Source organism: Hyalella azteca, unplaced genomic scaffold (genome assembly GCF_000764305.2).
Source record: "Hyalella azteca isolate HAZT.00-mixed unplaced genomic scaffold, Hazt_2.0.2 contig17970, whole genome shotgun sequence".
Taxonomy (NCBI): Eukaryota; Metazoa; Arthropoda; class Malacostraca; order Amphipoda; family Hyalellidae; genus Hyalella; species Hyalella azteca.
The window spans coordinates 336,670-408,758 of record NW_025947730.1 but is presented as its reverse complement, the minus strand read 5'-3'; the positions used below and the strand labels follow the sequence as shown (position 1 = coordinate 408,758).

Below are 72,089 nucleotides of genomic sequence, written 5' to 3'. Positions count from 1 at the left end.
ACATAATTCTTGTGGAAAATGCTTTGTAATTGCTAGTTGCTACAGATGATCATTTAATCATCACAAATTGATTTAGCTTCTTTTTTAAGGCTAATGCGTGTCAAGTGTGCTTTGGTTGTATGGGAATAACGTCAATTTGAGAATGATTGGGATTGTCAGAGAAGCTGCCGTACTGTGAAGTTAAATGGTCTAGTTCCAGTCTAAATACTGTATTCCATATTTTGCAGGTATCGTATTCCTAGTGGTAAAAGCTATTCCTTCGGAAATCATTGAAAAATTGAAGTCCACGTTCGTCTTTCTAGAGCCTCAAAGATCGTAAGTTAATGAATCTTTGCGAATTTACCTTGTGTCATGTTAATTACCGTGCAGTCAGCCAGCTTGGAAAGTAGACCAGCCACTTAATATTCTAGCAGTAGCCTGCCTCTGTCAGATCCTCAAAAGGACACCTTGTTATTGCTAATAATGAATATTGAAATCTATTAGAATAACTTGTGGTCGGCTAGATGTAACCCTTCGACGTTCATTATTGCCTAGTCTATGTGCCTTTAATGATGCTATAAGTTATGAAATCGGTTAGAGTCATGTGACAGACCAATGAGATTAATTAGATTAAGTAGAGTACGATTGACTTCGTGCCTTGAATGTTGCACTCGCTTGAAATTAAGCAGCTCCCTTCTGGAACTGTGTTCATAAAACTAATTATCAGTCTATATGATCATGGTGTTTTGTATGTTCGATTTAAAGCAGCTCCTTTATGTAACTGAGTTCATTGAAGTAATTATCATTCTATGATCTCGGTTTCTTGTATGTTCACACTCTTATAGACTCCTGTACGCGCAGGTTTCGACGCCGAAATATAAGGAAACAAGGATCAAGTCTCGCGCTTCATTCTTCATTCTAAATTAAGCGTCACCAAGCTCCCGAACTAAGTTGACTTACTTTAGGAGCGGAATATATCTGGTATAGTATGCTTATATGAATTGTGTATAGTGTAGGTTAGTACGCAACGCGTATAGTTCGGTGTATTTAAGATTGATATTAACTAGAAAATTCTCGTCTTGAACCAGCGATATATACGACGCCGTTCAGTTTTATGAACTTTGCCACGAACGTTTCACAGACGCAAAACTCAGTTCAACTAGCGAACATTTATTTATACAGTTCTCAAATTTCGTTTGACAATGCGATGTTTGCCATTGTTGACTTTAATCCGTTGATAAACTATTTAATTATTAAACGAAATTTCATTGAAGTCCAACATACTAAAATTATATTTTTATCGTCTTTTTATCCAGTTAAAATTTGTATGGTGTTGTCATCAGTGAGCCAAACGTAGAAGATCCGCTTCTAATTGATAAGAAGTTTCTGTATTTTTCTCCGCAAAACCGTGTTAGCGCAAAATCGTATGTCAACACGAAACCGTGTTTCGGAATCGCCTTTGAAGTTATTTATGCAAATTAGTGTGAAAACGCTTGTGCTTAATTAGTATATTAAACATAATTTGTAAGTTAACTTAATATTTTAATCCCACAGCTAGTCTTTTTCAGCCTGACCTGTCCCTTATTGTGGAATTAAAAGAATTAGTGGAAATTTCCCGGCTTGTTGATCCGAATCAGGCTTTACTTGTGTGGTGTAGACTCACCAGGAAGATAGATTTCCTGGTAATAATTAAGATGAATATTGAATAATTGGAAAAATTTTTAGCCCAGACTTAATGTAAATCATGTTTGCAAAAGATGTATATAATTTCAGCTGATCTTGTTGAAAATTAAATCTGGATTAATTCCATTCATTTAAGAAAATGTTTTCCTCATTTTATTAGTGGATTTACAAGTGAATATCTCTATAAAAGTCTCCATACTGTTGTTAGTAAAGATACTACAACCTAAGTTCGTCGATAACATCTAATATATCAAGGGAGAGAAGTTATTGGTAAAAAAAGATATAGATTATTTTGGCCGTCGTTATGGTTTTTCCAGGTTAGGAAACGGTTATGTATTATTTTAGGTTCATTGAAAGAGCATGGAGGTAGAGCGATCAACTAGCGTGCTTCTTTCATCCGTTAAATATTTTTGAAAATTTAGATGTTCCAGGTTAAGTAGTGATATGCTTTAGCCTTTAATAAGTACTAATAAGTAATAATTGACGTCTCATCGCTATCAAATGCATTGAGAATATAGTTATCGACGAGAGATACGAATTAAATTTAAATTATTTCAAGTGCCATTGTCTTAGTCTTATTTATTTTAATTATTAACTGAACGTAAAGATTGTACAAAAAGTTGAGAATGCATTTCTTTAAAAAGAAAATTTTTAAACCTCTTTCAGGCTGACCGAAGGAAAATTACCTGCAGCAATGAAAAGTAAGCCTCACATTCGGTAAAATTGTTAAATTATAGAGGAAACAATCTTCAGCTTAGAACTAATAGTTTCGCGTTTCATGAAGCATTGTTCATGAACGCCCCACTTCAGAGCACGCGGTGTCTGGCGGCTGTCTCAGTTGTAGAGCTAAGTTGTAGGAGGATTATTTGAATTTCCCTTCTCTGTCTCTCTAATCTAGGCGGCTGACGAGACAGAGACGAGAAAAACATTGCCTTCTCTGTCTCTCTCGTCTCGGCGGCTGACGAGACAGAGACGAGAAAACATTGCCTTCTCTGTCTCTCTCGTCTCGGCGGCTGACGAGACAGAGACGAGAAAACATTGCCTTCTCTGTCTCTCTCGTCTAGGCGGCTGACGAGACAGAGACGAGAAAAACATTGGTTTCTCTGTCTCTCTCGTCTAGGCGGCTGACGAGACAGAGACGAGAAAACATTGCCTTCTCTGTCTCTCTCGTCTCGGCGGATGACGAGACAGAGGCGAGAAAAACATTGCATTCAACAGTCTCTCTCGTCTCGGCGGCTGACGAGACAGAGACGATAAAAACATTGTCTTCTCTGCCCCTCTCGTCTAGGCGGCTTACGTCTCGTGTAAGCAACCTCTCCACGAGTGCCTACGTTGTTATTGTTATTCACCTGCTTCTCCTTATTACATCGGCTCCTCAAGATACGTCACACAGTTTTTTTTCGTGATCTTCGGATGGATGGCCATTTTAGATTTCCAGTACCTCGTAGGCGATAAGAGTTTCATAACAGAAATATTCGACAATCTTGAATTCCATCTTGAGGGCGACATCGATTTTAGAATTTCCGGAGCGAGATTATTTTATAGCCGAGACCTTAGGAAAGTCCCTGGCCGTTGGACTACTACTTCGACTTGAAATCAGGGAAAGGCTACTTTTAGGTCATACTGCTGTACATTTTTTTCGCTGTTAATTGTATTAAGTATGCTATATTTCGTTGGAATATTCATGAATACATTTAAATAAAGTATGCAATGCAACTATAGTGTATCCAGCATCATCATTATCTTCTCATTACATGGAATCAAGGAATTATTATTCCTAATTTAATCTCTTGTACTTGTACTTTCGCTCAGTGCACGGAAGTATTGAAATATGTTTTAGGGAACGCCGGAAGGATCTAACCAATTGGACAAGCCTTCGATGGGCGCAGGGGCTGCGATTCATTGTGTATTTGGCCGCATTATTTTTGGCATGTGTGAAATGTATTGCCAAAAATGAGCGTGGCATGAAGATTGTGATTTTTCATTGGATGATAATAATCGAGAACAGGTGATGCGATTTTGTTGTGTTGAAACGGAGCCCCAACACGTGCATTTGTTCATGTCTGTTTTTCGACAGAATATTCAACATAAATATTTTATATTGATTTACACACTCGTTTTGCTATTATTTTCTCTACGTGGACAGTTAACATAGATTTTTGCTGAGGCCTCCTCATGATAAAGTATTCACAGATCTTACGAGTTGGTATCGGTGAATAGTTTGAGTCGAGAACTCATTATTTAGAAATAGAGAACGAACTTGTTATTTCCGGATTCGTGGTTCGTCTTAAATTATGGTTTATCTACTCTGGGAAAGTGCTATTATTTGTTAATACTTTATACTCGAACTTTTTTATTTTCAAAAAGACTTGCGAATCTACGACTGAAATGACGAACCAACCGTAATTTGAACCATAAAGTTTTTACTCAGTTTCTTATGAGAAAATCGAAGAGCACCGAAGACTTAATCTGTTACAGATAACAATTAAAGATATAACTCAACTTTGTTGGGGATTAATAACATGAAAAACATTATGAAAATTAGTTGCGTTTTTCTTACCTTCAACAATACATCAAACGATTTATAAATATTATGAAAAGCCGTTAGGGCTATAACCGAATATTTCGAAGTCTGCAAAGTATGTCATGTACAGGCTGCTGATTAAGTGTGGTTCGACGTCCTGAAAAACAGAAAATCTATTTTTAAATTGAGATTTAGCATAATTTGAGCCCAGTAACGCTCATATCAATCGATTCTTACTCCGTTAAATTTAGGTATAAAATTTAATTCGCATTCATATTCAATATGAAGATTAAGCCTAATAAGTAAGATGGCTTATATGAAAACGAAATCAAGTTAAATCATTGAATGAGATTGGATGAAAATGTTCTTCCGCGTGGAACTTTGATTTAAAACACTTGGACTGAAATATATACAATAAGTTTTAGAATTTCAAGAATACTGTTTCATGTGATTAAAACAGTGGAATATCTTAGCTTAATCTTTTCAAAGAACTCATTGTCGCCAGAATTACTGGGCGTTATAATACGCTGTAGTCAGCAATTAAATCGGTGTAATCGAAACTAAAGAAACGACGATATGTCATTTTAAAACAAAGAGGGAAATAAACAAAGTGGTTGTTTATTTCCCTGTTTTCTGATATTTTTACAAATCGCTTAACAAGTGTAATGCAACTACACTAACGAAAACTTGCTCTATTGGAAATTGCCACGTACCTTGAAATATTCGAGTGCCACCTGGGTGGCATTAGAAGCATTAATGCGATCGTCTTCTCTAAAAGATGTGAAATTGAAGTTTTCTAGGACGAATCTGAAATAAATAAACGAAAATTATAGGGAGAGATTATACCGTTCAATCCGCACATGAGACACTTTAATGCCATGCCTAGGACGCGGACAGCATCGTGCAACGCCGCCAACTCGTTCATTATTTATTGAGAATCGAAATGTTAACAACTATTGGCTATCAGCTTGCCAAGATATTGACGTGGAACTAAAGGCTAAATTCCAGATAAAAGTTCGAAATTTAACTACGCCTTATTTCAGTTGTGCAAAGCTTGTAATTTTAAATAATATATATTACATATGCTCTTTATAATCAATATTACGAAACCGTTCGTCCAGAAAAATAAATAAAATTAGGATTTTGTTAATAAATGAAATAATTATTTTATTAAAAAATATTTCATTAATTAATCAAATTTGTATTTACCTAACATCATCCTGCCAAGATTCCATCTTGACAGTGAAGTCGTACTTAATATCACAAGGCGCGCAGTTTATGTAATACGGCAGCCAGTGACTGTCAATGTCGTCGATGAGCTGGCCACGAAAAGGTCCGCTTTCTGGGATTATGCGAATTAGAAACTCGACGAAGGCGCTAAAACTGCGCGGGACCGACTCTCGCGTGAAGCCGAATTCGTAGGCGTAGCAGTCACTGAAAAGTGGATTGTGTTGAAGCCAAAAATAACAGGAGACGTTGTAGAAATAGGATATTAAATTATTGAGGCCTAACAACGAGGTTCATTTCTCAGTAATACGAGTAGTACGAATCAGAACAGAAGATTTGAGTATGTTCGTTTTGCTAGAAGAACCTACGGGTGTGATGTAATCAAAAAAGGTAATCAATAAATCTTGGTAAAACCTGGAGTCGATTCACCTAAAAATCTAGGTGAAAGGTGGAGCCTTCCTATTGAAAAAATGAAATTTTACCTATCAATTCTAGTTGCGTCAGTCGTCAAGAAATTTGAAGGTAATTCAATGCATTGCTATAATAATTATTTGTTTGGTTATTTTTTATCTTCATTAAAATTTTGAGAAGAATGGCACTGCTTTAACGTTACTGTTTAAGCAAAGCCCAGGCTCTTTGTGCACAATAATAATTTCTGAAAACATGTGTAAGCTGTTTTTCAACTCTACATGCATAAATTTTTAAATGTTGCTTGATAAAATTTTTTATTAAGCTTAAAAACAACGTCAAAGTCTTAAACAAATCCAAAAAACAACCAATAATCAATATTTATATATATTATAATATAAAGCAGGCAGCCGATCACTTGAAGATGCGAGTATTTTAGACCGTAAATCTTGGAAAAATCTTATGAATGATGCCCAAGGAGTTTCTCTAATCTTTTACTCTGCTCACTCTTTGTCGACGCAGGACTCTATTTTGTCGCGGTATGCCGACACGAGTCGCACGAACGGGTGTCGGACGATTATAACGCTGCGGACGCTTTCTAGTAGTTCGGGGATCTCGAAGCTGGAAAAGTGCAGTAATTATGTACATAATCTGTATCTTAATGAATACCGTGTATAATAATAATAATCTTTTTTAAGTTGTTTGTGCTTTTTTCTGTTTGGCAGGGAGGCCTCAAAATCAAAGACAATTTGATGATGCGTTAAGAGTATCGGCACCAAATTAATTACATTTTTTCAATGCATTTAATATTAATCTTGTCCACAGTAGAAGCACCTGCTAATTGTTGGCGACAGGCCGAGGACGGTCTCGGCGATGTAGTGTGGGGAGCGGTAGGCTGTCAGCAAAGGTTCCCCGTCAAAATAATCCTGCAGCAACAAGTTCACCCACCACGTTGAACCCACCTGCAATTGGCAAGACACGTGTAGCATTAAATGAAGAGTGACACAGTGACACAGGGTTCGGGGAGCCCTCTCCCACGAAGAGTGAGCTTACAATGTGAAAACAGGAGTGATTGTTATGGTAAGGCGCAACCAAATAAATTGGGTTAACACAGATCTTACTCACTACGTGCAGCTACTATACTTGAACTGGAAGAAGATATCAGCCAGAAAAATATGTCCATAAATAACATACAAATAATTTCAAGCAATTATCTCAATAGCGATAAAGAAGGTTGAATAGAATAATAATTGACCTGCAAATAAACGCGTCTGAAGGACAAATTTCCTTATCAATACTTCAGGTTTTTCTTAACAAGTATTTTATTTTTAATCATTATATGTCGGTTAAACGTCAAGTTTGTTCTCCTGCAGGGTGCGTCAGGAAAACTTGTGCAAGGGGTTAAAATAATTCTATTTTTGGCCGTCATCAAAGCCATGTATTGACGGTTCACGCGCGACGTTCTCTCGTCCGCCCGCATGATTGTGACTGTCAGAGGCGCGAGAACAAAATTTCAAAAATCCTAACCCAGCGTCCTCCCTCTACCTCTTGCCTTTTGGTGAATTTAAAAAAAAACGAAGCTTTTGATATGTTTGATCTCATTTATCGGGACTTGGATCAATGTAATGAATCGCATAAGAAACACAGATGTGCTTATGCAGAATTAAAGCAAATATTATGATCTTAGTCGTTCCAGAAACTACTAACAAATGAATTAAAGTCATACACTACAGAAAAATACCATAAATTAATGACTTCTTGCCGGAACACTTGTTGTTTCATTTTAAAAGTGATCAAACATGATAGAAAAGGAAAAACTGAGTGGGCAAGCAAGTATGCAGCTATTGTGCTCATATATAATGAGGCTACTGGAATGATGAAATATTGAAGGTTTGGAGAGCAGGTTTTTTTTTTTGATGCTTTATTTTAGAACTTTGGCAACCGGTTTTCTCGGCGCTCCGTAATGGCAGCACAGTTTTCTGCGTGGCTATCACTCAACAGACGCTTAACAAAAAACCATCAAGATACACGTGTCATTTCTATTCCTGGTTCGACAACGTAATAAAAAAAATTCTGTTACAGTTTTCGTTTAACCTCGAGTTTAATCGTTCGAGTTCTAGTAATTATTTTACGAAGTTACTGCAATTATTTACTGCAGCGTTTTCTTAGATGAGGTAGGGAATTAATTAAATCAAAAGTGAAAATTGTATAAATTTATCCAGTGTTATTACAAAATAAAATGTATGTAAAGATGTAATTTTTTACTCGCCCTTTCACAGGAAAATATTCATAATGAATTTATTCAGACGCATGCAACATCGCAGCTAGCAATTAGTTTATACCTTCACCCAAATATACTTTAAAAAGATTAAAGTAATATGATAATTTCTCCACCAAGGTAATTTAGGTTAGCTTAGATTTCTCTAGGTAATTTGGATTGAATTAATTGAGTAATTAGGGTGCTGACGGTATGTATTTTTATATTTTTTAATTGAGCATTTGCCACCAAGATTCATCCCGTTCGTCCCAGTGAATACCAACAGAGGGAAACTCAGTACAATATCCACGTTCATATTGCAAGAAACTACATAATTAATATCGTTGCAAAATGATCCTCGTAATTTACATACACTATGAATAATGGGAACAGCTACTGTAAATACCCCCTCAAATTGATTAACTGATTCATCACATTAGTTTACAGATTGCCAACCCTATTGTTGAAACTCGTCATCATGCTAACTTTATTGTTGGCACACGTCATCATGCTAACCTTATTGTTTACACATGTCATCATGCTAACCTCATTATTGACACACGTCATCATGCTAACTTTATTATTGACACACGTCATCATGCTAACCTTATTATTGATACACGTCATCATGCGCCGACGCATCAACCACAAGAGGTGGCTGCTGTTCATCTCGTCCAGGCTCGCGTATTTAGACGAGTTACCCAGCAATTGGCAGGCTTTCTGTGTGTGTAGTCGTCGGTGCTGTTGCTCGACCTTCGTTTATACGAATTTCATAAATGTCAAAATTTTAGATACGGAAGTGTCTAAAAATGTTACAGGGGTTCAAAGAAAATAAATAATCCATGATATCAGCATGTATTGGAGGTTAAATAAATGTTTTTTGAAATGCGAGTCAGAAGTCATGTTTTGATGGGGTAAATTAGTCAATTAATTTCTATTATAAAAATTCTCATGACCTTACAAGATCGTGCATTTCAGTGTACTTTCATTATTGGCTTATAGTATTATTATAACGACTAAGATTAACCACCAGGAGAGAGTAAAAATATTACGCTGAGGAAAACATTTAGATAATAGTCTCATATAATTGCACACATAGTTTACTGTCATCAGCCCTTTATTTGACGTTTTTACTTACCTGCATTTTAGACCGCCACTTGGGACCAGTCTCTATCTCGTTGAATTGCAGCCAGGCCGGGTCACCATTCTGGGGCACGAATATTAAATATTATCCAAAATAATGAACTATATAGAAATTTAGTGAACGTATCGTTCACAAAATACTAATAAATACCTTGACCATTAGCTCTACCAACAAGTAAAATGTAGAAAATGATCTCTAAACAACAGTAAATATTTTTGATATGTGCGGAATTTTCTATACGGGCTAGGAAGTATTTATTGAAATTTCGTCAGTGGATAAAAGCAACTATTTATTGACTGCCAAAATATGTTAGTAGTTTATTTGAAAAATATAAAAATTATTTATACCAATGATGGAAAAATTCAAAAGTCAATATGACTTCATTGTCATATTGACAGTCAATATGTTTACCTGAGATCAAATTACCTTTAATATAAAGAAGACGAATACAAAAAATATCCATAAGAGTGCTACTTTAAATTTGATACGACCCATCTTCTCCTAATAAACGATTCTTACCAATTCCTATCGGTTACTAGCTATGTCAACATTGGTGCCTTAATGCAACGCATTCAATTTGAAATTAACTATTTTTCAACCTCCTGAAAAAATTGGGATGCTGGCATTCATAAGAAGTTTTATTAGAGATAACAAAATTCATAGAATGAATGTTGGTATGTTTCTTCAGACGGCATGAGAGAGATGCGGGCGTCGAGCCCATGATTGAACTAATGGTTGAACTAACTAATAACCATGGTCGAGCCTATCTGCACGATAATCTTCGCTGTAGGGATGAAGTGCAATGAACTTCGCTGCACCTGACAAGGTTCAGCGATGATTCAGACCGAATTTCGATGATTCGATGCATTCGGACCTGAATAAATTAGATAATTTAATGTAATTTAATTAGAATTTTGAGCATTTCTGTGATGTTACGATTATCATAAATTTTGATGCCAAAAGTTTGAAATTTAAGAAATATTTTAAAAGTATATATTAATTATCTATTATTAATTAATTGAAAAAAACTAGTCATTTGATTGATAATTGCTGAAATTTAATATTACATGGGGTTCAGAAATTACTCATCCCAAAGTATTTGAAGATTTGTTTCACGAATATTGATCAATGATTCGAGTGAAAATTTTTGGAAGCAAATTGACAGCTTTGGATGACATATTAACGAATAAAAGTTGCGCTCGATGTTACAGGGATACAAATAAACCGTTTTACTTCCTGGAAAACATGCTTTACAAAAGAATTACAGAAATTGAATGAAATTTAAAGCTTTTAATTCATTTTCCTCCCTCGCCGAAATTGCTTGAGATGAACTGATGCAATACCCGAAACTTGGACACGCAAGTGGACAATAAAATAAGTTTCGGCACACCTTCTTAACGTGTTAACAGTGCAATCAATTTAACTAATCGTACGAATTGATAGATTTTTAAGCAGTTCCGCACACCAAGAAGAGCATACGGATGTCACACGACCAGCCTGTGATGGCAGACTGCTGAGACTGAGCTTGGATAAGCGCCTACATCGCCTGAGGCAGGGCAGGTTGCGGGGCGCTGGAGGAGTTTATAACTGTTGCGGTGTTGCGCGTAAATCACTGCTACATATGATTTGAAACTGCGCTGAATTGGAGCAAGTTGAAGCATCTGGAGATCAGTTCCTAAACGTATTGGACTTGTCGTAAACCAAAAAACCAGTAAAATCACCAATATCTTATCACTCTAAATCTTCGTACGTGCGTTATCGTACAATGATATTATTATCCGATGATTAAAAGCGTCACATATTTTAACTATGATAATTTGTATTGTTACCGTCATAATTGTGCAAGACAAGGAAACTGAGGAGATACTTGTAAAAAATGCATTTGGGATGTTTGGGTTTTTACAAAGTAGCAGCGCTGATAAAAACAAATATATTAGGGAATCGATATTATTTTATTAATCCGCCACAACTTGCATGTAACCGCTCGGTTTCATTCTGTTAAACCGGCCCATCAGAAAAGGAAATATAGCGGTTAAATTTTGTAAAAATTTTTTTTTGCATACCTTACAGAAAAAATCAAAAGTACATGACCCTTCGATAAAAAAAAACTGATAGATCTTTGGAATGCTAATGGAACCATGAAAAAAGTACGTCTTGTGAATATCTTGAATAGCAATTGATGAAGGCATGAGAAGCAAGTGAACGGTAACGTGCATTCTAATATAAACAAAGATGATGTCCTAATTTGCATTGTACAAAATTTTCACGCGATTGTTGACCTCGTTCCCTAAATTGCATTTATTTCAAAAGCAGCCATTAAAACGGCAACTCTTTGATGGTAATTTTTTGGGGGCACGTGGTAATATAATCACTGGATATTAGTAACTATTTCTCTAAAAAAGCTCAAGATAAGAAACGTCCAGACATATTTGTGATGATAAAAGGTTCGGCCAAATATTTTTGATGCAGTACTGAAAAAATATACTAACTCAGTACTCACTGCAGTGAGTGACAGAGAGCGCATTTTCTCGTAGACGAAAACGTGAAGTCACGGACGGACAGATAGAAGGACATGGCGAGAACAATATAGTGCATTTTTCCATAAACGAGAAAATGCGCTAAAAATAACAGTTAACTTGAAAATCATCAATGAGCTATCAAGATAAGACCTTCAAAATAATTAAGATTTGATATAGATCAAAGTTTTCGTGGAAACCCTGCCAAAGTCTTATATTTATAATTGGTCTCTCACTCTCAGGAATCAACAGCTTGAACAAGTAAGCTTGAAAGTGACTCAAAAAAATAATGGTAGTGTTGGGGGATAACTTCCAACATATAACGGCAATTGCGACACTTCAATGGTGGCAATAGTTGAAAGTTAAATCAGGTGAACTTGCTCAGGTTAAACAATCGGGTCCCAACGGTGGTAAGGTTAATTCAAAAGACGAAGTTACAGCAGTACCAAACGTTAATTTCTGAAGTCAGTTGCAACAAGTTTTGCAGACAATTAACTTCGAGAATATGTCCGTGCCCATGTAAAAGCGGAAAAATACTGCTTATGTAAAAAATATGATCCATGCGTTACTAAATATCAAATTCAGTCAGCGGGCAGAATACCAAACATGTACGCTCGACACAAATAATGGTACCTGTACACGCTAGTAAATTATAGGACGTCTTTTGTACACGTCGACGATTTGTCACTTGTATAGGACGTCGTAAATTATAGGACGTCAGGGTGGCCCAATGGTTAAAGTTCAGAGTATCAAGATTGGAGCAGAGAGGCGCGGGTTCGATCCCAGCTCGGTGCGCCAGTTTCTGCATGGTCAGAATCGGCGATGAGGCCGGGCGGTTAAAGCACAGCAGAATTTGAAGCAGTGAGTTGCGACTTCAAGCCCGCAACATGCTGTGGATGTTCTGCGATGTTAAGAATCAGCGACAGGCCTACGGCCTAATAAACGCTGAAACCGCTATATATTAAATATTTTGTCTCCCCAGCCACGTGGTTCACATCAAATAGACTCACCCGTCATAATAGGTCACTGTAACATCCGCCTACAAGTTATGACAAGAAATCGTAAGCATGGGTAATGCCAAAGAACCATTTCTGGCTGATCATCAATGATAAACGCTTAGTCCCGTCTTTACCCGCGCATCCCAGGGAAATAAATGACATACGAGTTGCGCCGCCATTGCATGCTTGGACATTACAAGCGGATATGCAAGCAATTCCGGGGACACGAACGATTTCAATTGTTGACTAAGTTACAACGTTATAATTTTATTTTTTGTGATCGAGTATCATGGGCTTTGATGTACTTTACAGGCGCCTTGTACCATTAGAACCTACCATCTGCATGCCCCGAATAACAAACAATAAATAATACCAAATATATATCTTACATAATCATTCTAAGTAAAAATATGTTGTAAATATTTAGAGTTTTGCCAATAAGTGGCTTTTTGCCAATTCTTTGCATCGCAGAACTTTTTCAGCAATCTGAGGGAATCCTAATTCACTCTACTGCAATTTTGTTGTTTGTTAATATAAAAAAGAAAGAAGCCAGCCGGCCAACTGGCCCATTACGATTATAATTTTTACAGTTAGCTGTCAGTTTCGAACCCGCAACTCACTGCTCCGAACTTAGTGATCTTAACCACTCGCCAGACCCGAGGTCTGATTTTTACAAAGCACAAATTGAAGCGATAAATATTAGGACCGTTTGAAGTTAGCGATGTGTCGCTAGGACCGGTTGGATGACATGCCGAAACACAATCGAAAGTGAAAAGTTTTTCGCATTTGAGAAATAAGGAATAACTTACTTTAATTCGTGCATGATCACGAAAGAGTTCTCGCGCCACCTGAGAAGCATATGCGTACCAAACATCGGGAACCACTGATAATATGAATAGAAATTATTATATAAACTAAGATTTCGTTCCATATCATGCATAATAAATTTTTAAAGTAAGTTTAGTATTCATATTCACGGCTGGATGCATGCGGCGGAAGCACGGAAATCACAATCAATGTTCTTTGAAAAGTACACTCTCCCCCACTGTTTGAACAAGTAATGCGCGCTTCAGATGCGAACAAAATGCAGATAAGTTGACCAAATTCGTTCTATTAGAAGAGCGAGATTTAAGATAATGGAGTTCAAATATTATCAGCCACAGCCTTCACAACGACACGCTAATTTTCAGAGAAGCAGCAAAAGACAATTACGTGTTCGGGGGCATGGTTGAAAAATGGTTACATTATTCTAGTTATTCTATTTGAAAAAAAAAAAAATCCAGAGACCTTCCCTCTGAACTCATTCGCCAATCTTAACCTAAAATTGAAAAGTTTTTGCGTTTCACTTCTATTTTACAAGACTTCTCTTTAACTTCACTTCTTGTTTGTTTGTTTGTTTGTTTGTTTGTTTGTTTGTCTGTCTGTCTGTCTGTCTGTCTGCTACAAATCTTGTAATCGGAATTTAATACTTTTCTACTTATCCTATCGATCTGAAATTTTGCACACTTGTGTAAAGTTGGAGACAATGCATGAATCAAATGTCAAAATAAATAATTTTAAAAATTAAAATTTTTTTTTTTCAATATTAAAAAAATTGAAAAATAATTTTTGTCAGCTACAAATCTCATAACTGATATTTGACACACTTATACCTGTCTAATTGATCTGAAATTTTGCACACTTGTGCAAAGTCAGAGGTAATGCATGAATAAATTAATAGAATAAATAATTTTGAAAAAAATTTAAAAAATTATATATTAAAAAAATGTATATATTAAAAAAATTGAAAAAGTAATTTTTTTAATATTCAAAAATTATATGAGAAATTCATTGTACATCTGTAAGATTGGAGACACTGGATTCTTTGGAAGTGTTGTCTTTAAAAAGTAATTTTTAAATGTATATTTTTATTAGAAGTAAGCTCACATAGTTACAACAAGTCTAGCAAAATTGTCGATGTGGTATTGGAAAGCTTGTTTATTTATTTAAGAATTTCGGCGCCAAACAAGCTGTGTAGGGGCAGCGGCTTGGTATATAAAAGCGTCAGCGCCCGGCAGTAAAGCCATGGGTCCCTCCTCTCAGTGCACAGCACTAGTGTCAGTACAATTCTAGACGCGCTGCCAGTAGGGTAGGTCTTGCTGGCTTCAATAACTTCACTCGTCTCGCTGTGAGAAACCCGTTCAATTGTTTATATTCATTCGTGATTACGAGTTATTATCAGATTTAATTACAGGATAATGTAATATTGATAGTTTAGTTAATAATCGTCACTTTGAATGATAATATGCAAATTAGTTATTATTTGCAGTTAATGTGTAGCAATAGTCGCACGCGGTAGTATGATGGTTTGCCGCAAATGTATGGGACGCGCGAGTGATTTGAAAAAATTTGAACCTAATATTCAAGTATTGAAGTTTGTAGAATATAAATAAAAGTATTAACGAAAGTCAGTACCGGAACGGATTGTATTTTTTTTGCAAGAAAACATATTATTCAAACGTTTGTGAGCTTTATTTGACGATTCACTGATTTTATAAACATTCAGCAATTTTTCTTGTATAACTTCCTTCCTAATCTAATATTTTTATTCAGCACTGACTTTGGATGAAAACTGGTTCAGTGGTTCAGTGGAATGACTGAAAATAAAGTGTTAAATTTATTTTGTGTGTGTGCGTGTATTAACTGGATTTTTCTAAATTACACTGGAAATTTTGAAACACGAAGCACTTTGAAACAGCTGAATTTTGTGGTCTGTTTAGCAGCTATCATTTAACTCATTCAGCTATGTAGGCCTCAATATATTTTCATTCAGTATTTTTATTTTATTTGTAGGTCCCACATGAGATTAAATGCTAAGCAATTAATGACTGAAATGGTCTCATCAATACATTAATTTTATTGAGGAAAACTGAGTTACGAAGTGAGTTCCACGCATCATGATTCGTAAATTCTTCATATTATTTGTAGTCGGTAAGTGAGTCTAATTACGGGTCTTCTATAAGTAGAATGGAATTAAAATTGATTGCTTGAACAGGCTCTAGCTGTTTTATGATTTATAAAAATAAATAACATATAATATTATGTATTTTATTAATAAAATGGTAAACTACCCTTAAGAGGGATCGATAATATGGAGTTGCCCACCTTCATAGGTGGGCAAAAAAATAATAGAAAAATTGTAAATAATTTGTCTACAAGAATATAGTTCATAGCAATTTTTGCATGATAAGTTTTGATATATTTATAAACAAAAAATCCTCTACTAGAACCTATTCTATTATTGTCTTTTTGCTTCATTTCAGTGAAGACTACTTCTTTATCTCAGTAGAGAAGACTGACTTTCAATCTTCAAATATTGAAAGGGGTACAACGTAAATTTCGTATAATTTATAATATTTATTTTTATTTAAATCTCCGAAAATTATTTATCATGGATTATTTTTCAGCCTTCTTATGTGTGTGTCTGCATGGAGAGGTGGTAAAAATATATTCATTTTATGGAGGGGTCGACGTGTAAAAAAGTTCACCAACTTCTAGTCTTAAAAACGGTATTACGAAAGATAAATAATTTATTGCAGGGGTCGACGTGTGAAAAAGTTCACAAACTTCTAGTCTTAAACCACAATATAACGAATGATCAATAATTTATTGCAGGGGTCGACGGGTGAAAAAGTTCACCAACCCTTGGTCTAAAACCAAGATATTACAAACGATAAATAATTTATTGCAGGGGTCGACAGGTGAAAAAGTTCGCTAACTCTTGGCCTTAAATCACTGTATAAGTATCGACAATTTCAATAAATGTTATTGACACATATTTTTTTATTTGCGCTGATATGTTGTGAGTATCTCGGGTTCAATAGGAATCATAGACGACACAAATTGGTGCAGAGTTTAATGCGTTTGAGGAGAGCTCTAATATGAAAATAAAATTGAAAAATTTAGTAAAAAATTCTAAATTTTCAATGAGGGTCTCATAAGTTGTCATGAGATTAAGGAAAACGTACAGTCAACTAAACAATGTGTAAACGGGCCGGCGGCAAACACTATTATTTGAACTAATATTGAAGGAGTTAGCTATGGTGGTATAACGGGTGTGCGCTAGATCAAACAGGAAACTTTTCATTGAGAAGTTCTTGTTTGATGTCATCATTCAACTTCAACGCTGATATTATACTTATGCTTCATTTATTTTGTCTAAGTTTTATTATTAACTTTAGTCTCTGAAATTTGGTCCAGTCAAATTAATGTAATTAATAAATTTATGAACACTATCATTAACGTTGAAGTCGCCATGACTTCTGTGTCAAGTGGTTCGTTGTTTTGGCCTTTAGAACTGATTTTGTCTATCGTAGCATATGCATGAAATTTTTCCCTGTGAATTATAAAATTCTATTCATAGATTGAAATAATTATAGGTTCAAGAAGTAGCTGCTAATCAGTAGTCAATCGTCATGAATTTTATTGATTTTATTTATTTTATTTATTTATTGTTGCAGAAGCAACATTTAGCAGCGAAGAAACTGATCAAAGAGAAACATTTTATTTATATAATATTTATTGGAAAGACATTCGTCAAATGGCTGCTTGTTGAAAAATGTCTTTCAATCCGATGCTGAACGAGCTTCTCAAACATTTCCTTTCATGCAACCACAAATTTTCGTTATGGTGTACCATAACCATACGTTATGGTACCATATGGTATGGTGCACTATACCATAAAGTATTATGTAGACCACACTAGTCACTTCTCATCAAAAACCTTTAGATTTCAAGGAAAACACTTCAAAGAAACTCAAAAGTTGAAAAGCAAGAATCTTCAAGGTCTAGCTTAATAAAACCAATGCTGTGAATGGCGCCGCAGATTTAAAGTCATAAGTCGTACTAAGCGTCTCCGACATTGATCTCAAGCCTCTTGGTTGCTCCGAGTTAGAACGTGAGAAGGCAACACACCAACACAGAAGCTGACGCCCCAACCTCTTATACATAAGGCACCCCAATTCCTTAAGAACTCACTCCAAAGAGCCTCAATTCAGCTATAATTTGCTTGGCTTTCATAGTCAATTAGACGTCAGAGAATATGTGCTCGCTGCGTTATGAGTAAGTCACACTTCGTCGGATATTTTTTTGTTACGGTATTCAAGTACCCCACAATTTTTACTTTTGGGACCACAGTTAAAGGACATTTTTTCATTCCATAGGAGACTTTTTCCAGGTACTGTGCTTTGGTTGATGGTGTTTGCTATTATATGGTGCACATATTTTTATGTAGTATAATACAAGAAATATTAATGTGCACATTAAGGTGAAATTCGATTAAATTAGCCTCAACACACAGCAATCCAAGCTTGAGTGCGTTAGATTTTGGGAATCAGAGGCATCGTAATCGTATATAAATTGTAACATTCGAGCAAGAAACAATTTTCTCAGGAAATAATGTTAAAACTTAATTTTGATCGCACTGGGGAAAAAACGAAGGTGTGTTGAAAGGCATTAGCAATTGACTAGATAAGCATTCTTTATGTCAGATAAAAGTGACATCGTGATAGACACCTACTCTATTTTTAAGTATAACTTCCAGAAGACATAGCATATCCATCAGACCTTAACTTGTGAGTGATTGAACACTATCCAACGGTGCACGCAACCTCACGATTCGTGAGGACACACTTTTGTATCTTATAGCATGAGCGACGCTAAACCCATTCTTACTATATATCCTCAGGCATCCTGCCTATGCAGCACGCACGCAGTGAGCCACCTAATGTGGATAGATTGACTTCATTTAACTCAACAACCTGACTTAGGAAATAAACACGGCACACTGCTCTGAGCATTGGCTGTTTGGTATGACAGATATATTTCATAATATAATCGTGCCAAGCAGGTTTACCTGGCATTACTTGAGAGTTTTTTTTTATGATGAGCAACTAGCAATTGGAAACGAGACATCCTCTTCAGAAGAGCAGCGAAAGATCAATTGGATCTATGATACGTACTTCAAACGAACAAATATTATGAATTATCGGTTTTGAGTGTTCATTAATTTCAAGAAGGTACGAGAAATGACTTTTAAGATACTGCATACAACTCATTTCACTGAAAATTCGTGTTTAAAAGAAGAGCATGAACAAAACGCACGCCATAGCTAATCATAAATTTCTTTAGAAACGAAGCCGGATTTTTATGGTATTTTTTCAAAATTTTTAAACAGGGCACGTGCGGGAATATCACAAAAGATGTAGTCTTCCTTTGATAATAAGTTTAATCCTATAAATAAAGCTCATGAGGTCATTTTGAGCGTTTATCTCCCGCCTCCTCCATAGCTAAACAAGCCAAGCATCTCTTCCCCTTGTTCAGAGTAAATAGTAGTAAATAGCTCACGATCTAAAACGTTTAAATTCCTAGAAATTCTCCTTAAGCCGACAATTGCTTGCGACTGTAACATACGTACGGGTACAGTCGTCCCTTATCTCCGTGATGTATGCTTGTTTAACTATATTATATATGTAGACGAGGCCATCAAGGTGTCAAGAGAGACCACTGCGTTAATTATAATGAATACAAGGAATCGGCCGTTTGTGTGCAACAAGAAAATTTGAAAAAATATTATGCACCTTTTTACGCACCTGTCAATGTGAAGGACCGAGTTCATACTATGCCCACAAGCATAAATCATCATAATTTCTTAGGAGAGAGTTGGTTCAAATTCTATCAGAAAGCCATGCCATTTCTACTGTTGAATTATGTAGATTGTTAATTATTGTAGTTTTGGCACTCGATGATATTCAATTGTTCGACCTCCTTTTAATGCTCCAAATTTTTAATAGGGATATAGTGGAGGCGGTCCATCACTCTTCACTATTTATAGACCTCTTTTGAAGAACCTTCTGGCGATTTATGTAAATAAACAGCATATGCTAACCTGCTATCACGCAGCTCCGACCTGCGTTATCGTACACGTGTATATTGTTTGGCTGCTATTTTAGCTCAGATGTCCATTTCCGGACAAAGTTCACGAAATATTAACGTTGTAGTAGTATTGCAGCGTCGCTCAGCATGTAAAATATACTCATTGTAAAACACAGAAGAAATTTAACGAAGACACAAAAATTAAGGAAAACTATCATTTAAGGTAACTAAAGGATGACCTTAAAGAATTAAGGTCGCTAGCATTGTTTGTTGTTATATTAGCTTCGACATTCATCTGAAGTTGTGCCTGCATTATATATAAATATTTAATCAGGTGCCATAATGCTAAGTACAGGCGCTTTTTCTGATAAGCAAAAATTTTTAATTAAATTTATAAAATCGAGCCCTTATTGTTCGTAAATTTTAAAATAAACGCATTCTCCTAGTTAATGGCTTCATAAGAATTAAAATCTGCTAAAGGGAAATTAATATTCAGTTTAAATTGAGTATCTGAGCAGTTAAATTTCTTGCCGTATGATAGCTCTTTTACCATAACTTCTGAGGCCGATGTTGCGTGGATATGGAAGGCACCCTCGTTGAGATGTAAACAAGGTTTGCTCAGCTAGGTGCAGCAATATCTTCCGGATCAACTAGAGCGGACAATGCGATTGGTTGTCCTTATTTGTAAAATTAAGATTTATTTATTGTAGTGCTTTAAGTTAGAATCCAGATAAGTCGTTGCACCAACTTCAAAAATTATTGATGAGAAATTTTTCCACGTGTCCAAGGAAATTCTTGAAGCATTGATGCCTGCTTTCCTTTGTATAATTGCGGGAGATTTCTGTTATATTTTGCAAGTTTCCAGAATTTTGAAATTCGTTACGTCTTTAAGATAGAAACCTGCCAAGAGAACCCGTGTTTTAGGTAAAGTTTATTGTTAAATGAAGCATAACTCTTTCACCGTAATCGTTTTACTGGGCCAAAGTTTTTTTAAAGTAAGCAATACATTAATTTTTATTATTTCAATTTTGAGGCTCAAGAAGACAACGGTGATTCACAATAAAAATACACTCTACAAATATTTGAATTATATTCCGTGTTCTATGCCATTCTCTACGGCATGCAATTAAATGGAAAACTTCTATAGATTTAAATGGGCCACAATTCATCATTTTCTGTTAAATTTGAACGAAAAGAAATTATTCTCTTTGAGACTACATGAGCCCTAATTTTACAACGTAGAATAATGCAGCGCTGATAATAAAATTTGCAAATTATAATACTGAAATTTGCAAAAAATAATACGTAATATCGCTTATTGAGTGCAACAGTTTAGGATGAAACTGAAGCGACTTGCACGTCTAATCTCTTCTAATTGCCCTCTTTAAGAGTATCGCCCAAGAAGTCTAAATGTTCATGTAGATCCGAGACTCGAGCTTTAGAGAAGATCTCATTTTAGCGCTTTGTGAAGCCTGACACCTTCTTCCTACATATGAATACTTGGCACTAGTTCAGTGCGCCGTATGGTGCTTTAAGTCTATGTTGATTATAACAAAGCCATGCAAGCCTCAGCTAGAGGAGGATGTTTGTCCAAATTAAGTCTGTTTACTATCCGTTAATATATTTGAAATGAATATTATAGTGCATCCAAAGATGATATCGTGAAGTGATTCTAAATTATACATTTTAACTTGCTATTGAAAAAAAATTTTAAAGAGGTTTCGGCCAAAAATAAGTAAGGTGTTTTTTTAGAAAAATGGAATTAGAATGAGACGCCATGGATGAATGATCCTATATATTAGGAGCCTGCGATCGGATCTTGAAATAGAATAAGTCTCAAAGAAATAAGTCACGTTATTACAGTTGCGCTATCATGTTGATCAATAATGCGGAACAGAAAAGAAATGCGAGACTTTATCTAAAAAGACTGTATTATTTTTATAACTCTATTTGTAGCACTCTTTGTAGGAGATCGATGTTTGGTATTTACCATTGTAAATGCTAAACGATTCAGTAACGAACAATGCTCAGCTTTATACAAAGAAACGAAAGATGCAACACTGAAGTTTTGACTGCAATTTCACTGTGCCGGATTTTTTATTCTTGAAACTGCTCTAATGGAACTAAACATAACAATATTCTTAAAGAGGGAGTTTCTCTCCTAAAAATAGACTTTCTCACTCAGTGGTGCACCTACACTTATAGGTTCCTCGCCCATTATTTTTCCTGTGTGAGAGTTACGCGACTATTTTCTATTTTCCATTGTACCGACAGTAACATCAGATAAACAATTTTTGTTTTAAAGTTTATTCTATATTCAAACTGGAAATTACTGAACAATGAAAATGAAACTAAAAGTTTGCTTACTTTACGCATGGATGACTCAATTAAAATTTTAAATTTTACCACTTAATTATAAACGTTTTTAAATGGTCTATTGGTTTGTGGTAGGAGCTGTAGAATAATCGTTGGCTACGGTAAAAAGGCCCTTTATTATTTGATGCTGAATAAAAAAATTCAATTTTATTCGGCGTGTTTCTATGGGCTTATCATTATATTGTAGTCATGAGGACTGTAACACTGTTTATTTTGGCAACGTAGACTCGTTCTTAAAATACTTTTCAATACTTTCGTAATTAAACGAAAAAATTTGATTTCAGTCGACCAATATGCATTATCACTTTCATTTACATAACGTTAACAGTGCAACCTTGTTCATGAATAAATAAGTTTCGTGAAATTATCTATAACATTTTCTCAATGTTTGAACATGTTCCACTTGAGTTACTAAATCTCTTTTAATATCACTTAATACATTCAGGAATATTCATGCAAGAAATAATTACAATACAAATAATATAAATCAGCACCGTTTTGCAGCGATGCTGTCCAGCATGGAAGCTCTCACACAAGCTTCCCCCAAGATAGAGTCTCTTCCTCAGACGCTGCTGGTGCAGGAAGGCGACAACGTAACATTGCACTGCGCACTCGAAGACCTCGGTGAGTTATGTGAAACGCGTACACGATTCAAATTTTCAGTCGCGCTTAAATAATATGTACTTAATTTAATCACTAATTATGTAGGATATTTCATGATTTGTCCGTATGGATTATATTATTTACCGGATGACTTGGCAAAATAATACCAAATTACTGTGGAAAAAGCTTTGAGCGTATTACATTAATTTTGTCATTTCTCGTTTCTGTTACAGTAAATAAATTGTTTTCAGATATCGATCGTTACAAAAACTTTCTAATATAGTCATTAATAAGTTGATGAAATAAAGTTAACATACAAAAAAAATCACAATATTGAATAAGCATTCGTCCAATTTATCATTTATCAATAGTTGATCAATATCAACGATAGTATCATAGATGAATATCGGTAAAACGTACATCCGTTTGCTATTGTGCAGTGCTCATGTGATTGACGGAATGCGAAGGTCAACAGCCGCAGCGATTGACATGGAATTTATTTTTACAGGAGATCACGCCGTCGCCTGGCATAAAGAGGACCACTTAATATCAGGGATGATGAGGGGGGCGCTTACTAAAATCACAGATGATCCAAGGTAGTTCAGTTGTAGCTCATCCAAATAAACTATAATACTCAATCTTTCTATTCTAAGAAATGTAGCGGTAAACATTTTTCATGTGTGTGATAAATTATTCCGCTTCGATTCTCGAGCTTGTAAAGTTGCAACTCCAGCATCACAACTGAAGAAAAAGTTGAAGAATAATGTAACTTCAATTATTAACAGCCTCGATGAAAGTCAAGAATGTGGTTTCAGATGAGAAAATAACATGCCTATCATTAGTTCATTCAAACAATTTTGTAAACAATAATAAAAATTGAGATCAACACTCCTTTGTAGATTACATAACGACAGTGAACATCAAACGTTTTCGAAAAAAAGGTCACGAAAAATAACAACAGCACCCTTTTTGTCGCGCTGCTACAGAACATAGGAGACAATCGATGATGTCATGCTTTAGACGCGCAGACTTAGCCACCGGCATTTTTTTCCAGGTTGGACCATGCAACGGCTCTCTTGTCCCTTCCTTGGCTTGTTTCAATATCTTAATCCAGTGGTTTCGTATGAATTGTAATAGAATAGAAGCGTCAGCACTGAAGAAATAGGCCCATGGCCTGTTGCCGATTCTTGTACTTTTCGTGACTTGATTCACAAGGGATGCCTATAGAACCCGATCTTTCCATAACTGACGGCTCGAAAGGATGATGTCACGGCACCGAATCGCCAGATGCATTGTGAGATTGGCCGCCATATTTGTAGAATAGAATAGAATAGAATAGAAGTGTCGGCGTTGAAGAAATAGGCCCATGGCCTGTTGCCGATTCTTGAACTTTTTGTGACTTGATTCACAAGGGATCCGGCCTTTGGAACCCGATCTTTCCATAACTGATGAAAACGGCACAGTTAAAGTTAAAAGTTGAAAATCTGGGACCGCAAAACACGAGCGTCCGCTCTCGACCACGGCTGAAACTTGACTTCTAATGAAGTCAAGTCTAGCAGGGTCTAGCTTTCGCCTACGTGTTGAATCTACTGCGATCGTCTCTTTTCAAGTTTTTGCTTGAAGATGGGACGCTATCTGCACCGTTGTAGGATTTACCAGTCGTTCTCACGGCCATTTAAACAGAAAACTATACAATGGAATGCCTTTATTCAGTTTAGTAGCCGTGAATGCCGTGTATATCGTATCAGTTTATGGCTCGTACTGATATACGTATCGCATATCAGTTTACCAGCCGTGAATATTTATTACGTACGTTACTATACATTTTCCAGGGGCAAAATCTGTTACTTGCCTTTAGATAAGCTACATAAGTAAGAATAAAACGTAATAATATTTACAGATCAGATAACATTGTCATGATCCATTATCCTGCAGCGATGATAGTGTTGTTGCAGTTGATCAAAATGATTCGCTTTGTTCTATAACATCAAATGTTTCGAGTTATTTACATTGCCTTTCAATTTAAAAATAAATTGGTCTTGCAAAACGTCGAGGTTTCTGGTGAATTGGTGTGTTGTTGGTCAGTTCTGTGGTCTGAGGTGTCACATGAGCGCGTCCAATATCGGGATCGGTATTACTATGAGGCGTCCGAAACCTGGTTACCTGGTAAGCATTGATAAAACTCTATCCTTTTCCTCTTCAAAAAGGTGAAAATGAATTTCATTTTTCATTCTTAGAAGGTTCCATTCATCAGCATCATTATCTTCGTCCAGTTGTACTACCAAACTAACTCTACCAAGTACATCGCATTTCTTGATTCGTTGAAGTTTCGTTTCTCCATCGCCTGTACCCATCCACAAATTGTTTGTAAGCTTCAAGCGTCTTGTATGCCTTGAATTCTTGCAAGGTGTATTGGCTGACCACCAAACACCAAATAGTTTAGTAAATCACCGTGTTAAACGGGAGGCAGGCTTACAAAATCTGCACATCACGGCTTTGCCGGCACTTCGTTGGCATCAACTTCGTTAGTGTCGAACAATTTTCTTAAATATCGGTCTCTCATGAAGGAAGAAGTTTTTGACAACAGCCTAATCCTTTCTGCTCTGTTCTTTCTTTCTCCATTGCTACCAAAACGTCCAATTGTGTAGGAACGAGAGAGTAAGCTGAGGCGCCAGTGTGATACAAAGATGGCGGCGTAGCAACGCGGCTAACTTGGATACGCGGGAGCTTGGCGAGCCCGATAGCAGACTGAACATATGCTCCTGCATAGCTTCGTCTAGTCTGTTCTTGGTTGAAATTATTTCCCTTTTAACTACGAGTTTTCATGTTTTGGGTTAGTCGAACTGCTGGACTTTTATTACCGGTTTCTAACCCAAAAACGACCGCAGATGTTATTTAACATCTTAAATAAACTATTGCTTTACTCGTTCAATTTATTATTACTTTTATTGCGTAAAGTCAATAAATTTAAAAGTATCACAGTAGAAACTTTCATTTATACCCTCTGATGACACTGGCTGCCAGAATAATTCTGTACAAATTAACAAATATTTTAAACTACCTACTCCTAACGTTGCCTAGCTGAACCATTTCAAAAATTCAGAATATTGGTAAATACTTTTTCCTGTATTACAAGAAAAAGATTGTACAAAAAAAGTTCATTGACTGCAGGTTTAGTTAATCTGATCTCATCTGCATAAGTAATCTGATCTCATCTGCAAAAATTGCTTCAAACAAATACCCAAATGCACCTATTAAATAAGTTTGCAACTATAGATATTTTTTAGACCTTGAAGCAGGTTTCATTGAAGACCAGAGAATTCGTTTTATTGACAATTTTCTTATTAGTTTTTTTCAATGGATCGAACAACATTTTTCGTGTGCACAGTTTTTTGGTATTTTCAGACTAGTACCCAGCGTCTCGGAGTTGGTTCTTCATCGCGTCGTGGCTGCAGACTCCGGCATCTACACCTGCAGCGTCGGGCAGACGATGCCGCAAGGCTACCACGACATCAACGCCTCGAGTACCGCGCAAAATTATGGGGAAATTCTTCAGCTCTCGCACAATCTCACCGTCATTCGCACCACTAAAGAATACGGTAATTTCTGGGAATATTTTTAACCATTTTAGAGGTAAAACCCTGTTAAAAATCTTCGAAAATTGGAAATGAATGACTAAGGCTCTTCTTTTTTTGGCACACATCGAAGAATCGCAAGTTCACAATCCAAAATCATCATTTTGAAATGTGTTGGTCGGGTTCGTTACATCCTCATACCCACTCCCTTATTTCCGGTAACGATGAAAAAGCCTGCTTAGTTCCGTGCTATATTCGACATAAATGAATTGCAAGTTTCAAATCAAGTGGTATTTATCTAGCGCTTCTCTGTTCTGCAGAGGCGACTGGCAGAGGTAACGTGCACACGGACTACTCGCCATTTGAAGGCACCTCCGTTGAGCTGAGCTGCGCGGTATCGGGAATACCAAGACCACTAGTTCAATGGACGAAATACGTAAGCTTTGTAATTAGAGTGAATACGCTAGCTACGTAATTTTCAAACGTTACGTTAGCCAATTGTGATTTACTGTATCGTGGAAGATTTTAATTTTTAATTCGTTCTTCTTCAGTAATGTTGGGCTAAATTAGACTCGCTGTCGACTAACCTTTCCTTTCACACTCCTTCCTTTCGCAGACGTCGATAACTGAGGCTTGGAAGCTTCATAATCTTTAATCTTTCTTCATAGGACTTGCCCTTCCAGCCTGGAATTGTCCTTGTTGCGCGTCTTTGAACATTCTCTATTAAATTTTTGTCCTTTTCAAATCTCGGTGACCACACAATGTTTCCAAACTCTAGATTCGGGCGCACGACAGCAACAAACAACTGCTTCATCGCTTCTGCATCTAGGAACTCGTATGAGCGTCTGATTAATCCAAGAAGTTTGTTGGATGTGTTAGCTTGCGTTTCAACATGCTTAGAAAATTTTAGCTCCTTGTCAACATAGAGTCCGAGACCTTTTTCCACACTAGACTTTCAATCATTACTCTCTCGTTGCAACCATGTCTTAATTCTCATACTGTATTCTTGCTGTTCATTGTTCTTCCCGAGGTGAAGTACTTTATACTTCAATCAATGAGGCGTGAAAATATCTACAACTTGTTTTGTAGGTAGTCATTTATTATATATCATTCAATAGTGCTGTATTGGGACCTCGGGACCCCTTCCTTTCTCTCCTGAAAAACTAGTGACGCCTCTAACATGAACAAAAGTAAGTAAAAAATTATCGACATGATGTTATTCCGTCAAGTGTGCTCGGTTGATTGACGTTTGATATGCGTCGGCCCTCTTTAGGTTTTTCGAACGCACAACAAATTAACATGCAATCCCGCCATCATAAATGGAGAAATTAAATTTCAGAGAATCCTACAGGCATTTTCGACATCTGCGGAAGAAAACTGTGGATGCACCGACAGCAACTTCAAGACCTCCAGATTACCTCCACAGCCTCTAGGTGTCAGAGAGAATCTGACGTTTGCCAACGTTCGGCGCTCAGATTCAGGCATTTATTCTTGCAGTGCATACAACGGTATCGGCCAGGTCGAGACTCTAAACATCACAATGAGAGTCATGTGTGAGTGAAGGTTTTTAGATGTGTGATCGAGTTGCTGGCAAAAATGCAGATTAAAACAACTTGAGACAAGATGATAAGTTTACCATCAGGCTATGATAACGTTTATTCGCTACTCAATATCAATGTTCTCATAAGGGGACTATATTCATTATATTTAAATTGTGCAGTCGCACCTTCAGTAAAAGTTCCAGTGCGGAAAGTGTATAGCGGCAAGGACGTCTCGACCGTGCTGTGTTGCGACAGCGATGCCCATCCTCCACCCAGCGTCACTTGGTATAAAATGCAAACTCCGGAGAATCCCTACCGAAGTTATGATCCTGAAGCATCTGAGCCCATACCCAGTGACGGGCTTGATGGTTTCTGGACTAACGATCGCCACTCGTCTTTGACCTTCAGTCCAGAAAATAATCCAACTTGGAGTCCTGTGAGCCCTACGAGACTCAAGAAAGCTGGCTGCCAGAACAGACACACTGCTTTTTCCAGGTACTTCTTCGGGTTGATTCTCAATGGTTTACATTTCTACACTTTTTGAATTTAAGATGCGTAACCAGCTTTAAATGTATCTATATTTATCTCAATTTTCAAATCTTTACTCCACAAAGTTTTTTCAGACTTAAAAATTTTCAGAATTACCTCGTGATAAATTGCTATATTTTCCTGTAGTATCATTTTTATGTCTACTTACAGAAACACTCTGAGCATACCACGCTTCCGTGAAGCAGATCTTGGCACATATCGTTGCATTGCAAGCAATCCGTTGGGCAATGACAGCGCCTACATTTCCGTTACCGGCGAGCCCTGGTCACTCTTTGTTGTGTCGGAGACTCACACAAACTTAACTGACTCCTATACCCTGGCGTGGCAAGTTAACAGCTATAACGAAATACTGCGCTACGAGGTCAGCGTAGAGAAGGTAATGAATCTGCTGGGTGAATTTCGGGTAATGAATGTACTGGTCACCAATTTTGGATAACAGATAACTTACACTGTCTTTACAGTTTAGCAGAGTCTATTTTTGTTTGGTATTCCCACCTAACGGGCGAAGTTTCTATCATCTTGATGCACTCGCTATAAGGTGTCTTCAGATTTGAGATCTTTTTATCTACCATAATTCTAATAAGAATATTCTGCCACATCTTCGATTGTATTAAAAAATTTATCGAATCTTTATTTCATTCATAAATTCCAATTAACCAGTGTCCATACTTACTTCAAGTTCTCTGATTTTTTTGCAGACTCGTCAGGCTTCAGAGGAGTCCTCGCCAGCCAGAAACTACACCGTCCCAGCAATTTTGACGCAAATGCCTGTATATCATTCACAGGTAATCGTTAACGTCCATCCAAATCTACTCAATTACCAACCTGAGGGTTATAAGAAGAGTCTACAAACTAGTAGATTTTAACACTAATTTATGCTCATATTTTATCTATAATATAATAAACAAATGGAAATTTCACTCATACTGACCTGAAAGCAATACCGAAATTCAGTGTTTAAAGATAAAAATGTCTATTTCGAGGGTCTATCTGAATCTATTAATTATGAACTTCTTCGCGGATACTCACTGAATGTCTGTTGCATGTGAGTTGCAACATTACCAAGTGTCTATGTTCATGATCAGTTAGCCTTGATGATATGAGATGTATCTCGGTCGAGCAGGTGAAGCATTTAACTGGCCTGAGTCCCGGCAGTTTGTACAGAGTTAACATTCGGGCATACAACTCGTATGGCTACGTTGATCTCGACTCTCCCTTCATCTTTCATACGCTTGGAGAAGGTTTGTCAACTTTAAATGTGCCTTCAACATTTTTTTGTGAGACGTTCTCGATTTGTTTTAACCTTTACATAACAATATAAAGATTAATTATTTAACTGCCAATTCGTGTTATCTTATAGCTTCTAAATCTTTATTTTTTTCTAACACTGCGTCACTGTTAATATATTGAATATCGAGCAGCCGAAGTTCCACGAAAGCAGTGATGAAGAACTGTGTTCGCACACGCTTTTTATTTGCCTGACGTTTAAGAGTGCATCCTCTGCTTACCATAACCTTAACACTATCTAAAGTCATCCCTCACTGTGTCGGACATTGAACAACTTTGCCTATTTTGAATCTGGTATTTACGACCAGATGGGTCATACGCCAGTGATCATTTAAGTGGCAGTAGCACATCGGACGACAACTTCTTCCCGACTGATTACTCCGACACTGAAGTGAACCTGGAGTCTCGACCGCCTGAACTCCTGAAATTCACTACCGAGCGCAGTTGTAAGCATTAAACTTTCGAAGCTAATTTGCAAATAACCGCAGAAAAAGCTTATACGTTCCATTCTGGCAGGATATGAGTTTTAGAGATATTTTCACAGACAACTTAGAGTGGGGGATGGGAAACATTTACTTTCTTCTCCTTCATTCCAGCTGCCGAAATAGAGAAGAGAAACAACATGGTGCCTCATAGCCGCCCACTGCAAGGAAACGTGTCCCTCAACGGTAATATTTTGTCTTTTTAAGAATCGATCATATTTTCCATTCTGTTTAAGTTGGTCGTCATACTTAAACGGGAGCGCTGCCGTAGCCCAAAAATTTGACTCTTAAATTAGCCCATGAGCCAATGCCAACCCTCCACATGCAATAGGAATAATCAGCCTAACACCTATGCAGCTGTTCTTACTTGCCTCATCTCGACACACCAGCTTGAAATAAGCAAAACCATCACTCGTGAACTTTTGTTTTTAATCTTCAAAGTAACTTGAGCTTAAGTTTCTGTGAAAGTCGGTTGGTCCGGCACTCGGGCAGAACGAATTTGCATGAGTATTGATACTACTGTATACAAGCATAGTATAGTATAGTATAGTATCTTCGGCATTAAATAATTTTTTTTAGTTTATAGCTGTGGCCCCTGGTGTTGGTTCTTGTTTCAAATTCTAGTAATCCTTCTGGGACCTTGTACAAGCCATGAGTATACTTGTATACTTCAATGAGGTCACCACGCAGGCGACGATAACGGAGACTGGGAAGCTTCATAATCTTCAATCTTTCTTCATAAGACTTGCCCTTTAATCCTGGTATTATCCTTGTTGCACGTCTTTGAACACTCTCAACTAAATTTATGTCTGTTGCAGAACTACATGTTACTATGTTGTACTATGTATGTTGTAGAAGAACTACACCTTTCAAAAACTGAATATAATAATTGCGTCATATCATTTCCCCATCGTCCATAGCTACATCATAATAATAATGACAATATGCGTCTTTCAAAGACGAAAAATATAGCAGAGTAGCATTTAGTTAGTGAATTTTTGTCACCCAGAGACGCCTTCAACGGCGCCGCCGAGGCAAGCGTCGCCTAAGGAGCTCGGCGCTCTTCTCACAGCCATCGCACTCTCGGCTTTTTTCTCGTTATCTGCTTCCAGGTGAGCCTCCGGATCTCAATTTAGTTCTTATATTCTTGAATCGCAGTTAATGCATTACGTTTACCGTTATTCATTTGATTTTATTATTACTATCAAAACTATCATGTTACATATTAATATCAAAACATGATATTATTAATTTGTTAAATATCTTGAATTACTCACAATTGGAGTCTTTGAAGTCTTTTTGCTGTTGTTCTTACCTCAAGAGGCTAAACGCAATCGGGAACCACGCTCATCAGAACATGTTTCCGCGCAGGTGGTGTGCCGGATAATGTTAATTCCCGGTCTGGAAGTGGAAGTGATGCCAGATTAGCTCTCGTCTGCGACACACCACAACATTTTCATCTAATGAATCTCCGCGCCTAATGACCTATTGTTATATCTGCTTACCGCATTGTAATGACGGATTTGGCACTAACATTAAGTTCATATTTTTTTTAATATAACCAGTTTGGTGATTTGAATACTTTCATCATAGATTTTCTGTTAATCTTAATCTGACCAACCGGATAATATGTCGCTGTTCATGGAGAAAAGCTTAAGGAACTTTTTGGAATAAACTGTTTGTTGCGCGATTCCGGTAATAGAAGAATTTGAATTCTCCAAAAACTCTTCATTATTTTTCGTGCGACGGAATTGGAAACGAAATAAGTTGTTCGTAATTGATTAATGTTGTGCTGTCTTTTTCGTACTAAAAATGTTTGCAGTGTAAGTCGGTGGCGACAAGTAAAACAGTCTTTATTGTTCTTTATAGTCTGCAATACCGTCTATTGATACTTGTAATCCGTCAGTTTTAAACGCGTTATGGTGAAACGGCGACCGCCAAATGTGATTTAAATAAAACTCGCGCTAGATGTACTACATAATATTATCTCTTGATGATCATTTGGTGGTGGTCATTTAGATATATTAGCAGCGTGCACTTTAAATTGTTCTTCTAGCATTCATGATGGTAATGCAGTAGCGCAAGTCGATGGGTTCTACATGTAAATGCTTTCAAGAGGATACTGACATCTTCGCTGATAATATCTTTGATACTATCAATATATTGATATTATGCACGTCGAACAAAGTAATAACCATATGTTCTTTTAGGTAACTGCAGACTGACTGTTGCTGCAAGTTAGGTTCACGCAAATGGTAAAAACTCTTCGATTTATGAGAAAAATTCATTTTCTAAACATTGAAATAAAATTCAAAAACTCTTCGATAATTTTTCGACTATATCATCGATTAATACAGAACTAGAATATGGACGTACATGAAAAAATTTATGCGATGCAGTTTTATGTTCATAGTAGATAATTCTAAAGGTTCATAGTTATGATAGTAGATGCATGTAGCAATCAATACTTCAAGTAAAATAAGGCCACTGTTTCTAATCGCGAGCAATGATTTTCATCATCGGCTAGCTGATGTCGACAACTTCAGCACGCTGAGAACGTAGTAGAAATAAATCGCAAAGCGATAGAAATTTAGGTTTCAAAAGCCTAGTGAGAAAGATTATGTACATACAATGAAGCATCGAAATAAAAACAGTTTCTTCCGTTTGGGTTTATTCGAGATTTGGAAGAATTACAACTCCGGACGATGAAATTGAAAATCAGGAAGTATGAAATGTTCTTACAAATATCCGCATATAAGTGAAACAAGAATGAATAATAGCAAAATCATACATTGCGTGAACCCTGAATCAATCAAATTTTACTAGAAATCACAAAAAATAATTAATATGCTGAACATATAGAAACTTGAATCGCATCGAAGTAAGCAAAGGAAAACACGTATAATTAGTCGGGATAATAAATCAGTTATGACTTCGTATTAAACATCGGTAAGGTACATAGAAGTTTGGTCATCGTACTAGGGATACAGGCCCTGAACATCAAACAATCAACTGCATACTATAATAACAAATGGGGCCAAAACGAACATTGCCTCCAAATAAATCGAAAAAATCACACAAAAGTTGTGTGTGTTCGGATTCGAGCTAGCGATTGTAAAGTAACAAACTAAAAAACGAATAACAAAAATTTATAAAGGCAACAAAATACACTACGGGATAAAAGGAAAAAGGAATGATTGCGAAAAAAAAAACAGAGAACAAATATGAACGAGAGCTGCGAGAGGTAGATTTGGCCACAGTAATTTTCTCTACTGTGTTCATCTCAGAGTGACAAGTGATTATGATGATTTGCGAACAACCAGTGTTTTACGCAGAAAGACTTGCTATTTAATTGATCCTTCGACAGACAACGAATCAAATCCAGCCAACTACTGAAAGATTAAAGGTCTGATTCAAAGTATAAACTTCCAAGATTAAATGGCCCGATTCAAAGTATTAACTGCTGCCGGAACCTTGAGTAGGATTCTTAGAAAATAATTTGAATTAATAGAAGAAGAACTTAAGTAGTGCAAGGTCTATCGATATGAACTTGATAATATCATTATTATAACTTTTATTACTTGTAGAAAGATCAAGATATTTTTTAAAGCAGGATAACAAAAACATAATATATCAGTAAACATAAGTATGAAAATAACCTGAGAAGTTTCGCGTATTCGTAGAACAAATTCTCTCAATAAAAACAATGTAAACAACAGATACAGTAATTCAAGTTTTCCACTAGACAATACCAATAACATTGCAATTACTGTACAGCGATTCGCGTACACGAGGCGAAAAAATTAGTGTATAAAATAATACTTGGAGAATCTCTAAAATAAACAGCTTAGAATACTCCTGTGAAGAAGAATATTAAATTAAAATTATTTAAAATGTCTCAGAAATATCAGGATATTTCTGCGACATTTGTGATCCGCAGAGCTAGATTCGATCAACTACTGATGAGCCGAATTTTCCGATCTTACCAATTTCCCTGCCACTTGCATCTAAGATGAAGGCACATTTCAAAAATATCTCGTGTAAAATACATTTACAAGTAGTAAGAAAAATTCAATGCCTAGAGTTCTGTTCAGTAGGAAATCTTTCTTGGTACTTCAGTAATTTACCTACGTCTACTGATAGTAATTAATTACTAGACCTTTGGCTGACGACGAATAACGCATTCAAATAACGTTCATGACGATTAAAGCATCCGTAGACTAAGAGTTAAATACTCATTACTCATCATATACGCCTGAAGCAATGTCTTAAGGGGTTAGCACGCATACGCAAGTAATGTAGTTGCAGCAATAGCATTTAAGAAAAACTTAGATGAGGTAACAAGAACAGCAATGAAGACTATAATATAAGAGGTCGCTGACAAGTTATGATGCCAGACACAGAGTAAAAGAAGTGCATGGAATTAGGCTTACATAACAACTTCGTCATACAACAGGGGCCCGCAATAAGACACAGTAGCTGCCCAGAGGCCCGCTTAGCTAAAGCTTAAGTCGATGCTCTCCTCCAAAATGAGAAACCTAGAACAACAAAGATAAACTCACTAATATGATAAGTTAAACGATTCACTCCCATATTCTTAACATGTCTTGGATGACATCATGTCATTCGAGTATAAGAACTATATTGCAATTCTAAACCTAAATGGTAAAACCAACCGCGGTTGAAACACAATGCACAAATCGATCGATGCATGAGAAACGCTGGAGTACAAAGTATAAAGAAGCAAGGCTCTCTACTAAAAAATTTCTCCAATTCATCAGAAAATTGACTTGAGATACATAAAGAAGTGAATCAATGGTTCCGGTCATAACTCGCTGTTGACCAGTAGCTGAGTTCGCTGAAATTACAAAAAAAATGAAGCGAATATTACAGTATTACAATATATCAGTACAGTAAAAAGTATTTCTGAATAACAGAAATACTTTATACTGAATTTCGAGGACCAAGTGAATTACTTGTGAAAGTTTCCTAAACAAGTTAGTTTAGTTGCCACAAGTTAACTAGTGCTTCAGCTATTTAGCCATGTCGCATTGAAAGTCAAGATGAACATGATGGACGAGGAGGAAGGTCTCGATTATTGAAAGTTTCTTAAATCCAAAAATCGTTCATCACCCACAAGGGGCGGAAGGTCTCAGATATCCAGCCCGCTGAAGCTGGCTCGAAAGAAGCAGCGTTATCATCTCAAAGAGACGAAGTGACAAGGAGGGACAGGTGACAAGGAGGGACAAGTGACAAGGATGAACAGGTGACAAGGAGGGACAGGTGACAAGGAGGGACAGGTGACAAGGAGGGACAGGTGACAAGGAGGGACAGGTGACAAGGAGGAATAGGTGACAAGCAACAGAAACTAAGACACTCGAACAAGAGGTCGCTTACACGGGACGTCGGCCACCCGCACGAGAGAGACAGTAAAGAGAAATGCAAGGAATTCTAGGACTTCGCGACACAGACGGGCATCAGAAGTCCCCCGGAGGGGGTTTGCTAGATAAGACCTGTTATTAGTGCATGGCTGGTGGTTATAAAAAGTTATTCTGTTTCTATAAATGTAGAAATTTGCAAGCTCATAGAATCTGCTGAAAAATTATTATAACGTTTTCTTAAGGAAAACAGTTCGTAAATCAGACCTGGCAAGATACTGATTCTGGAAATATGATTATTTATTTATTTAGGTGAAAAACTTTTGTTACAGATATTTTATGAAAAAATAAACATAAGCTATAGCTTCCATATGGGCAGGTCACAAGTACTAATAATAAAGCCCAGTTACTCCGCTAAATCTTAAATTATTTAAACAAGTCCTCATCTTGACAAATTATCTTAACAAGAAATATTAGTTACACCAACGTAGCTACATAAATAGGCCATATAGAAACAGAGCTTGAACAGATAACCACAGCTCATCAAGAATAGCACTTTACTACTATGAGCTGTGTTGCACTGTACTACAATACTATTCTAATTATTTGTGCACACAGTAAAAATTTAGTATGAGAAATGGATAAAAGTTATTGGAAGTTTGCAGCAAGGAAATTCACATTCCACTGCCTTGAAACAAATTTAAATTCATTTCGCGACGATTTAGAAGGATCAACACAGAGTCCAGAATTTCAAGGCATTCCTTGATAGAGAATTTCGTTGAAACTATCCACGCAAAAAATTAAAACAAAGGACAGGAAATTCCGCTATAAACAAGACGCAAAAAATATCACATCGTAGAAACATACCATCCGTTAAAATTTCACAGGATCAAATCGAAAAATCGATTCCACTGAACGTAAAGGAAAAAAAATACATTATTGAACAATACCAATAGCGAATTGGGCACTTAAGGCCAGGTAACAGGTCAAGATTTTCTAAAGGATCCGTATTGGACTCGTCAAGAACGCGATTCCCGGTCAAAATAGCCTTATGCAAGACTTGTCTAAACATCTACCATGGCAGCAAAGCAACAAAACAAAATGCTTCAAGTCGACACGTCTCAATGACGTGTGGCATCAGGTTTCGACGTCCCGGCTGAGGATCTCAACGATTTAGCTGCCATACCTAGCACTGTTGTAGGTATAGATCTACCTCTAAGCCTTATTTTGTTTCACGCAGCATAGATTATTTTATGCACAGTTGTTGCTCGCATGAAGTTTCAGTGTCTAAACGTGTTTTTTTTCTGTTATAGCCGGCGCGATGATGAGCACAGTTTAATAGAGACATCGCAAAATAATTGATTGCAAGGCTTATCATTCCTAAAAAAGGTTCAGCTCCACAAAAAATATCAACAGCTTTCCGATGAAAATACTTATAGAAAATGAAAAGAATATAATACAAAATTCGCTGGTATTGAATATCAGAAAAACGAATGATGAAATCAGACAAATGGCAGCATTTAATGGAGCCAAACCACATGAATCAAGGCAACATAGGAGGCGAAATAACCCGTGCTAGGAATTACACTGCAGGCCGTGGGGACAGTGGAGTTGAAACCCCTGCTACACTTCCAGCCGATGGAGTAGGCAAACCCCAACCCTCCGCTATGAGCAGCTCATCAATGTACACGTCAGTTGAATCGTATGTTGACGTGTCCACGAGCTTCAACATGAGCCGAGGCATGGCAGACGTCTCGGCCATGTTGCCAGGATCATTGATGGTTAAGCCTCGATCCAACGAGATTCCCATGACGAATGAAACAAATTCCTTGCCCTGCACCAAGTCCCGGAAGCGGCACGCATCTTCTGGGATCCAATCTCGACTTTTGGGACGCACACCTGAACACCGTGATAATATTTAAGCCAAAATAGTGTTCTCTTCAAATCTAATTCACAACAACAAATTATTTACCAGAACAAACTTGTTTTCAAACAAGTTTCTGTGATATTTCACAATGGCTCCTATCAGCATAAAAAAATGTAAGTTACAACGTAAATTTTCCAATTAATCTGCACTATATGTCAATTTAAATGCAAGTATACAAAGCAAGCTTTAAAAGTAAGCTAATGGAGGACCTAATTTGGATTGGCAAAGTAGCTGATATTCAAATGAACGTATTTGCAGAAAAAAAGACTAGTGACTGACCATACAAACTGGCCCTGATGCTTTGCCATGGCATTTTGGCAAACGATGGTAAGAGTTTTCGAACGCAGTTGCTTGGTAACACAAAGCAGTCACCAAAGTCAACGAAGACGCCACACAGCAGCTCCGAGTCACGCATCACGCTGTTTACGCACACTCTGCAAATGTGTAAAGTGTTAGTCGTCGTCACGTGAAAGTCAAGTTACCCCCTTTTGAAAGAATTACCTTGAATTATGCTTTGCAAGGGAACATCAAGCAGTAGGGCCTCCTAAAATGTACATACGGTATTTTAAACGTTTTGTTGCACTGCTGTGCGTATGCGACGTCTTCTTATTGTACAGAAATGCATATGCATGTCTCATAATTATTTACAATTTTTTATCGTCGTTGGAAACAAATTCTTGTTGATGGCGAAGTTGAGGCTATTCATTTATTTCCATGTTCACAAAATTTTTTCAAAAATAAAATTATTGGGCTGATTTTCAAAAGTCGAGAATATCTTTGACCGATTCATGAGCAATGAAGCAAATATTTGCTTTTGTGTACGATAATCTCGAGCAAATAGGAATGCAAAAATTCAAAAATACAAAGAGATACGCAAGATCATAACTGGTGATATCGTGATTAGGAGACATACGTAATAGGTGTGCAACATTCGGTGATCGGGATCATCAAATGTTGCACACCTCACCTGTCTCTGCAGACACATTAAGAACTAACCTGTACCAGTAGGAATCAGTGTGTAGAGCGGCATAGTAGCCCCCGACAACGACCTCATCTACTCCAACTTTGCCCTGATCGTCGTGTGTGGTGTAATGCTGTTGCATTTCACGACGCAGTTTCTCTAGCTCATTGTACTCCTTGACCGAATGCACCTGTAGGGGTCAAACTCTCAACTTCATCTGAACAGTTCTTTGACTGACTATACCTGTAGGATACAAACTCTCATTTTTGGGTAGGCAACTGTTCGACTGAAACAAGTGGTGTGCAATATGTAATGGTACAAATGATAGAAAATTAAGAAATAAAATTTGAAATCGTATTAATAGGAAGCTGACAGCAAATCGAGTGGTACACAAACTAAGCTAACAACACATTATAGCAGGAGGTAAAAGTAATATAATTTACAGCAAAGTTTGAGGGATTGGCAGCGAAGGTGACGTGCACGTCAAAAGTTTCCCCCACGCTGGGTAGGCAAGGTGGCGCTATCTTGGGGGTGGGGGGCTGAGTCTTCCCTACAGCACCTGTAATGCAAAGTTATTTCAAAAATTAATTTAAGCTATAATTAATAAATAATGTGATATAATAATTTACTAACAAATATGAGCCTAAATTATTTTCCCAAAAATACACCACTGTAGATAGGGAAAATTTGTATTCATAATTTAAGAAGGCTAAAAACAAATAATCATAGCTCTACTAACTATGAAATGCAAAAGTCAACATAATTAATAGAACCGTCAATAATTCAAGCCGTAGTTATTACCATGAGATGAATTTAAAATCTGCTTAGCAAGTTATCTCAATTGCCTACCTCTAGCAGACATGAGTGAGCTGAGGGAGGTTGAGGACGCAGCACTCTCCAACACGCTGCTGCTGTTCATGCCTCCTTCACTGCCTTGGCTCTCGTTGTTGTTTTCTTCATAGTTGCTGCTCAGCATCAAAAACATCAATTTGATCATAGGTAAAAATTTTCCCAGTTTTTTCGCTCAACAAACAAAGTCAAATCTGTATGGAGAAAGCACTGGAAGTTATTGGCTCGACAGAGATTGTAGGTTTTGATTAACTGGTATCACTATCACAATTTATGAAATAAGCATTTCTTTACAAGCCATTTACTATCATTGTCTTAAAGGCCAAAGTTCATCACTCCTACCTTCTCCAAACCATATCAATATGCTTTACCATGAATTGATGGTTTAATTCTCCTCCTTACATACACTAACCTTGAACACTGTTTCTTTTGACGTGATTAGAGAGGAAGAGTTACCAATGAAAGTAATTTCAATTTCATGCGACAAATGAGTTATAAAGAAGACTCACGAGAAGAGTTGAGAGTCTATGGCTAGCGTCTCATTGATGGAGATGAGCTCGTTCTGTGGCAGGAGGCGCTTAAACAACAGCACCTCTGGCACTCCAGTCACTGGGTCAACCCTCACAGTCTGCAAATCAAATAGAAAATAAAATGTGATCCTCAGATATAACATTAACGTTTAATTTCTGGTATTGAGTGTTCTCCGGTAAGTTCAGAATAAAATAGGGCAATCTGAGGGATATGGAAATAAATGAAAATTATACGGTGTTTTGACACACAAGAGTTTATGTGTCCTCTATCAAGACGATACAAATGGGCGAATTTTTTTGTGAAATAATAGTTCCTAGTAGTTTTAAAATGATGGTTGAAGATGTAGGCAATATTGTACCTATACCATGCATCAAGGTACATTTCATGTATCGAGGTAAGCACCTTGAGGAGTACGGGGCTGGAGGTGGGCTGTAGCTCCTTCAGACGAGCCGATGCTCTCTGGGTCCAGCGTAAGCCAGGCGGTGGCAAGTTGGCCAGAGTGCACTCCATGGCCTGCACAAACACATGGATGCTCTCAAATTTGTCAGTCAAACTCTATCTAAATCTATAAGCAAAAAAATTGCACTAACACGAACTTGTTGCTGGCAAGTTTGCAGTTGAACTACAGCATATTGTATAAACTAAACGATGCGCCGCACTAAGACGTGAACTCAAGTAGCGAGTCTGAAAAAGGTCAACTCATGAAGCTCTTCTGTCCCTACACCGGAACCCTATCAACAACAGGTTTATTATCACTTGTTTCTAAATCGTCAACCTGAGACCTCCTCTGTATTAATAAACCTACTAAGAATCGGATGAGATGGAATATTCTATCACTATAGAATATACAGGGTGAACCAGAATTAACTGACCCTTTTAATTTGTTAATAAATAAAAAACTAAGAACGTTATGAAGTTGAAACTTGTTTTATTTAAAAGAAGAACATTTTTATGGTAATATTGTATCCTAGTTAAAATACTGTATCCTATTACAATATTTTATTATTGTATTAGTTAAAATATTTATTATGTATAAATAATATATATTAGTTAAAATATTGTATGTAATATTGTATCCTAGTTAGTTATTGTATCCTAAAAACTTGGATACAATATTACCATAAAAATGTTCTTCTTTTAAATAAAACAAGTTTCAACTTCATAACGTTCTTAGTTTTTTATTTATTAACAAATTAAAAGGGTCAGTTAATTCTGGTTCACCCTGTAGAATGGAGAAAAACGGACTTTAAAATTCTCCTGGGGCGCGTACAAGTGAACCAAACTAAGTTGACCTGACTATCCCGATACCTGCGGGCTAGAACTGACCTGAGGAGGCAGGACGTGGAGCAAAGGCGAGACGCGCGAGAGCAGCACTAGGTGGTGTGAAGCGACCAGCTCACTCACTCCCCAGTCGATACACTGAGCGCTTACTATATCCGTCTATACCAGCGCCCGGGTGTTAGCAGAACAGGTTAGCAACACAGAACAGGTTAGCAACACAAAACAGGTTACAGCAACAAGTGGTTAGACATGAAAACATTGGTTACGTCAATGCACGTGGTAAACTTATGAAATGGATGAATCAACGGTTAGACAATAACAATAAGGAGGAAAAAACGTGTGTTAGGTCGGGCAATTTTTTTTATTAGTTGGGGCAAAAACAATTCTGGTGTAACACCACCTAAAACTAACATTAAAAAAAAAACGAGTTATCACAAAAGCCATGGGAATTTAATAACGAACAAGAAAGATATCATATATTGGAAAATAAAGATCTGGCCTTAGTCAGGAAAAAGATAGAATCACGGAGACCTTAACGCACCCTACTTAATGATCAGGTGACAGGTTAAATTGAACAAAGGATGAGATCAAAACATGGTTATAATAAACAAATGTTATAAAAATAAGACACACGAACTTCTCATCAGCATATCATTTATACAACTCACGGGAAAAAGGAGTTACGGTTAGCACAATTAATGATTAGAATAAAGTCATCATCATAACGCCCCTCAAAACGTGGCATTAAATAATAAGAGAAACAAGTTAGAAACGACAAACCAAAACTAGGAACTCGCTGTGAAACGGGCAAAACGACCACCAGCTGTTTCCTATGATCATTTGCTTCATTAATGGCTATAAACTAGGTATTAAATTATTGGGGTGAGTCAAGTTAGGATTGGATCTAGACTGTAAAAAATCAAACAAAATGACCGGCCTTCACCTGCTCCTTTTTTATTACAGATGAAACTCTCACGCGATGCCAATCTTGGTCATAGGTGAATCGAGCCAAGTAAAGTTTAGTGAGGTCCACGTCTGAATCTCCTGACAGCTCCTCAGCACGTTCTGCTCAGCAAGAAAGCAGCATCATCGACCAATAAGTAAAGGTGCAATCTTAACGAACTTGACCTCTTAGCTTCAATTTATGGCGGTAATCCATTACAAGATTGCCCTACGCAAAATCAAAAAATTTATGCAAAATGTAAAAAATTCAACTAATCTAACACGTAACTATAACTAAGAAATTGTAGCCAAGTCGTGTAACACAGTGCTCATTATAACAGAAGTGTGAAATAAAGCAATTGACCGTGAGATCATTGTTGATAAAACATTGATGCACAAAGCCATATCTATGACGAAAATAAATAAAACTGTCATGCTAAGTATACATGCTTTTAAAAGAGAACATGCTTCTCTATCCTCAGTCCTACAATTGCAATCAGTTCTCACAAGGCTGAAGACATTTGAAAGAATTTGCCAAGTTGAAATTAAAACTCTATCAAAAATTAAGAAGCAATGTCACGGTAAACAAACCTATTAACTAATGCAGGCAGTTAAGAAGAACATAGGCGTTGTTCAAACAGCGTTTTATTAAAAAATTGACAGAGATTCAAATATCCTAGAATGTACCAGAGGTCCAAGCTACATTCTTGAAATTAATATTGAAGCTGATGATGAAGTTGAAAAAAACACCAACACTTTCAGTGAAATTTGTTTTAATTTTCTCAACATTTTCTACAATATTAAATTGATAGTTAATTTGCGATTTGACCAATAAAATTCATTTATTCCTTGAATTCAAAAGAATGGCCGTGATCACGGTAAATTTAGTACTTATTTAGAAAAATTCAATGATTTAAATCATGCTTTCTGTTAAAAGTTAGGTAATTGATCTTGAAAGTTTTTGAGAACAAAATTTAATGAAAATTACTGAAACAAAAACTGACTACCATCCTGCCGACAAACTGGTAAAATTATCTACTGATAAAATAAGGTTTTAAATGTCATAACGAACCATGCAAATGTTTCACGAATGCATAGAAGTTACCCGACAATTCAAGAGGTAGTTATGGGAAACTTCTGGTTTGAAGATAAAAGTTTACGGGAATTCGTAACCGTACAGAAAGTGGTATGTTAGGACATAATGATTGACTTAAATGCCTTATATGCATTGACATAATATGCAATCAATCGTAACTGAGTTAATCGCTCGTTCATTAAGACTGTTTAGATGATCATTAACCTGAATGACCTAGGGTAATTGCGTTAAGTTAAGGAATAGTGCACGTATGTGGGGGGCAAATATTCTCGCCCGAGGCTACTCGTGACAAGAACAAACCTCAACGTGTGTGATGACAATCATTTCAATGTGAAATAAGGAGGAGTTAGACTCATGCACGGTATAGGAACACTGATTAAGGTTAACTTACTTATTACCAGAGAGCTCCAAGCCTTGGGAGGAATAAGAGGGATAGAAACAACAGTACGTAAACAATGAAAATTTGTATCCGTAATCGTTACCTGATACTTTGTCCATAGATTGGTATTAATTTTTGTCTAGCCTGAGTAATGGAAAATTTAAAATATATACATATTTATACACTTACCTCAAATATTGATTTATTGAAATGAATAATCGAGGTATTTCCAATCAAGACTGCTTTAATAATTAATGCTTTCAAATTAGTCGATTTAAACACTGAAACGCTTTAAATTTCCTTTATTATATAGATTCCTTGAACACCTAATTATTTTGGCAATTAATTTTTTAATATTCTTGCCCTATGCACCTGAACTATAAACAAATTTCTACCTTTACAACTTTCAATGAACTCCATCTACTATTCAACTACAAAATCCAACAGTCGGCAGAGTGAATATGGGACGTTACGATATCATTAAAAAAAAAAAAAGGTTTTCACGTTGCAAAAATTTAAGTTGGATGTATTACAATTTCTTAGCCATCTATAGGAGCTATTTAGATAAAATCACGAACACATAACTTGGCCAACTTTGCTGTCTCACCTCTTGCAACAGCGAGCATGCGCTCCAGCAAGCTGTACGTCTCGGACTCAACCGTTACAAAGACGCGCCCATCGTCGCACACGTTCGTTACGAAAGCTTCAGCAATGCCTCCAACCTGACAAATGCTCAATATTAATACTCTTATCAATAATAGCATCAGAAAAACAAATATAGAATAATATAATAAAAATTTAAAAATTGTGAAATTGTGAAAAAAAAATTGTGAAGGTCGAATTTTAATATATCTCCACGCAGAGCAAGAATTTGTTGTGTTTCGTCTTTTTAACTGCTAGACCAAACGTCAATATTGTTCACAATACAAAACTATTTATATTCAATAGAATAGGTACTTCTTCAAATCAAACAAAACTTGAATCTGCAAATTATAAATAGTATAATAATAATTATCTCAGTTATATTCAAATTCAAGTCTAATATAAAAAACGAATCTGATCTACAAATTCAGGAGTGGGAAGAAAACACACCTGAGGCAGCTGGGGTTTAGTGAAACTTTCAGGCACAATTTGCAGGAGCTGTTCGTTGATGTTGACCTTCTCTGACGATGAAGTGTTGTAGAGCACAACCTGCAACAATAACAATTTATTCCCAGAACTTTGCCACGATTTTAAATTTGATTGACTTAAATATTATAAAATCTTGACAAATAACGTGCTTTGCACTTGAGATCACCGCCACGGTGTACTTAACCATTCATATTTACACAACAAATCCATTTTGCAGTTGGATAATTAGCGTTGGTGATAAAACCACATTTAAATCTTCTATGGAATCACCGGTGTCAAAAAAATTTTTTTTGGACGAAATAAAGCTAAAGTCATTAGGGAATCACAATTAGCTTCAGAATCATGAGAACTACTGAGAGATGAGTAGTACCTATCTCTCTATTTTTTTGAAAATTTTGGCAACACTGAATGTCTGGCCGAAGTAAAGTTTGAATCATGAATGAATGAGAATCAGCAGAACTACTGAGACGGACAAGGACCTGGACGGTAGGAGTTCTGGCGACGACAGTGGCGCTGAATGTCTGGCCGAGGACGACAGTGTGTAGGGCGGTCGTCAGAGGCGCGCACCGCACGCCCTCCAGCTCACTTAGAGTTGCCGTCACGCACTGCGCATGAATACTCAACGAAATTAGTGCACATGAATAATATCATTTTAAAATCTTCTCCACATTTATACTCATCATTCTTCAATATCTATTTCTACTGTTGAAGTAGAAAGGAGACTCGAAACGTATATTCAAATTAATGCTGCGTTCAGAATGAATATTTGCATTAAAGATCAGGAAAATATTTATTCAAGAATAGCTTCTTTCAATTCAGAATAATGAATGCCATTGTCGCTGAACCCAACAATAGATTCATTTCAGAGAAGAAATAATTCCAGTGTAAAGACAAGGAATTTAAAAGCAAAGGAAACGCCATGCAAATTTATCATATCGATATTGAAAACGTAAAGACAATGCCTTGAACTCATAATTAATTTCCAATGGCATGATTGCAGGCACGTGAGGAAACAAGTATTGCCACATACTATAATGGGATGATCCTAATGATATTGTCTGTAGATACTGAGAGATAACTTGTTAAGCTGGTATCCATCACCTGACACGGTAATTCAAGGAACTCCGGCGAGATCTCATAAATGTTCTCTATTGCCACCTCTTCGGTGTCGCCGTGGTCCACCAACAGCGCAGAAACTGTAGTTTCTGCACAAAATAACATCATTAATCTCTGCTGTATCTATTCCACATTCTCTACGGCTACGATAAGCAAGGGCTCATATTTGCATTTTAATTGCTGAAAAGACATTTTTCTCATAGCTTAAAACTCCATAAATTCAATACCAACTGCACTATCAATATTTTTCGGTAATTTCAGTTCGTCTTTTTAACACGTTTTTCTTAGCTTAGCTTCGCGTTTGTGTGTTGTTAACATTGATAACGAAAATTAGCCCACTTCTGATTGCTCTAGAGATCTGAAATTCGGCATGCAGGCTATTTTCGCCTAACAATTTCAGATACAATCATAAAAACTAGCAATTAGAGACCGAAATTAGTTTAATTGAGTAAAGTATATATATAGTATATATATAGTATGACGTGCGGGCGCTGACGTTATAGACGAGCAGGCACTGACGCTGCGTATCATCGATACGTACGTCAAGTCATACTTAATCAAAGTCTTAATCGTCTTTCTTGTGGACTAAAAAGTAGAAAATAAATTATTGTTCGCCCCAAAAAAAACGTGGGTCGGGCTGTACGTTCACCATCAAGTGTTCAAAATTCGTGTGTTGTGTGCTTATCGCTTTAATCATAAATCTACCCGACACACGTTTTTGGGGGGGAGCCATAATTTATTTTCTACTTTTTAGTCCACAAGAAAAACGTGGTTTTTTAAAAAGATTTTTTAAATATTTTATTTGACGTTCTTTCAAAATCCAGAACACTGATGACCCGAAATTACTACTTGGAGCACGAGGAGTTGCAGCTAATATATTCCAGGGCAATACTGATACTAAATATGTTAGTATATTTAAATATCTTCCATAATGAAGCAACTCGCAAACCAGATACACGCCAAAGCTTATCCTAACTTTTGTTATTATTCCTCCTTGATTATAATGCTTTTAAATGGGCTTTCTGGTCATGGAATGTGGTTTATATCTTCCTGATGTCGATTATTTCTTTTAACATCATAAAACTTACAACGCTGGAAATAGTGCAGAATATACAACAAATGTTTTCTTTGTTGCAAAAATTTTTGCAACCCCACATGCAACTCACAAGATAATAATGAACATACGATCCTACTGAGAAATTTAACATTAATAATAATACTAAGTCGAATTTAATGCAAGGAAAGTGGACAGACAAAGAAAGATGAGCAATAAGGGAATGACAGCCAGAATTGAAAGAGAATAGGGAATGAAATTAAAGAGTCAACCCACCCGTGACCCCCACAACGAGAACCCGGAACCACGTCTCGTGGTGGCACAGGACATAGTAATGGCCGAGCTCAACGCTGGTCGGTGCTGTGCAGTGGATCTTGTCGAAGTAATGTAGCTCCATCTTGGTAACAAGCTCCTCGTACTCACACTGTAAGAAGAGAAATTTTTACTCTAAAAATATAGCCAAGAGGATAAGAAACATGATTTTCAGCTTTTTCTGGTTCTAGATTAACATTGTCAAAGAAGTTGAAATACCAAGGATATATTTAACATGAAACTCAGGATTTTCATTCAAGTCAGTGATAATTTATTTAGCAATAGATAGATTTAGACTTACGTTGTAAGCGTCACCGATTAAGCGGAAACAAATCCTGCAGTCGTCGAGAATGTGGGAGACGTAAACCTGCCATGTGTCTTCATCCGGCAAATGCATCACAGGAGGATGGTGAGTGCTTCTAGTCAAGGCTGGAGGCGTGCTGCTCTCGCTGCCATGGCTGTGATTTGAGTCTCCTTCATCCTCGACAGCAGTAATTGAAGTTTTAGGTGATGTGTTAAACAGTTGTCTTGATTTTCCGACATCAGAATCCGAATTTACAACAAGGTTCTTTTTCAGAGAGAGCGTTTCCAATTTGGTTAGGGTCTTAGCAGCCATTTCATTGGAGACTTTAGATACTCTTTCTGAAGAGTTTGAGGAACAGCGCATATCAATATGGGACTTAGGGGAAGCCTCTAGAGATAATTGATGCTCTGACAGATTCAAGTGTGGTTTGATCCGAATCTCAGAAGCAGTTTGAGGACAGGAAGATATGGCAACTGCAGCTTTTGCTGGATGCACAGGCATAGTGACGGCTCTAACGAGAGATGGTCTATTGGTATGTTGTTTTTGCTGCTGCTGATGATTCAGACTAGACTCCTGAGCTTGGTGCTTTTGTCCCGATTGTAGAGGTGACAGTGGTTGAGAAATGTTTGGTAGACTAGAAGGTTGTCGTGTGTCAGTCTGTGAATGCTGCTGCATCGATAGGAAGGGTAGCGAGTGATGAGCCAATGAATTTGTTGCAGCCGCTCTTTCCAGGTTAGCATCCTAAGCAAGGCAAGAATATTTAACAGGAGACAATATAGATCTTAATTCATACAAAATGATCGGATTTTACAAAACATACATTTTATGACAAGATTAATTTATGATATCTTTAGGCTATTCATGTCAGAGTAGTATACTACAGATAAAGATTAAGGCGACGGTTTCTGAGGTCTTATTAAAACTTCACTCAAAAACAGGCCGCCTGCATTGATATTCGATCATAAAATCTCACATTTTTCTTGTAGAGCACCCAAAGCTTTTGATGTTGGGTGAAAGCTAGGCCTGTATTAGCGAACTGCTGCTCACGTTCATTAGCCCGTTCACAGAAATCAGGAGGAAGGTTTTCTCCAAACTTCTTGAGGTAAGTCTCGCACAGATGGCTGAACCAGAGGCCGTGTATTTCGCCTTGTAAAAGCTGCAAAAAATAGGTTGCATCACAGAAAAGATACGAGGACCCTCTTGCTATAGTTCAGCCTCTCAACACGCCAGCCTGTCTCGATCAAAAATCGAACACCAACCTTGAGATAGAAACATTTTCAATTATCCTTACTGCTATTCTCATCTTCCATTTTAGATGGGGTCATAATCTAGACTCTAATCAAAGTAAAAATGTATTCATTAGAGTATGGGGGTTGATAAGGCATGAACCTCCTTGCAATCAGTTATATCCTAAATTACAGCAATGTTTAGTAACTTATCTCAAATAAAGTCATAGAACTTGTGTGTCCTCTTTTGTGATTAGCAATTGAGCGGCTGATAACAGACCAGTTCTATTCAGTCAGTTAGGATGGGCAATAGAAGCCTTTCCTACAAATGATCTTAAAATAGATTTCATGATATTGTAAACATAATAAGTTCAGAACCAACCGTTTTTACTCTCTCTAGGCAGAGTTCAAAAGAGCCTGTGAGAGGCAGATCCATTAAAAGCTTAATTTCTGCCAAGGCTTTTTGGGCAACAATGGACTTTGCCTCAGCTGCGTTTGCACGCTCTTCTGGATAGCTTGAATAACATTTTCCATTCACCTGATGAAGAAAAAATTACTCAACATAGTTTCAGTAATAATTACTTAAAAATCATTCCAGTAATGAACAATGATACTCGTAAAGCTGCAATTTGGCAGAAATTCTTTCTACAAGGAATCATCCTTAGTAATTGGCTTCTTGTATGCACATACGAGGCATGTTTTTTAAGTCAGTACCGTCTTGAAATTAAAAAAAGACGTGCAAAGAATGCAATAATTTCAGAATGCAATAATTCATAATGCAATAATTTCAGAATGCAGAAGAATGCAATAATTTCATTTTTACACGAAAGCCTATACCTCAATCAATTTTTCTACATAATTTCGGTGAATATTGAGCACTTGTCATAACGTGGCACCTGTTTTTTGAATACCCTCCTGATAAAATTTTGCCACCTGACTTGTTATTTTAATTCCAAAACGGTACTGAATTAAAAAACATGCCTCGTAATAAAACATCCTTTGTGTACAAAAACTAAACTCTCAAGTAAGTGTATATTTTTATATACTAGGAACTCATTAGTTTGGTCACAGTCTAATAATATGGACATGTGTGGTTGCTCTTGTTTCTGCAATTATAAACAAGGCTTGGACAATTCTTATGTGATTACTCAATGTCACGATGAACTGTCGATATTAAAAAAGAATGATTCTTCAGAGCAAAGTATGAAACAAAGTGAATTGAAATCACCAGAACTTGCTTGTTTTACAGCAGAACAGAAGGAACGATTAAATGATTTGGGCAATGATAGAACAAATAAATTCTCTTGACAATTTAAAATTTGCTAGTTCTTGAGGTGTCAAGTTATGTTTAAGAATAGAAGCGAGATGTGAGAAGCAAAAAAACTATGACAAACTGGTCAAATCAAGTCAATAAAAACACCATCTCGCAAAACTGAAGACATCAAAACGTAACTATTTCAGGCTTTCAGCAAATATCATAAAGGTTCTACAAAAATGCCTTGGGAATTGACGAGATTACTTTACTCATGGGCTGAGTCTGTCAGACTTGCTTTTTTCAAAATGCTTGATGAGCTGGTCTGTTATGCTTGTTTTGTCAAATTGCTTGAAATTCTGGACTAAGGTGGGAGAAGATCAGAGACAAGACATTTGGGACTGTATTGGGTGGAATCTGGAACTTGGCTGAATGACAAAGACTTGCCAGCCAATGATAAACACTACAGTTCTACTTTAATTTGAGAATAATACGTAAACACATAAGGTCTAGTTATTAAAAAAAGGTGAATAGTTATTATTATAGTAAGGCAGACCTCACCTTGAGAGTAGCTATCCATTTCTTGTTCATTGGCAGCAGAGTGTACTCAGGGTTAGAGTAGCCCAGTTTCTTTGCAAGGACCTCAAGTTCCTCTTGGGTATTGCCACCAGCCCTTTTCTTGTCTTGCAGGATTGACTTTTAAAGGAGAAAGAAAATAAATTAATTTAAATAAGATACCTAATTCAAATACTTCATAACATGCTTACCGGTATATCTAATAGAAACTAACAATTTTCAACTCTTTCAAAGTAGGCTTGAAAATTTGAGAATCCCAACAAATACAGCCATCAGCTTCAGCAACGAATTTGCTTGGAGTTCTAAATTTAACTTCATCAAAAAATATCTGAAATGCTATGATAGGCAATGATCAAATTATATAATGATGAAAGATTCACTTCTAACACACTTATTATGATTCACAGTGACGAGCTTAGTATTTATTTTAGAAACTGTAAGTTATGAATCACACATTCAAGGTTAACTCTATTAAATAATTCTTCATTTATAAAATTCATTTAAATTTTCCTTTCAAATAGTGTACCAAGTAAATCATTTTAATAAAAAATCCTAATAATCTTAGAGTGCAAGAAATCTCAATACCAACTTACATCCGTGGATGTTGAATCATTCAACATTCTTGGGCTAGTAGGGCTTTCAACTTTCTTCTGATAGTTGTGAGCTGGATTTTGGTATGGAGGAGACTTTGGAAGCATGGGTGGTTTAGGGGACTTGACAGGCATTGGCTTGGCTTGTGGACTCGGAGGCAATAATGGCTGAACAAGCTGCAATGGAGATGGTGGTGGTGTTGGTAGTTTTCCAGAAACAGTTGCCATGGAAGCAGAACCTTGAAAAATCAACTGTCGCTGAGGAATTGGTTCACGATGTGGTGGGTTGAGGTTAACATTTTCTGGTCGTATGGTAACATTAGCCATCAGTGATTGAGGATGTGGCCTTAAATGGTGGCCAAAACCTTTGCCTCTAGAGTTACCACGGTAAACTCCTCTTCTAGCTCCTGCTTGTTGAAATGGAAGGTTCTGAATAGGAGCAGTTGGTGGATGTGGAAGAAGAGCTTGACGAGGAAAGGAACGCGGGATAGGTCGCCTCAATGCCGACCCTTTGCTTTTCTTCTGGGAAGAAATTGAAGTTATAGAAATATACAATTCCTTAACTGGAATTTATAATTCTAATTTCTGTTTGCTGGAAACAATGGCAGCATTGAGATAAGTATAAATAAAATGTTTCAGAAAATAAAATTGAAACTAATTCATCAGTAATAAGCATAGAGAGAAAAGAGCATTTTTTCTCCCCTTTTCCACGTTTTTGCCATCATGCAACAAACCACCAGTGAATAAATAATTTGAAAATTGTATTAAAACAGTAAATTTTTTGCAAGATACATTTAGTTCCTACCTTTTTTGAAACTGTTTTTTGTCCTGAAACAAGAGCATGTATGTGGTCCCTAGCAGTTGCAGCCGTTTGTACATACAGCACCCCGGAACGGTTCACCAACTGCACCATCTAATAAAATAAAAGGGAGCTTTAAGGATGCACATTCTTGTGAAAAAAAATTTCCACAGAAAATGTTGAGGAACAAAATCAGTCTAGTTTTGGCCTCACAATGACCTCCCTCCAACATAATATCAAATTAGCAAGCCAAGATAATCAGGAGAACAGCATTAAAGAATTTTTTTAATCAAAATTGACTGTGATGTTGTAAAAAAATTGACAACCATTGCACTCCAAAAAGTAATTCAAGACATGCACTATATGCAACTTGAATAAAACACTATAACAATCAAAACATTGCTAAAATAAGTAAGTAGAAATTGAGTGGCATGGTAATAGTGTTTTGTTAATGTGATAAATTTTAGTAAATAACCTCAGGGGCAGATTGCAGGAAACTGGCCAATGTTGCATGGTGAAGCTGTCGGTATGGGATGGGCTCATCCACCATTTGCTGATAGTCGCCTGGAAATGTAATGATGCCATAAACATAGAATTATTTAAATAAAGCCATTACCATCTTCCCTCAAAAGATTTTTATACCAAAAAGTACAAAGTCAACCAATTTAACAAATAATAATGTAGATAAAAAATCTGTGTATTGATTGCTCATTTTTATAGTGAATGCATTCGGAATCAAGACTTAATTTTTAAAATCATTATACATATACATTCATCACTGAACCCTACTTTTCAATTTTCATACATTGGAAACAAAAATAGAAATGAAATATAGTAGTTTTCACTTCAATTTAGTAAGATGAGTTACAAGGAAGCCCATGAATGGACATTGGCAGAGTTGCAAATTGACTTTCACTTACGCTCCAACTCCTTGATGGTGAGGTTGCCCTGAGCAGAATTAAGCAGCGACCTGACGAGCTGAAGCACGTTTTGTCTTTTTTCTTCCAGTTCTTTTGAAAGCGTAGGAAATGTATTGGAAAGGTTTTCATTTTGTGTTAGTTTTGAATTTTGACAATTCTGAATGGACATCTAAAAAAAATTCTTCTGAAAATAAAACTGAATTGAGAAGGGGATCATAGTGTTATATGATGTTTCCCATAGGCAAGAGGTTCTGTGATCCCCTTGCCCTGGTGAGGAAGATATCTATAAATATATATAGGTACATAAAAATTTCAAGCTGTTTATATGGCTGTCTCCATTTTGGAACACAAGATTTCCATTAGCTATATAACCTCCTATCTAATTGTTAACAGAAGCACATGGTCAGGCCAACAGATTTTAAAAGAATAATGAAATTTAATAACTCAGGTCACAAGTTTACAGTAATAGAAAAATTTCAATCCTGCTCTTCAGGATTGGAATAATCCACCTTTTCTCTAAAATATTGTGGTTTCTAAGCCATGCCTGTTTTAATTCAATTGGAAATCTTAGTTGCAAAGTCATGAATGTTGGTTCAATTGGAAATCTTGCGGTTCTAAAGTCATGTATTTTGGTTTGATCAAAAATTGCACAACTCACAAATATGCCATTAAAACAAAATTTGTAATTCTAAAATTTAGTTCTGCTCTCTCCCTAAAAAGCAAAAACTTCTGTGCAGCGTGCAGTAGGGTGTAAAATGTGTACAAAATGTTTTAGTTAATGTTCTCATAGTAGCAGTCAAGCTGCCAGCCTAAAATTATAACATGCTAAATTGTCTGACATGCTAAATTATCAGATGGAATGCAAAAGGTTTTTGTTGCAATTTCTAGGGTAAAATTAGAAATAGGACACAAAACTTGTTATGGCTTAAATATGAACTTCTACGGGTGAGAAAATATACATCAACAGGTCAAAACATGGATTTACTGCTGCAAATTTAAGAAAAAAAAAAGAACTCAGAAAGAGAATCACAGCCCTAAGAGAACATTTCTTCTACACTAGCTGGAAGCTGCCCTGGCATAATTCATTTTGTAAAAATTGAGAAGAAAGCCACATTTTACTTGAATTTTTTACAAATTTCAGATGAAAAAGTGGTTTTTACCTTGGAAATTTGGCCCAATATTTAACATTGGAGAGAATGATGGTTTGATGGAATAGATGGAAGTTGGAACTGATGACAGTTGTCAAGTCACATTGTCAAATATATGGGTATACCATAGCATCATAGCAGCACAGTGGCATTCCATATTAAATCTACAAGAACATGAGCTTCTGAGAAAATGGAGCACTCTGTCATAATCTAGAGTGCCACATGTCACTGCATCTTCACCCACAATTCCAATCAAGCACCAACTGCCGCAGAATCCAGTTGAGACAACAGACATGGCATCATGCCCAGCGCTAATTGGTCAAAGTCTGTCCAATGATAATTAATCCAGTACTACCAACACTTCTGTAATAGACCCAGGCATGAAATAAAAGATAATAGTGTTCTGTGCTGCTCCTAAAGATCTATGGCTTGTCCAAACCAAAGGATTTTCAATGAATTTCCTAAGGACTTAATTCATAAAAAATACTAACTATGTTTAGAGCATTTTTTGTTAATAACTTCTTACCATGAAACATTTCATAATCAAGCTTAAGCTCATTTTAAGGCTCTTAGCAAGGGCTATCGTATGGCGTCTCTGAAAAAATCCCATATGCTATTCATAAGGTTCCAGGCGTAAAATAAAAGCATCCCAAACTACCCCTGGGAACAGGGTAATCTGGGACACTTGAAATAAAACTCAATTTCAATACATTTGAAGCATGCTAAGTGTACGCATGACTCATCCATTACAAACAGTACTCTGAAGTTTTTCCTCTTCCTTTTTAGGTGATGTAGATGTAGAATAAATGACATTTACTGAGATTTTTACTTGCTTTCAGGCTGCACTGGTGCATACTAGTATTCCGTCAAACGATGTAAAAAGGGACGGGCGGGGTAAATAGGGACGAACGTCCCACATTTCGTAGAAATGTTGTAGCAGCTAAACTAATCAAAATATTGCAAAACTAAAAATAGTGGCATAAACTTCAACATTTTTACTATCTAATATGTATGAAGCTAGTCAAGAAATCAAACATTTGCTATCTCTAAAAAATTGCTGAAAAAAAGTGTGAAAAGTGCGATTTTGGAAAAGTACCTCTGCTAAGATCTGGAGCAAAAAAAATATTCGCCGTAGTGAAAAATTTTACTTACATAAAAGTTGCACCCAGGTGTCGGCTTGAAAATGTAATTGACAGAATTTGACTATCTCATTAAAAAAAAAATGGCAGCCATTTCCGCGCGATGGGGTAAAAAGGGACACCCCCTCGGGGTAATTAGGGACACCCTTAAAAATGCATTTACAGTAGAACCTCAGTCAGCAAAGGCTCCAGTTAACAAAAAAATTCATTAACAACAAAGAATTTTTATTACATTTACCTCACTGGGCAAAAAAAATTCACTTATTGAAAAATTAGTGTATCATCGGTCATCACAAAATTGTACATAGAATGCTATATATAGAATTGTGCACCAGGCATCATAGAATGAAAAGTAATTGACCTAAACTAAGATTTATTTCTTCAAAACATATGATGGTTGTCTCTAAAACATTATTTTCTGTTTCAGGTATGTTTTTCATGATCTTTTTGGTTATAGTGAAATCATTAGACTCGATTAAAATTGTGCAAAATTACAAACCATCCTGTAAGCTTACAGATACAGAAGAAATGCAACATGGCTGCTGATATGAAGCTTGCAGTGGACAAGGTTGTTGTCAATGCTCAATGCCATGTCCATGGATACAGTAATATCACATTAATAATATGGTAATTAATGAATATGGAAATATCATATCAGTAAAGGAAAAACAAGTAAAAATCACAGAAAATGTCATTTATTTTACATCTACATCATCTACAATGAAAGAGGAGGACTTCAGAATACTATTAGTAATAGATGAGTACACTCTGCATGCTTCAAAGGTTTGAAATTGAGTTTTATTTCAAGTGTCCCTTTTTACCCCATTTCAAGATTAATTCAGGAGCCTTTTATATACCTTACAAATAGCATGTGGAATTTTTTTGAAGATGCCATTCGATAGCCCTCGCAAAGAGCTATAAAATGAGCCTAAACTTGTTTCTGAAATGTTTCATGGTAAGAAGTTATTAACAAAAAATGCTCAAAACCGTTCCTTTTTACCCTGTTTGACAGTTTATAAAAAAATTCATGACTTTTCCATGACTCTCCATTCCATCAATATAATTTTCCAAGACTCGTATACGTCAGGTTTGGCATGACTGAAAGACTAACCATTCGTATTCTATCATCACCTACAGTCAGCTTGGTGATTTTCATTTTTTTTAAATAAAAAATAAATAAAAAATGATTTTTTTATTTTGATTTTTTTTAGCTTTTTCATCTTTGTTGAAATGTTACTTTTTATATTGCAATTAGTCCACTAACAACAACAGTATATGGCTGGCTAAAGAGGGCAGTTATTGCCTTTAAAAATGGCCAACAAGCCAAGGTGATGTTTACCACTTTGGGACTTTTGGGTAAACAATTATTGACAAGTCTATTCATTAGCTTTGTAAAGTTTGTATAGAGCAAGGTAATGAGCTAAATATTGACCATTGAACTGGCTTCAATATACAAGAACACCTCAGGAATGCGGATCTTCTAAAAATTGAAGAGTCACATAACAGATAGGTAGCTGATAGCACAGTACACAACACTATCAATAGATCTACTAGTTTTATGTCCTATAAATCTACCAGACTCTACCCTAGTCTAAACACACCAACTAGTACCGTAAAATGGGGTAACTTAGACCGGCGGGGTAACTTAGACCACTTTTCGTTTTTTTAACAAAAACCCCCACAACTCAAAAACTATTTGACATAGAAAAATTTTGTCAATGGGCATTAAAGGCCTAATACTGAGGCTACATAACACAATAGAAAGATTTGAAAAGTTTGCATATCTAATAGGTTAAAAAATTAAAAATGTGACCCAGAAAAAAAGCTATTATTTAAAGCCTGTCAGAGTACCCCCTCCAATTTCTTTATTTTTTGGTTAAATAACTCCAGGTTTTAATGCATTGTAGTAAAACTCTTCTAGTTACATATGCAAATGACAAATTTTAGGAAAGTGTCATAGTTTGCAAATGGGGGGCGCTGCCCCCAAATGGGGTAACTTAGACCACCTAATGTCAGCCCTGATGGGGTAACATAGACCGGCTTGGAAGTTAATATAAAATTACCATAAATAACATATTTTATGTTTGACAGCCTATTTATGTTTTTCCTTTATGTTTAAGACTCTACAGAGTCTTATATATGGTAATTTTAACTTAATTTCCAAGACAGTCAATATTACCCCATCAGGGCTGCCATTAGGTAGTCACATTTCCCTCATTATGGGGCAGTGCCTCCCATTTGCAAACTATGACACTTTCCTCAAGTTTTTCATTTGCATATGTAACTAGAAGAGTTCTACTACAATGCACCAAAAACCTGGAGTTATTTGGAGTTATTTTACCCAAAAATATAATTGATTTTACTACCCGGTCTAAGATACCCCAAGAGCTGGGGTAACAAAGACCATCACTTTTTTTGAAATTACATTAAGACTATGAGAGGCAGGAGCCAGCAATTTATGGTGAGTGAAGCTAGAGTATAAACCTGTATTTTGCACATTTCAATTAAAGTTTAATTTAGCTAGTAAAAAAATGGCATCATTTATAAAAAAAGTGGTCTAAGTTACCCCATTTTACGGTACCTAAAAAGAAATTAAAGACTGCCACTCAATATATTTAAACATATAAAAATTAAAAAATAAAAAAAAATTAAAAACTTTTTTGTAAAAAATCTAATGATTTAATCAGTATGATTTAATCATTGCCAGCCCAGGCAACCCTGCCTACAGTTGATAAATAGCAAATGTATAAATGTATAGAGCAGGCAGACACTGAGGAACAAAAATGACATATCTGAAAATTAAGCTCACAGAGGTATATTATAAATTCAATAGTGTCAAATCACAACAAATATTGAGTAATGCACACAAGATTGTACATGATCATGTCAATACAATTCAGAACACTCTTCAACACCCCTACCCCAACAATGTTCAGTGGTTCGACACTCTTTAATGTTCACCTCGCTCCAATGTTCAACACTCTTTAAGGCCCTGATTGAAAACCGAGAGGCTTCGAACAGTCTCGGCTCTTCCCTAGGCGTTTCTTCACTAATTAGGATAGACTTTACTCCACTCGCAAATGAGATGGCGATATGGATTTTTCCATACTTGCCCAGCTATTTATTTATAAGCGTTGACCAGTAACAAAATATATGTAAACTTTGTATTATAAGTTTTAATGAGAGGAAATTTCAAGAAAGTTTGAATATTATTGTTCATCAAGTCTGCGACTTTTACACTTTTTTTTAGATATAAACGGGTTGTAATTTTTATTGTCAATTGAATGGTGTATTTGGCATTCCTTGATCAGCTTCCTTGTTATAGATATTTTCTACCAAAAAATATTTATGATCGAGTCAGCTGATATGCGGAGGGAAAATCCCGCATACTAGCTGCTCAAATGGAGACGTTGTGCAATGTTTGAGGGGAAAGAGACCAGTATGGAATTCTGTATAGGTAATATATTATCATGTTAACAAAAGAAAATGTATCGAAAAATTTACCACCTTACACCTTCCACCGAAGTGACAATTGATAATGAGCTACACTGAGCTCGTCAAAAACTGCGGACACTCGGACAGCTGCACTTCCTCTAACTCGCTTGCGTGTGGTTCGAAAACCGATAAAAAGTCAGCGACTATTCCCTCCAATACATCACTAGTCGTGTATCCGTATCGACAAATTTTGTAATGAATATGTTCCAAAATAAAAAATAAAAATTACCTAAACTTTCGCAGAAAATTCTCACGATTTCACCAATACCAACAAAGTTCTCGAATACACACGGAATGATGGGATAAACTGCTAATCTTTCACGGCGTATGGCAACATTGTGTTGACTGTTGACATTAGACAAGACGGTGTCAAGACACCTTGTTTTGGTCTTGTAAAGTTCAATTTCATAATAAATAGATTTGATCCACATTTCACAGTGACATTTAAATGATGGAAAATTGTTTCAAAATTTAAACACCAATTGATACACTTCTAAATACGAATTTATTCATGTTTTTGCCCTATAATGTCGAATTTGTCTTGATAACTTCACTTCAAATCTTGAATGATTTTGTCTCCCATGGTGAGTTTTCAAACGTCTTGTGTCTTTTAGAAAATGTTGGTTGTTTATAAGCAGTAATTATTTTATTTTAATGAACCAAAGAAAGTTTAGTCATCAAAATGACAAAATCATTAAATTTAAAATATTAAGTTATATGAGTGAGATCATCAATTATCGAAGAAGCTGTAAGAAAAAAATCGTTGTTTTTGATGTAAAAGAAGGTTTTTAATTTAAAAGAAATGCAATACTTGATTTTCAGAAATACGATGCAAAAATTAATGATCCCTATTAGAATTCAACAGACGCAACTCATTCAGAATTAAATTGAAAAAGTTGGTACCTATTTGAAATTTATGATTTTACAAATTGCTTAATTGAACGCAGTGCAGAAATTCAAGATCACCTATGAGTATGAATTTAAGTCTCATGACTGGAGATCTCAAAATTTATTGTACTACCACGTATGTTTGATACATAAGCTTTTTGTCCTTTTGATGAAGAGTTTATTTAGGTTCTATTGACTGTAATAGGTAGAACGATGCGACATATTTGCGGCCATCCAACGATCGGTTGACAGCTTTGACTCTTGATACCACTGTACAAATATTGCGGTGGACACATCTTCCAGAAGTTTCAATGCAAAGATTCTTATTTAAAGGATAATAAATCGATTCGTAGTTTTTTTACTCAAATTACTCCCACCTATAGATATAAATGAACATTATTCAATTTATTTTAAACGTTTTTCATGAATTCGCATTAAAATATTTATTTTGAAATCAACCATGTCAAAGTAACGAAATAATTTGTTATAGTTTTAGGCTTCCGAAAATATTTCCAATCTCTATCAGAAATATCATAATTAATCATTCTCTTGCATTGACTATATTAACGTTATGATCCGTGCCGCCGCGATCATCATTTGTTTTCGCAATTGCATGCCAGGCGCCTTGTTTTGTTGTTCTATGTAGTCTCGCACTCTCGCTCCCATGAATTGCGTGTTTAGTGTATGCATTATCAAAAAGTCTGCTTGACAGCGTAGTCACAGTAGCTGTAATTACTTTATTAAGTTTACTTCTTTGCAGTCATATTAAGAGACAAATCTTTAACGAACTAATACTTTGTATAATTTTAATTGTTGAGTGAAAGCTGCGCCTGCAGCCTTGCTGGCACGCAACATTTCCAGTGAATTACCTTGTGGAAACTTAGCAATTAGCATACCCATACGTGTTTTAAGCCTATAAGAAGTTCATTTTTTTGCCTCAAATAATGTTGTATTGAAAAACTGGTGTAGGTGTATCGGGAATAATATATGAACCGTCAGGCGTCAATATTAGGATTCCATCCTGAAAGAGATGTCGTAAATTACTCAACTGTCAGTTCACAACGGGTGGCATGGTAAAGGCAAAGTCAATGAGGGGCGAAGAATAATATGTGGCCCGTGGTCGGCCTAGTCCAATTAGTTATACTTATAGCCAACATTGGCCATTCCTTGGCCACCTGAAAGCGACCAGTTGCCGCGAAGAAGGGTCTGGCTAGGATATCGTATTACAAAGAGTACAAGCTTGAGGGTAGCGACTAGCGACTGGCCGAGCTTTGGGCAGATCAAGGATTTTACATGATGGTCACGAAAACCTCCCTCTCAGACTTCGCTGCATTTTGACTACAAGCCTTAATGTTCAGTTCAAGAGTGTCACTTTGTTTTCAATAATCGTCTCATGGCATTGAACTTTGTAATAATTTTCAAATCCCCCTTTCTCTCCAGTCTCCACTGCTTTTGCATATTCATCTGTTGCTTGCTCAAGCGCCTTGGTGCCCTACCCAGTACACCTTGCGGCATAGTGGCAAAGCAGAGAGTTTTTTAGACTCTCCCTCAACTGCCTCAAGTTCATTTTTGAGTCCTATAAGTAGACCAGTAAAGTATCCTGGATACCAGCAATCCAGCATTATCATACTTAAGAAATTGGTTTAAATTGCGTAAATGAGGAAATTAAAAATGAACTGATTCTAAAAAAGCTCTGGTGTGCCACTATGCCTTGCAGCCTTTTCTGCTCATTCAGTTGATCTAGCTCATCAAACAAATCCTTCCTCTTTTGGGTTTTCTGGGCCTTTGCCTTCTGCTCTTTCTCTTCTGCTAAATAATTATTGTATGCTGTTTTGGCACTGCCAGCTGCAAGCAGCATCTTCTTGCAGTTCTCGGTGATGGTCATCTTGTCCAGTCCACCAGCATTTGCAACATGATCAACCACAGCATGCAGGGTAACCACCATTTGCACTTTCATGTTGCAATTTGCATGGCATGATTCATTGTTCAACAAAAAGTCAAAAACCCTCTTTCAACTGTGGTTTGGCCATGATGCCCCATGAGACAGGAGCATGCTGCATGAGCATCTGCACTACATTTCAGAGCTTCTTGTAGGTGTTCTTTGATAGAATGGCATGCCAAAAAGTGTCCAGTTGATCAGAAGTTGAAAATGCTTGAAACTGTGGGTTCAGGCGTTCAGCTCACTGCAATGTTGTGATTCATCTCTGGCCACAAAAGTGCCAAGATGAACTGATGAAGTTAGTGCCTGTAAGTGGTAACTTAGTGGCCTAATCATTGCCCCTAAAGCCCTAATGAGCAGCATTTGCTTGACTGGACCCAAATGGCCTGACTGGTGGCATGGTGCCTGCCCTGCCTGGTGGAGTGCAACGACAGCAATGACATGTCACTCATTCATGTCTTTTAAACCAAAATCATAAGTATGAAAATGCTGATCTCCATGATAGTTTACTGTTCTACTAATAGGATTAAAAAATCAACTTGACAAATAGTCTAAAAAAAGTTTATGCTTTGACACTATGCGATGCATCTTACCGACTCTGACCGTCTGACGGTGCAATGCATATGCAAGTGCCACTCCCGACTCACTTCACGTCAGCGACAGTCCTCCCGGCCACAGTGTGATAATTGTGATTCATTCACTTATTATGCCGAAATAAAAATGCCGCATTAAAATGAGAATTCTACGTGTCAAATTTATTCAGACTATATATAAAATGCATATGATCTTGACAGTTCATCATTTGAAAGTGAAACGTATTATTGAAAGCTCTCGCCACCATATCGCAAAGAAGAATGAACCAGAGTGCACTGTGCAGAACCGCAGCTCAACCGCCAGAACTGTGACACTGTCAGCGAAAAAATTGCACATTCCACAAAATGAAGGGTTCTGCCTTTAGCAGAGGGTTTCCCTGTAAAAAATTTACCAACACATTTTAACAAGATTTGGATGGAAGATTTATATCAGAGCTTTCATATAACAAATTTAAAGCACCTAATAATATTAGATTTTCAGTCATATATTTTCTACTGTTTCATGCTGATGAGATAGGACATGATGGTAACGTACCAAAATTTTATTTTCATGGAGCGATCCGAAACGTCTTGCAACGTTGCGGACAAATTTACGGCCGGACTTGAAGTCTCGGTCAAAAAATTGTCACAGGCTAAACATCACCGTTGGGAGGTTAGGTATTTATATACAGAGTTTCATTCAAATCTGTTCAGTAGTTGTGAAGAAATTTAGTGTTTTGCGACTGCACGTAGTTTGATTGTCTAAAGGAATTTAAAAGCAAAGGAAACGCAAAGCAAATTCACTATATCGATATGGTGAATTTGCTTGGCGTTTTCTTTTATTTTAAATTCCTTTTGAACTTGCGATATAAGCAGACTGATAATATAAGTACTAATTTAATTTTGTTGCGTGCTGAGTTGAAGGAGCAGCACATAAGGACAAAAATATAACTCAGTACTCAGTGCAGTGAGTGACAGCGAGCGCATTTTCTTGTCGACGAAAACGTGAAGTCACGGACGGACTGACAGACGGACATGGCGAGCACAATAGTGCATTTTTTCCATAAATGAAAAAATGCGCTAAAAATGGCCCGCCAACGTAGTACCCGAGATTGAGGACGCCGGGCTGGTCCGTTTAACTTCTTCAAGCCTGTTTTTTGAGTCGTTGGATACATTCAAGGTAGGGGTAAATACGACTCAGCCTGGAAAACCATTATATGATTCTCTGACAACTTTCAGGCTGCTACCCCCCATGTTCAAGCCATCGTGATGGTTCAAATGTAACCGGTCAGTAGGTATCTTATGCTCCATGAAGATATTTGAAGACATCAATCATGTCCCTTTAGAGTCGGAAAGAGTGCATGTTTGTCAGGTCCAAGTCTTCCTGACGCTCTTCAGCTCTTGGTACGGTTGTCCTTTTTTTTTTAACGTCTGCTGTCAGTGTACTCTCTCTTTTCTGGACATCCCCTATGATGTGGAGCGTGAATTATCAAACCAGTGATTTGAACTATTGAACAAATGCTTTTTGAGTAATTAAGTCACATGAGCATATTATAACACCTAATATTCTATTTTCCTGTCCTGCTGTTTGCACTGTATGACCTGAAATTCAAATTTTTAGAATGAATCCAGCACTTCCGTGTGCATTGTGTCGACGTGGCTCTAGAAAGAGCGGGGAAGGTCGGTGACGTAGAGAGCGAAACATACGAAACAAGAATGCTCCCCAGAGTAATAACACTCTCACAGAAGCTCGATTTAACTCCTCCCCCCTTGTATAAGACACGTAAATTTCACATATTCCGGAAACCCACGAATCTATCTTACCAATTTTCCATTTTCCTTGGCTTTCACATTGTCCACAAAGCGGTTATGCAGAATTGTCACAAGCTTTCATGTAGACCATTAAGATAACATTTTTAGAGCCCCATCATATAAGACCTTAGATCACTTATCCAGCTTTTCGAGCAGCTGTGTGGCGCTCGAGCGACCCTGTGTAAACCCATGCTATACGTAAGTCCAGTGAGGGTAGTAGCAATTGCTATAAAAACCTTATCCCACTACCCCTAACATGACGCATTCATAGCCAGGCAGCATTAATATCGTGTCCTATTCCTAACTTAATGAAATGCACAATATGGTTGCAATTACCCTCAAAATGTGTTCCGAACGTGACGTAATCCCATCAAGGATAACATTGCTATCGAAACAGGTACTAACTTGACGGCCAGCAGAGATGGTTGAACCCCCTATCTGAACCAGTTTATAATTGGGACTGGTCAAAAAGTGTTATTTCATTTCCGTTAAATCGCAACCGATTGTTAATAACCTCACTTACAAGTTACAATACAATCAAACTCTAATAAAAGGTAGCAGGACTGGCTCGCTCAAGAAATAGATTACAGTTAGAATAAACTGCTAACTTGAGACGAAGATATGAAACTTACTTAAGAATGAGGCAGCACATTCTACCCAATAGCCTTATGTAAATTTTCGTCACCACAACCTGAACCTGGCAGGCTGGCACCTTTTACTGATTTTGCAAACATAAACTACAATTAAGTAGTTAACCCTCAAAATTAGTTCGCGATATCAGTCCTTAGGCTCGCGGCAGGGTGGCCCAGTGGTTAAAGTTCGTAGTACCAAGATTGGCGCAGAGAGGCGCGGGTTCGATCCCAGCTCTGTGCGCCAGTTTTCGGTCAGAATCGGTAAGAAGGCCGGGCGGTTAAGCACTGCAGAATTAGAGCAGTGAGTTGCGAGTTCGAGACCGCAAAATGCTGTAAGTTTTCTGCGATGTTAAGAATCGGCGACGCCTACAAAACTCTGAAACCGCTATATTATTATTATTGTAATTATTATTATTATCATTATTATTATTATTATTATCATTATTATTATTATTACTAATATTATTATTATTATTATCATTATTATTATTATTATTATTATTATGGAGTGTAACTTAGTGTTAAAGTCTTTGGGGGAGGATGAGAAGAACTATTATATTATTCCTACAAGACTTTTCAATTTTTGTTGCGGATTTAGATTTCGAGACTCTACACCAGGTTTTCCTTGCTTTATGCAATCTATTAACATTAATTATTATTTTGCATGCGCTAAAATTTGTTGTAAGATGGAAAACGTAGCTTACGATCCAACTTTGAACATAAGTGGGCAGTGATTAAGTTTAAAAGTACCAGGATTTAGTAGTGAGCTGTGGGTTCGATCTCAGCTTCCTGCGACAGTTCTGGTCAAATCGGCTAAACTGCCGGGTGGTGAAACACAGTGGATATTGGAAAGTGAGTTTCGTGCTCGAGACTTACAAGAAACCGTTAAAATGTTCTGTGACGTTCAGAATTAATCGGCAACGGGGATAATCTTTAACTCTGTTACTGCTATTATTATGTATTATTATGAAGCATGCAAAGAAATGAATTTCTACAGGAAGTAGGAGCCACGCTAAGTAGCGCAATTTTATTTCCTTACCGTGGTATGCTTCAAAGCATTGTGAAAAATGCGCAACACTCGCAAAAAAACAAACACGTGTGTGAACACATCCAAAATAATCACACAAGTCGACAAATTATGTCGCTGCAGAAAAACTTTGATACTCTGTAAATTAGTGGCTTCTGAACTCATGTTGATAAATGAAAATGCAACATGATTTGAGTTTTGAATTTAAAGAGTTTACATTTTGAGTTAATGTAAAAGTATCATAGCTTTGAGTTTTCATCCTTTTCCAGATTCTCGTTTCAGCATCGTGTTTCTACTGATGCGGCGTTTTGTTCATTAAGCATAGGCCAAAAATATCAAAAACTATTTTGGCCAAGTTTGGCAACAAATTTGGGGAGAAGTTTTAAATTCTCAGTAACCTGTGATGCTTCAAAGTTCAAACAGCTACTAAGCATTGAGAGAGCTTGTTAAAATATTTGCAACAGTAACTTTGAGAGTTTTAGTTTTATTCTATGTCATATTTTGTTCTAATTTCAAACGTTTCTATTATTTTTTTCTGAAATGAAAATTTTTACATACTGTTGATCCGATCGAAGTAAGCGTTTGACAAAGTCGACCATGGAATGCTCTTCAGAAAATTAAGACTGTTGGGAGTCGGAGGTGAATTGCTGGCATGGATCCACAGCTTCCTAACAGAAGGACTTCAAGCTGTAGTTGTTGGAGGCTCGAGATCGAGCGTGGCTAGGGTGAAGAGTGGAGTACCACAGGGAACGGTACTCGGCCCAATCCTCTTCCTCATCCACATCGCCGACATAGATGTGGCAGTGAACCACGCCACTGCATCGTCATTCGCGGACGACACCAGGATATTAATGACCATCACGGACAGGACGGACAGTGAGAGGTTGCAAGAAGACCTCTCTGCAATATATGACTGGGCCCTAGTGAACAACATGCAGTTCAACGGGACCAAGTTTGAGGTCCTGAGGTACAGAGGAACGGGAAGAGCTGGAATGGATCACCGCTACCTGGCACCTGACAACTCGGAAATCGAAGAGAAGCGACTCGTTCGCGATCTTGGAGTGTTGATGAACAATCAGGTCAATTTGGTGATCACATACCGGCAATAACCGCAAAAGGTAGACGGCAAATAAGGTGGATCTGGCGGACGTTCAGAACGAGAGAAGCGGAACCGATGATCACGCTCTTCAGAGCCCTTGTAATACCTATCCTTGAATACTGCTGCCAGCTCTGGACTCCGTTCACACTAGGCGCAATACGGCAACTGGAAGGAGTCCAACGAACCTTCACTTCCAGGATCAGAGGAATGGAGAATTTTAACTACTGGGAGAGGTTACAGCGACTGAGTCTGTACTCACTACAGAGGAGACGGGAGAGATATGTCATTCTGTACACATGGAAAATGATAACCGGAATGGTGCCAAACTTCGAGAGCAAGACCTTCAGGATTCAGACATATCACAACGAGAGAAGGGGGAGACTGTGCAAGATCCCCCCCCCCTACGAAACAGATCATCAGTCAGATTTCAATCCCTGCGGGAAGGATCACTTTTCGTGGCAGGGCAAAGGTTGTTCAACGCCCTACCAAGGGATCCAAGAGAGGGGAAATTCACCCTGGAGACATTCAAGAGAAAACTAGACGTGTTCCTGAGCACAATCCCAGATCGACCTCCCCTGCAACACTACCAGCGGCGAGAAGCAAGCAACAGCATTGTGCATCAGGGGGCCCAAATGAGGGCGGATGAACGATAATCAGAGGCGGCGATCCATCGTGGCCTGGGACTGCTATGTCCCAAACAAATACTAAGGATACTAAGAGGCCTCCTCTCTCCTTTGAACTTGGCACCGGTGAGTGAATTTAAAAAATCACCTGGCTCCTTTTCGTTGCAAAAACCTAGCGCCCTGGGTGTTCAGAACACTAGAGCTCTACCAACCAAGCTTATCGAAATCTAGTAGCTTCCCTTCGGCCTATTGGAAGCCCGGCAACAGCGGATCAATTTTGTATAAAGATGTATTCAATAATTTTTATGAAATTAGGTAACTTGAATTAAAATTATACACACGAAGCCAAATGATGCATGCGTTTAGCGCTTCGTGCCTCCGTATTCGAGTCTGGCGGTTTGGCCTCCATCTATGAGGTTCTCTGCACCAGCTCCACCTATGAGGTTCTCTACACCAGCACCTCCACATCCAGGCCGCCACTACCGCTTTCGTTCACAGTCACACCATCACACATAGTCACATACAGTAGTATTCAACTGACTGTTGAGTTGTGAGGTCGTGTGTCTTGCTGCGTGCGTGAAGCTAGTCAGCTGTTGTTGGTGCGGTGAATGCTCGCTACGGGGCTAAGATTACGGGACGCTCAATAAGAGTCTTTCATTGTCTATAGGCATCGTGGTGACTTCGTCTCGCTCTAAAAATGGATGACAAAAGCAATATAGATTCCATACAGGTGACTGTACGGCATTGATGGCTACGACGTTGAGGCGAATAATAGAACCAAGTGCCTTCCGCCCTTGTTTGAAAAACCTATGCGTTTGTTGAAGAAATTGATACAAGTTTTTCCATAGACGAATGTACTCGAGACAATGAAATAGGAACACTTGCTTCTTCCAAGCATCGAATGCATTGGCTTCGTAAACCGATTTGGCAAAATATTCTTTTGTAAGAAAGAGTAAGAGTGTAAGACATACTTTTGCGGATATTTGTTGTTTCTTCCGAATTCATTTTTTGGTTTTTGCTAAGAACGTGCCGCTATGTACAGTTTGACAATCATCATTCATATTTTAATTTTTATAAATGTAACTACTACCACAATTTTCATATGGTATCTTTTTGCATTCTTATAAATTTGTGTAGCTACGTGTAGCTCTAATGTAAGCTATCATGCTCAGCTAGCTCACGGGTTACGTATTCAAATTTATTATAGAAGCGCTATCCCTATGCAAACTTAGTGCATAATGATAATAAAGTATAAAAATTGTTGCAGATAGCGATTTAAGAAAATTTTCATTACATCCAAAAGTGTGATTGTGAGGGCGCACTTCCTCAAGGTTAACGAGTGCAGTTAGGTATGCGCTGCTCGTGTCCAGTCTTCGAAGGTTAGGTGCACCTCTTATGGCGCCTGGCTAACGATAAAAATCTCAAATAAAAGATGTCTGGGCAACGTATATAGGCCAATTCACTTCAGAATGTCCAATCACTAAAATCTGAAGACTTGAGCTAACTTACGTGGCGAGTTGACATATTTTTTATGCGTCAAACGCTCAAAGATAATAATACGAAGAAGTTGCAAAATTGACATATTTTACAATTTAACGATTTACAACCGATTGACAGTGCTCGCTGAAGGAATATATTTATTGCTTATATAACTAAAATCTATAAGGGTTAGTGACAGATATGATGCAATAGATGTGTGCATCTAGCAATCGCATTTGAATAAACTTGAAGACAATTACTGTTGTTTCGTTGATTTCCGCGTGTTTTGAATTAACTGACGGTTGGCATTTAGTGATTTCTAAACCCAGCGTGCGCTTGAAACTAGTTGTATGTTGTCTAGTGTAGTGGCCATCGGACGTCTCAGTTGGAAACGAGTCTTCGTCTTACGCAAAGGCAACATTTGAAGTGGAAACTTCAATGAGGGCCGGATCACTTCCTACTTCAGGTTGAATTGTCACGCCAGCACCCTTTGACTACCTGAAAAGCGTCGCATACAAGGGCTAAATAAGTCAATTGTGATATAGTCATCTTCAGCGATTTGAAGATGACGTGAATGTGTCGTGAAATCGCTGAACGTGAATGTGTCCAGGTGTTTGTTATTCGCAAAATTGTAGCTATCGGCTCTAATTGCTAAACCGTTTCTGTTTAATTATTTTACGGTTATTCCTGGCAGTGTTTCGTGTTGAACGCATACATTTTATCGTAATTTGTTAATTGCAATACAATTATTTAATTTTTTTTTAACTTGGCTTGTATTGAATTGGAAAGAGTGCTATTTATAGTTCCAAGCAAGCAAAGCTCCCTGTAATCGATGGAAAGAATGATGATCCCTGTAACCAATTCTGATTAAATTTACTTGACAGTGCTTACTAGCTATACCTAATGTTCGTGGCAATTATGAATTTTCAAAAAAATTGTGAATTATTGTGCTTGTATATTGCCTCTTTCGACTTTTCAGGTCATTGTGTAGGTTATTAAGATGAATTCAACAAATTAATTTGTTGTCTGTCAGTTACTCTCTAAAATAGGCTACCCAAAATAAACATTGTGTATCATCGGCGTTGCTGCACCCGATCGAGGTAGCAGCGAGTCTGAGAAGAAGAGCTTTGTTTGCATTAGCAGCACAGTCATGCCTCACTTGAATGCATTGCCTAACGACAGAGTGAAGAAAGCCAGTTATTACGTGTGGTTTCTCGGCGCGAGTGAATGCAGAGGCCTGCGAGGCAGTGATGTGGTTTCATCAGTGCTCGGAAAACTTTTAGGGAGAGAACGGTCAGAGGAACCACAGAAGGTCACTCTTCAAGTATCATCGAAAGGGATCAAGTTATTGCAGTTACTCCAGGATGGTTTAAATTTGGGCATTGGTGGATTGGATGGTGGAGGCCGAGCAGCGAAACATCTGATTCCAGCTGGTGCTTTAACATACGTTCAACAGGAAAGTCCTCCCAATGACGATCTAGTGACTGCCGTTTTACTGATTTATAATCCAGTCACAAGGTGCCCGGTGCATCTGCATGCTTACCGTTGCGACTCCTCTGACACTGCAACAATTCTGCGCGACCACCTCGAGCAACTGGTCAATAAACCTCAGCAGCAGGCCAAACTCTCTGCCCTGGAATCCAGACTAGCGAGTCGTGGTCTGCTGCCTAGGAATCGTTCATCTGCAGTCTTCGGGCCATCGTCCAACACTAACCTAAGTAACGGAGCCTCCCTAGCTGCATTGTACGATTCGCTTGCAAACGAACTCAAAGAAAAACTCGGCGGCGCAGGCAATTCTGCCGGTCCTTTATTGTTGCTGCCTCCTCGTGACTACCACAGCAATAGACACGAGGACGACTCGGCCAGGTCTTCGGGTATAGGAAGTGACGACGCACCTCCATCTCCGCTCCTGGATTCCTCTCATCATCGTTCCCCCCTCAACAGACAACCGTCGTCTTCCGGTGAGTCTTCTGATTATCTCTCACGATTGAGATCTTTAGTCATAACGTATTCGATAATTATTTCTAAACTTTGCAAGGTTTTCAGAAGCGGAATGCAAATTTTGACGTTTATTATCCTCCTTAAACCTCAAAAAGCTTGTGTGATTTTACTTTTTGGTTATAGAACTAAAAAGCTTTGACTACATAGCGGTAAGTTTGAATAATTCAAAAGAATCCTGAAATTTTAATGCTCAATGGGATTCTGTAGTAGTTGCGGTCAAATATTTGCAAACCGCCTTAGTAGTTTCAATAATACTAAAATTGAACTTTATTTACACAGCTTTCTTCGTTGGGAGTTTAATTCTTAACAGAATTGGAATTTTAGTATTCAATTCGTAACGTACTACGTTTAGTTTTTATGAAGTTTTGGATGGAATTGTTTGAGATTAACGCAAAATTAGCGCATGATATGCTTTTTGATGCTGTACCTATTCAATCATTTATTGAAGTTCAAAATTATTTTAATGTCAGGAATACGGAAGTTTTTAACTATTTTGACCTAGCAAAAGTGAGGAAGCTGAAATAGCAAAAAATTATTTATTCATATTATGTAGTTAGAATGAAAACATAGTATGAAAAAACAAATAAAAAAAACTTTTAAAAACCACGTTTTCTTAACGGACAAAAAAGAAAAAACATTAACTCTTAGATAACATTAAAATTATGTAGAATGTTATGTAATTTTATGTAAGTGTTAATGTTTTTCTTTTTTGTCCGTTAAGAAAACATGGTTTTTCAAAGTTTTTTTTTTGTTTTATTTCATTGTTTTTAGTTTTGTAACCACCAGAAAAACATGGTTTTTAAAAATGTTTTTTTTTGTATATTTATTTATTTTCTACTTTTTAGTTTAGCAATTTTAGCAATTAAAATCATTTTCCAGGGTTGGCAACTCTGGATGTTCGACAAAAAACTGGATTCCCAACCATGAATTTTTAGGTTTTTTTATTTTTTTAATTAAAAATTTTTTTTAATTATTACTTCTGATGATCAAATCTTGAATTGTTAGGCAGCATAAGCATGCATGCCAAATTTCAAGTTTCTAGGATCTTCAGAAGTGCTCTAAATTAAGTTTTGAATTTTTGATGACAGACAGACAGACACGAAACGAAAATAAGAAAAACGTGGTAAAAATTATTATATGTACATATTCTAACAGATTATATTATCTATTTGAAAGCATCATACAAAAAATTATTATGTATTCTGAAATATATCCCATCAATTTGTACTAGTTGATCCCGGTCTAAGTGCAAATGCGAGATAGCTGGAGGCATAATATATAAAATGAATTAGAAAATACTATCATGAATGCGCAAGATCCAAATAAATCAAGCTATTGTTCAGCACAAAATCTAAATTTATTTATATTATTATATATTAGTATGGTTAGGCAGAAGTGCATGAATTCTTATATTATTATATACCTATGTAATATATTGTATAATCCGTACCAGTTGAACCTGGCCAAAGTGCTAACTAACGCTAGACGCTTGCGTCGCCCGACTGGCTGGCTGGTTGGCTGACTGCTCGAGCTGCCAGATCAGGACATTG

General features: G+C 36.9%; 4 protein-coding genes across 15 annotated transcripts in view; 2 read left to right on the top strand and 2 right to left on the bottom strand.

The window, feature by feature from the left end:
• The window catches only part of LOC108667302 (carbohydrate sulfotransferase 8), a 26,323-nt gene extending 13,452 nt beyond the window's left edge, over positions 1-12,871 (bottom strand). For 2 of the 10 annotated variants that reach the window (XR_001930547.2, XR_001930548.2), the window contains exons 1-8: positions 9,649-10,101; positions 9,217-9,285; positions 8,685-8,831; positions 6,656-6,783; positions 6,329-6,442; positions 5,396-5,620; positions 4,900-4,993; positions 4,223-4,343 (exon numbers count right to left, since the gene is read on the bottom strand). Coding sequence is in view for 7 of the 10 variants with exons in the window: in XM_018154315.2 (XP_018009804.1) it covers positions 4,254-4,343; positions 4,900-4,993; positions 5,396-5,620; positions 6,329-6,442; positions 6,656-6,783; positions 8,685-8,831; positions 9,217-9,285; positions 9,649-9,717 (936 nt within the window). In the remaining 3 variants the exon portion in view is untranslated. Of the gene's footprint in view, positions 1-4,199; positions 4,344-4,899; positions 4,994-5,395; positions 5,621-6,328; positions 6,443-6,655; positions 6,784-8,684; positions 8,832-9,216; positions 9,286-9,648; positions 10,102-10,612; positions 10,719-12,748 lie in introns of those variants that run through there. The other 8 variants (XR_001930546.1, XM_018154311.1, XM_018154315.2 and 5 more) reach the window with 7 other exon arrangements.
• Positions 12,872-15,568: 2,697 nt separating this feature from the next.
• Positions 15,569-33,261, top strand: LOC108667306 (hemicentin-2). Its single transcript, XM_018154322.2, has 14 exons — positions 15,569-15,706; positions 22,529-22,648; positions 23,136-23,223; positions 26,033-26,226; positions 26,523-26,638; positions 27,554-27,755; positions 27,923-28,238; positions 28,443-28,668; positions 28,991-29,077; positions 29,416-29,533; positions 29,888-30,025; positions 30,176-30,247; positions 31,071-31,173; positions 31,433-33,261. Exons 1-14 carry the CDS (start codon positions 15,673-15,675, stop codon positions 31,446-31,448), a joined length of 1,830 nt encoding a protein of 609 aa, XP_018009811.1. The 5' UTR covers positions 15,569-15,672; the 3' UTR covers positions 31,449-33,261.
• A 2,940-nt stretch (positions 33,262-36,201) lies between these two features.
• Positions 36,202-52,863, bottom strand: LOC108667308 (tudor domain-containing protein 7). 3 transcript variants are annotated; one of them, XM_018154324.2, is made up of 22 exons: positions 52,686-52,863; positions 52,241-52,329; positions 51,772-51,879; positions 50,970-51,488; positions 50,362-50,496; positions 48,931-49,086; positions 48,296-48,478; positions 47,320-48,063; positions 46,983-47,130; positions 45,638-45,741; positions 45,016-45,141; positions 44,498-44,596; positions 44,013-44,127; positions 41,932-42,053; positions 41,034-41,147; positions 40,110-40,220; positions 39,686-39,804; positions 39,177-39,292; positions 38,771-38,886; positions 38,363-38,517; positions 37,646-37,800; positions 36,202-37,338 (listed from the first exon to the last, which is right to left on the bottom strand). In XM_018154324.2, exons 1-22 carry the CDS (start codon positions 52,852-52,854, stop codon positions 37,022-37,024), a joined length of 4,020 nt encoding a protein of 1,339 aa, XP_018009813.1. In that variant the 5' UTR covers positions 52,855-52,863; the 3' UTR covers positions 36,202-37,021. The 3 variants fall into 3 exon arrangements, with proteins under 3 accessions (XP_018009813.1, XP_018009814.1, XP_018009815.1); XM_018154325.2 differs by having other exon boundaries at positions 50,970-51,485; XM_018154326.2 differs by lacking the exon at positions 41,034-41,147.
• A 16,422-nt stretch (positions 52,864-69,285) lies between these two features.
• Positions 69,286-72,089, top strand: part of LOC108667307 — a 20,748-nt gene continuing 17,944 nt past the window's right edge. Inside the window, exon 1 of the mRNA XM_018154323.2 lies at positions 69,286-70,499. Coding sequence (XP_018009812.1) covers positions 69,689-70,499 — 811 coding nt within the window. The 5' untranslated portion in view covers positions 69,286-69,688. The remainder of the gene's footprint in view (positions 70,500-72,089) is intronic.

Coding starts and splice junctions, on each gene's coding strand:
- LOC108667306 (XM_018154322.2), top strand. CDS start 15,673: ATGATTCGTAAATTCTTCATATTATTTGTAGTCG. Junction 28,239..28,442: donor AGACACACTGCTTTTTCCAG/GTACTTCTTCGG, acceptor GTCTACTTACAG/AAACACTCTGAGCATACCAC. Junction 28,669..28,990: donor ACGAGGTCAGCGTAGAGAAG/GTAATGAATCTG, acceptor ATTTTTTTGCAG/ACTCGTCAGGCTTCAGAGGA.
- LOC108667308 (XM_018154324.2), bottom strand. CDS start 52,854: ATGTCCATTCAGAATTGTCAAAATTCAAAACTAACACAAAATGAAAAC. Junction 50,497..50,969: donor ATGATTCAACATCCACGGAT/GTAAGTTGGTAT, acceptor CTCCTTTAAAAG/TCAATCCTGCAAGACAAGAA. Junction 49,087..50,361: donor AATGGATAGCTACTCTCAAG/GTGAGGTCTGCC, acceptor TTTCTTCATCAG/GTGAATGGAAAATGTTATTC.